We start from the raw sequence: 63,876 nt of genomic DNA, 5'->3' as shown, positions 1-63,876 counted from the left end.
TTGACAGTCCAAATGAAGGATCTTGATCCAAAATGTTGACTGTCCCTATTCCTCCACAGATGCTGTCTGACCTTTCGAGTTGCTCCAGATTCTAGTATCTTTGTCCATTTGACATTCCTGTTCACACGCAAACCTCTAGTGCCACCTACCACTCCTGTTTTTCTCTTAACCATAATCTGCATTTATACTGCACCAATGAACCTCCCAGGAAGACAATGGGTCTAGTCTTGTTAAGGTGCTCCTTGTTCAGTTTAAGGCTTTCACTGTCAAATAATCTGTCCATTCTTTCAATTTCTGCTCTCACCGCAGGAGGCACCAGGATTAATCCAGGTATTAGATCTTTTAAAACTCCTTTCTACCCCTCACTTCGGTTACAACTTGTGAAATTCACTGTAGGACCTCAAGCTCTTCTTCACCCTACATTGTTGGTTGTGATATATTCCACAAGTCCAGTCGCTTCCTGTTCACTTCATAATTTCTGTTTTGCCCAGGGACCAGGTATATAATATACCAAGGGGGTGCTAGTTAATATTTGCAAATATCTAATGACTCCTTGTGAATATTAAACTGTAGTGGCCACTGCATTTCTAGCCTAACTTCACTCTCAGCCAATCTTTACCCTGTAGTATATTGTGTTTCAAGGTACCATAACCCCAGTAGTCAACAGTATAAAGTACCTGTTTAAGAAAATGTTCCTAACAACTGCTACACTTGCTGTTTCTTCTGATGGCTGCCCGCATACTGTGGAGTTACTTCCTGGAGTAAATGACCCAAGATTCCCTCAGTCTCCTATATATGCTCTGCAGTGATTCTCGTTGGTCTTCAGACGTGGGTGGTGGGGAAGAGGAACAGAGTTTGAGCTGGAGTATCTGGAGACACTTACTGCTGTTGCTCCTCAGATCCTACCGAGCAGCCTGCAGCCCCACAGGTTAAAGGTACCTGCCAATATTTTAAACTTTTCCTTGTTGCTTTAGACAATATTTTTGACTTTATTGTCATGAATAAACTAGCTATATTTTCCTGGTTTTCATCATTCAACTAGCTTCCTGCTGATACATACTATCATTTCAGTTTTTCTTCTGACTGTGCATGAACTTAGATTTGATCTCTGGGCAGGTTGACAGGGCTACTCCCACTCATTGTTCGTTTCATCAGCAGTACACAAATGTGCGGCCAGAGACTTCAGATAATTGCATGCAACCTATGGCAAACAATAGAATTGCATCTGGGGGACTTGAACAGATACTCAGATACTTAGTATTTATTTCAGAGTGGTTCTCTTTTGTTTTTCCGTGAAGCCATTAAATTCAAAGATTCAAAGGTTCAAATTTAATGTCAGCGAAATGTATACAATATACATCCTGAAGTGCTTTTTCTTCACAAACATCCACGAAAACAGAGAGGTGCCCCAAAGAATGAACGACAGTTAAACGTGAGAACCCCAAAGTCCCCCCGCGTGTAAGCAGTAACAAGCAACAATCCCCCTCCCCCACCAGCAAAAATAAATGCGCATTGATACTATCACCGAGCCCAAGCGTGTGCTAAGCAATAGCCAAGGCACAGACCAGTTACCCAAAATGCTTCACATTTCATCCAAAATTCGACAACCCACAGATTCTCTCCCTCCCTGGCAATTTGGTCTTATTTTTAAAACACCATCGATCTGTTCAGTATTTTCCTCTGCATATTATCTGCTGAATGGTTAATGTTCTGGTATTATACACAAAGTCAGTTTAGTCTGATTCTAGTTCTACTTCTTGGAGACCAGCCCACTCGATCTATATCTATGTTTATGCCTTTCTGATCTGTGGTTATTTCTCTGGGAATTTAAGATTAGATTAGATTCTACTTTATTGTCATCGTGCCAAGTACAGATACAAAGCCAATGAAATGCAGTTAGCATCTGACCAGAAATGCAAAGAATAGTGTTATTTACAAAATAACTGCAAATAAAAAGTAAGGGCTACAGCACACAAATATACAAGTACTGAGACAGTACAATATGGGTGCAATACTGCTTAGCGCTGTGATGTTTGGTTCAGCAGGGTCACAGCCTCAGGGAAGAAGCTCTTCCTGTGCCTGCTAGTGCGGGAGCAGAGGCTCCTGTAGCCCCTACTGGATGGGAGGAGAGTAAAAAGTCCATGGTTAGGGTGAGATGCATCCTTGATAATGCTTTTCGCCCTGCCCAGGCAGCGTTTATGGTAGATGTTCTCAATGGTTGGCAATTGGGTGCCGATAATCCACTGGGCAGTTTTCACCACCCGCTGGAGCGCTTTGCGGTCCAATATGGGACAATTGCCATACCACACTGAGATGCAGTTGGTGAGTATGCTCTCAATGGTACAGCGGTAAAAGTCTGTCAGTATCCTGGGACAGAGGTGAGCTTTCTTGATGCTGTACAGGAAATAAAGGCGCTGTTGTGCCTTTTTGATCAGGATGGAGGAGTTCAGGGACAAGGTGAGATCCTCAGAAATGTGGACACCAAGCAATTTGAAGCTTGATACCCGCTCCACTACAGCTCCGTTGATGTAGATGGATTTATCCTAGTTCTTGAGGAGGAGAAGGAGAAGCAAGCAAGCAAGCAACAAAAAAAAAAAAACACCTTTTGCTTTTCAGAACTTCTTTCAATATTTTTTTCAGAGGAATGCAAGAAAACTCTTGGATGAGAGGGTGGACTGTCCAAGTGAACACTTCCATGCTACGCTTATAGCTTCTGGTAATCTAGGTACCCACACACTAGAAATCAACTTTGTTATCTCCTAGCAGATAACATACTTTGGCTCAGGATTTACTTTCAGGATCAGTGGTCAGCAGGCTGGTATGCCAATTTGAGAGGTTGTAAATGGATAATATAAATCTGATAGTAAGCATCCTCCACCTGTTTGTAGGGCATGACATAGACGCAATTTCACAGGAGCTAGCAGAAAGTAGTGTCCATTTCAGTGTTATGACCCCTCCCCTCCATCTGCTGAGAATGAGTATCCATAATTAGACACTTTACTGCCCTCTTCACCAGCACAGGATTTATGTCAACATGTGCTGGGATAGGTAGTAGAATAGTCTGTGCTGTGCAGTCCTTTGATATTAAGGGTGGGAAGGATTGAGGTGAATGTTGGCATTAGAAGTTAATTGTTACAACATTGTGAGAATAATGTGTTCCATGATAAAACAAGTCTTTGATCCACCTTGTTCTCCTTCTCATTGATAATAGTATCTGTCAAGACAAATGGAATTTCTGCTCCCAGGATGTCCTTATGTTGGAATTTAAATATTTGCTGTTAGTATAAGCCTTTGAGAAGCACTGAAGACAAATCTGATCTGATTTTGGATTACAAACTCTGCCTAACACCAGCACTCTGTGCTACAAACCTGTAAAATACATCATGCCACAAAACTATTAGGGCACTACAAATACTACTCAGTCCAGGATATTAGTGTGAGTTGCAAACAAATAAGAATATGGCATATTGATTACCCAACTTCTCTACCATCCTGGGTCCACTTGAATTTATACTCTCCAATTTACCTTATTCCAGGACTAAACGGAGTTAGAAATTTCTCGTGCATGTCATCCCACTCAGCTGAGAATAAAAACAATTGAAATAGGGAGAAAAGGGGAAAATATGGAAGGCAAAGCAAAGGAGAGAGGCATTAACATTACATAATAAATGGTGAACTCTGCTTTAGCAATTATGGGATGGTCACCTTTTGAAACATTTTCCTCATCAGACCCAAGGAAAATGTTTGGATCAATTGTAAGTAGTTAAGTTAACTTGAAGGTAATTAGATTTGGGAATTGTTTTCTTCAGATTTCAGATTAAAAAATAAAGGGCAGTTGTATTTAAAGTTCAATAACTCCATTAATCCTTAACAGTTGATTGATTAACTAGCTCTTTGGCTGCCTTCCCTATTGATCTGGACAAATTTTAATTAGTAAGACAACTAAATGTGGACAGAGATGTGCAAATGCTGTGGAAGTAAAGGCTCACCATGATTTCAATGAATTGTATACCAAGTTCCTAAGAGTATAGCCAGGAATAACTTGGACTGAAAATGTATTAACTGGAGTAAGAATTGTATACTAGCCACTAGTTCTCTAAAATGGAAGAAAAAGCAAAGGCAGTTAGGAGCCCTCACTGCCTTTTACACATTTTTTGATCCAGAAATGCACACCTTAGAATTATTCAGTTCATTTTGTTAACTCCTAAATTAGCAATGTGATTAGAGAAGATTAACCCTTGAATGAATAGTCTGTAATAGTAAATGCAAACCAGTAACTGCTACATCAACTGACGACTCATTTTATGTTTCAGCTAGTGCTGGGGCAAAAGGTCCCAGATGGCAGCCTATCAGCTTCACCAATTAATTGTAATGTTCTGTCCAAGACAGGCATTTTCAGCCACGAGAGGGCTATGCATTTTGAATATATTGTTTTCTTTCAGGCTGTGATATTAAAATATATCTGGGTGAAAGTGTCATGAGCTGAACATGGCTTTAAATGAGTAAGTGAATGGGTGGGGAGGATCTGTGTAAGGAAATCTAGAATGCTGAAGTGAGGAACAAGAAAGTGGAAAAGTAATTGGAATAACTGATCAAACTGTAAGGAAAGTCAGAGCATGTGAAGGTGTGAAGTAACAAATGGGGTTTGTGCAAAAACAAAAGCAAGATAATATAATATAAATATTAATGTGAAAATTTGTTTTGTCTAAATATGCAAAGCATCCATAATAAGACAGGACAAATAAATATCAGAGGAATGGACGTGAAGTGACGCCTCTGTGGAGATATGATTATGGGGTGACGTTAACTGAGAAGGGGAGCTAGATTACCTAAAGTATTTGATATTTAGGAAGGGCAAACGGTGAGGAAAAGATGGTGAAGTGAATTTGTTAGTAATAGGTGGAAGTCAGTGTAATAAGAAAGCATTGGTTCAGAAAAGGCTGTGGAATCAGTCTACTTAGAACCAAGTACTACCAAGCAAGGGAGGACATTGGTGGGTATTGTCTATATTCTTCTATGTTGTATTGGTGTTGCTAAGAGCAACTTCAAATAGAAGTTTAAACATGCACAGAACAAGGGTAAATCCATCTACATTATCCATAGATGACTTTATGATTCAGATTTATTTCCGAACAGTGAAATGCATTGCTTGTGTAAACACCCAATGATTTGCCGGTGGCAGTCCGCAAGTATTGCCACACAGCCAACAGAATCTACACGCAGACTAGTCAAACTAGTCATCAGCAGAATTACTGGATTGTTTTTGGACCAGTGTGTTCAACAATCAGCTAAGGAACAACTATCCTAGACCAGTTATTCTGCAATGAGAAAGGGCAAGTTCACCATTCGGTTTCGTTTTGTGAGCTCCCTTAGGAAGAGTGAACATAACACTCTAGAAATCTTCATTAAAATGTGAAGTTGTTCAATCCAAAACTAAATAAAACTATGGAGATTGTCTATTATAGGTTACAGAGCTTCATTAAAGCTATGATGGCAAATGGGTAACGACTATTATTTACAGAGTTAATGCTGGAACTGCAAATGTTATACCGTACTGCTTGGCATAAAAATATAGAAGGAAAAGTAATCTAACCTTGGTTACTAACAGTATATTAAATCCATAGAGGGGTAATATAACATTTTCACAAGACCATATATATGAGTACTGCAAGCAGCTTAGATTGAGAAATAAGAACAAATAAATTGCAACAAAGTAATGTTTGAGGGCAAACTTACAAGAAACATGCAAACAAATGCAAAGGCTTCTACAGATATGCAAGGAGAGAAATACTAACGATGTCAAGTGTGGGCCCTCTGCAGTCAGAAATGGATGAATTCACAATGGGGATAAAAATGGTAGAGCAATTCAGACAAAGACTTTGGTTCAATCATCATGGAAGAGAACACAAGGAATCAAAAGTTGAATAAAAATGAGGAATAAGAATAATATTTGTACTAAAAATGCAGTAGAGATCAATGACACTGAAAGCCGTAAATCTCCAGAGCTTCATTAGCTGTATCTCAAGTACGAATGAAAGTAACTCTGGAAACAGCATTTGTATACGTTTCCATTTTGAGAACTCCATTGATTGAGTTTTGAATACATTCATGCACATTGGAAGATGCTAAATAGAACTGCCCTCCAACCCACACCATTCCATATTTAGAAAATGGACAAAAATACTGGAACCCAGACTGGTTAGTCTGACATCAATCTGTACGAGGAGGAATTAAGTCCAGCTGGATTGTTTTTGAATTTTGCAGAATGATTTGGGAACCTTACAGACTGCATGCAGCAAGAATGTGTCCTGTGGCTGCGGCTCTGGAAGAGGGATCACCCTCAGGTTTAAGAGCAAAAGATCTAGGAATGATATGAAACTAAATGAATTTCACAGGTTCAATACCTTTAATTACAAAAGATCGTAAAGATCAAGTTGCTGAAAGTAACTGTAGTAAAATTTGGAATCAATAAGGCATTGTGGGACAAGGGTAGGGTGTGAGAAGATGGTATCAAGACAGATCATCAACTAGAATTGTATCAAATAATGGAGCAGGCTTGAAGGGCCTGCTTCTACTAATTTATGAATCAACTAACATTTTAGTAAAGACCCAATCTTTTAAATGCACAAGTCAAAAACAAATGGAAATGCTCAGCAAGTGAGTCAGCTCCTATGGAGATAAGGAAAGAACTGGTGTTTCAGGCTTAGAATGTTTTATGAGAACATAATTAAATGTTAAAAATGAACTCTTGTTTCTCGCTCTACGTGTTGGCAGAATGCAAGTGTTTTCAATGTTTATAACGTCAGATTCCCAGCATATGGAATTCTTTGGGTTTTTTTTTAATATCAAAGTACTTAAGTTGCAGAGGTGACACTTTCATGAAACAAGGCAAGATTTTTGCAATGGTTAAAGATACATTTTATTTAATAACTTTTCTATATAAAGCGAAGAAATGAAGTCATACATTTTTAATTCTTCCATTTACTGTATCTATTTTTGAAATGTAATAAAAAAGTATAAAACAGGCACTTGCAACAGAAGAAGCATTAGCTTACTAAAATAATTTTTATAATTCTATGAAAGACCTTCAATTTAATAGTAAATGGGATATATATATCTGCATATATAAATAAGATGTGCAGTATTTACAAAACTATACAAGAGCTCTAAGATGTAATAAGCAGTGCACAGAAATAATCAATATTAAAGAACTAGGCAAGAGACCATTTTTCAGTCAACCTTCAGCTAACACTCTCTGTTTCACCTCCAAGAAACCAGAAGCCATGAAAAATGGTAATAATCTTCTTTTGCATAGGAGACTCATTAACATATGATCACAAAACTTTTAAAGTTTTAAAACTTGCAATTCACACAGGTTTCGGCTTCTCATTTAAAAAAAAATACAATAAACAAAACCTTTGGAATTTCATTCTCTCTTTATTTCCAGTTTCTTGCTCCGGGGAACGAGGAAAACACTGCCATCGCTGGTCTGCTGAAGTGAGTACTCAGACGGAGAATACGGATTTCCATCTTCATCTCGTAGCATACTAAAAACCTCATGGTACAGACTGTTCAGCTGTTGTTTGATGTGAAGAAGGTTTTTGGCATGCTCCTCCTTTTCTTGGAGAAGTTCCTCTTTTTCATCTTTAAGCTGATCCAGATCATGTTCGAGACCAACTATATTTTCCAGTTTGCGCTTGCGGCAGTTCTGAGCTGCGACCTTGTTTTTGCCACGGCGACGGATGTCACGAATGAGAGCGAGCTGAGCCTCACTTAGCTGATACTTGGAAACCATTTCATTGAAATCGTCGACGGGAAGGTTAATAATCTTTCTGACAGAGAAAGGGACATTGAGTGCTTTAGCCCGTTGCTCATCTCTAGTGAGCCGAGCTTCCACTCGTTTAGAATGCTTGTCTTTGATGAATGGGGTTTTACTGTGGCCAGGGCTCACTGGCAAATCATCCTTTGCTTCTTTCGTGTAAAGTTTGGGGCTCTTACTTGGCTTTGTAAGGTCAAGAGAGGGTGCCTGAAAATGTCCGTCATTTTGGAAATGCATTGGGTACAATTCTGCAAATTCAGGCTGAACACAGCCAGGGCTGCTCTCCATCTCATCTACTTCAGAGTCACTATAACCGTGAGATGGATCTCCACAAATGGACGATTGCACTGAATTACCAGGGGAGGGGCCACCAGAACTCGAGCACATGGACAGGCCAGAGTCAGAATCCAGAACCTCAGGCAAATTTGGTGGCTTCTTACAAGCAAATTCTTTATCCACTTTCAAGTGTGAGATGTTGATTTGTTCAAGAAGGGCATCATCCAGAATGCTCGTAAGTGAGTCATTCATATTAGTGTGCTGGGGAATGTTGCTGTTCCTCTGGGAACTCAGAGGTGTGGAGAAAAACATATCACTGTAAGGACTGTTGCTGAATGAGGGGTTCATGCCGTCAGAGGTATTTGTTTTGAGCTGGTGGAGTGTGGGACTTTCAGGTGGCATTACTTCTTCAAAGAGGGAGAGGAAACTGGGATTGCTGAGAGCCACATGGTCATCTGGCAGGTTTGCATTGAAGCTATAGGTGTCACTTGGCATCTCGGAAGGTTTGCTCTTGGAAGCATATCCTGTCAATCCAGTACTAGTGATGTTATCATTTTGCATGTACAGACACTGTATCAGAAAAAGTGACACAAAGAGATCAGGAAATGTCAAAAAACACCTTTACTTTTTGAATTAAGATATTTCTTTAAGTTAAACTTTTAAATTTATGATGGGGTGGGCATATTAGACTGCCAGTTGAGATATATTTATTTGATGAAAATATAAACAACATTCTGGAGATTTTCTTTGCATTGAGAGCGTCTATAACTACATCGGATAGAGTTGCTGAAATAAAAAGCAGTGAAGCATTTAGAAAAATTGAGATAAATATGAAACAAAGCCAGTCTTTACTGCTTAATATTTAGGTTATCAGGACTACTTCACAAGGCAAACATCTATATTACACACAGGAGTTTAACATGTTTAGCTGCATTTGGTGGAAAATTTTGTCATGGAACAAATGTAGCAAGCAAGTGTGTTCGCAAATAAATGCCCCCTCTTTGTTTAGTAGGAGATGCCAGATTAATGTTTTGAGTAAAAAATTATTCAACTGTTAAAGGGTTCTAAAGATGCTAACGTGGGCAGGTGGTGTTTCAAAAGGTTGAAGCTTTCCATGTGCCTTTTCTTAAAAAAGAAAACCTCTATGTCATTTTATTATGTGTGTGTGTGTGTCTATATATATATATATATATATATATACACACACACACACACACACACACACACACACACACACACACACACACACACACACACACACACATACATACACACACACATATTCAAGAGCAAAAGAAAGTCAGCCAAAGGGCAGTGTGGTTCTGCTGTCCTGGAAGGTGACTCAGATAGTTCAATGTAATGAATTTCTGCACTGAGATCCAGTTTCAAACTAAAGTTAAATCTGTAAAATTTCTTACGCTTACTTCAATTATACTTCCTTTGGCATCATTAACCTGTGATGGCCCAGTGTGGAATTCTCTATATTGAATATAATTTATGTAAACTTGATGAAATGAGGTTTATTCATTATCTCTGCAACCTGTCCTAAAATAATATAATTTGCTCAAGTGCAGTAACTATATTCAAATAGTATTGCACATTGTATGATTAAATCCTCCAATCAGAAATGCAGGTAAATCATGAAAGATGAAAGCTTTCATTGTTTAAAATGTCTGCGTATTTCATTTAAACACGCACACTAAGACACAAATTAAGGTCACATAATATGCAACTGAAGTAAAAAGTAAATGGAGCTGGATCCTGACTGTCAGATTAATATAATCAGGGACAATGGTGGGGTTTGTTCAGTGCACAAACAGTATATTACAGGTTTGAATTCTTTGAGTGTTTGTTACATCCATGCTCCCACTGTATTAAGTGTTGAATTCAGCTATTGTATTTACCTGAAGCTCCGGGATTGAGAGTAGCTCTTGCCAGGTTTGTTCCAAATCCTCTAGAGAGTTTGGTTCAGGTGTTGTGGTTGAAAGGTTTGAAGGAGCAGCTTGCTGAGCCTGATATGGAGCCATTGACGGTGAACTGGTTTGAGCCGGAACTGGAATAGAAGGCTCAAGTGGAACTGTATGAGACTAGAAATAATATTTTTTTCCTAATTAAAAAGTGTTTTTGCTGCTGCCCAGCCCTTTCCCAGTCTGCATTACAAATATCTTAGAGAAACTAATTAAGCTCCCTGTATCTTAACAGTTACATTTCCTCATTAAAGCTATCAAATGTGTCTATTGTGACGATAAAAACAGACAGTTAAATAACTTCTACTGTTAAGGTTTTGAAAAAAAATAGAATCAATCAGTCATTTCAAATTTACACAGTTTTCAATTTTGATAAATAGTAAATACGATCTGTTTTGAAACAAGTAAAATTCTATGCCTTCAACTGCAGGTATCAATTGTTTTTAAACATTTCACCGATGGTTAATAAAACACTATGGACTAAATGTGCACCTTTCTGAGGTGTGCATTTGGATGGTAAAAAAAAGGACTCACCTCTATGTCATCTACAAATGGAAATGACTCGGCGAGAAGTTGCATGCATTCATCAAACGACAAAGCTCCATCATCTCTCTCTACTGTCTTTGTAATCTGAATTAATATTGGTCATCAACATTTATTTTAAATGAGTGGGAGAAAACAGAAAAAAATTATGAAATAGTTTAATATACATGTAAGTTCTTGCATATGTTAAACTAGATATTTTACAGGGCTGTTCAAAGTGGATTTACCTGTGCAGATTCAGAGGTTTCTCCTGGGATTTTGTTTTCGCTCTGCTTTGCTGGCCGAATAGCAACGAATTCACCTGTCTCTTCATCTAACTGCAGCTGTGCCAGCAGAGCCTTTTCTTGTTCCTTCTGCAACTGGTCCTGCTTTTCCTTCTCGAGTTTCTTCTGTTTCTCTAGTTCGTACTCCTTTTGTCTGTAGTTATAATCAAAATCTTCACGGACGACACCAAGGTCTATGTCCTGCCTCCACAGGATGTCAATTAAATCTAGGCTCTGTTTCAAAAAAAAAGAAAAATGCCTGTCAAATTAGGATCATTCCAGTGAACCGTGCCAGCGAGAGTTTAACACACATCATACAGAGGCAGAGAGGGTTAAGTACTGCTACCTAATTTAAAAGTTAGGTGGAAATAAGTGAACTGGTTCCAAGCATCATATCACTAATATGCACTGTTACATCAAGAACAAGTTCAGAGTTCACACAAATAATCATTTTGCAGCTGGGATAAAATAACTGGCTTCTAGTAAGAAAGTGAAAGTGCTGAAATAGTGCAGCAGAATTTGAAGTATGCACCCTGAGTGAAACACAGGTAAGTGCATCCCAGATATGTGTAACAAGGCCAAAGGATTTCAGTTATTACAGGTTCATGTATATCCAAAAACAAGCTGATAAATTCCAGTGGAAAATAACTAATGATATTATGTCCCGAAATCACCTCTCAGTGTATGAAGTGAATTTGGTTTCATGGTTTACAGTTTTAGCTCTTCCAAACAACCCACATACTTAGCTACATTTCACTAAAAAAAATTCCATCTTTATTTTAAAAAAATTTGTGCAGCCTGAATTTTAACTTCAGGACTGTGGAGCCGAGAGGAAATGCAGAGTTTTGGAAGGAGTGAACCAAATGGCCGTTAGTTTTACAATTACATTAAAGAGTGACCTAAAGTGTGAAGGACAATAGTCCACACAATTGTGAAATGTGACCAGATAACACTAGGTTCTCTAGTCCAAGTTTGGTTAAAACACTTTCTAATCATCGATAATGCTGACAGAGTGAAATAAATATGAAGCACCACCAGTTCATGTCAGTCCCAATGTAGAAATGCATTTAGTCTTTTAAGACATTTATTGAAGTTTCAAATTGCTAACCATATGTATTTTAGTTTTGTGAGGTAAAGCTGCTGACATCTAGTGGAATTTTAAAACTGCCGTATGAACTAACCTCAATTTGACAAGCAAGGGCTGCAATTACTTTCTTAATACTGGATATGAATAGGGTATTCTACTTTGAAGGAGAACAGGGAGGGGCTACATCATATGGCATATAAAAGCAGCCTTTGTATCTAAGCAGAGAAGTGCCTTTGCATTTTCGTATTTAGTCAGCATTGCAGATAGTGATCTCCCATTAACTCCACAGCGACAGCTTATTATAAAAGTTACTGCACTTCAAATGGATTTAGAAATAATGTTTCTTACCAACATTTAATATTTCAACATAATTACAGCCAACATTTTAATGTACAACTTGCAGATACCTGTACTCCATTCCACAAAGTAATCCAATACTCGACACAAACTATGCCATTTACAGCTAAAAGGAAAGAGGAGACAATTCATGCATTATGAAAACCTGAACAGAAGTCATCTTCATTTCCTTCATTGCTCAACATATTGCATCATCTTACTGGAAGTGAAGGTCTCATCTGACTTCATGGCTGTACACAAGGGAAATGCCCACTCAATCCTATAACCACAAGAATGCGCTGATTTGCATACTGACCAACATAGAGGAAGGAACTGAAGAACAACAAATAACAGATACCTGCTCTGTGCAGCCATTTTCTATTTGAACTGCAGCACAAAAATATTACACAAGGGCTATTTGTAACTGTACAGTTCTCCTGCGATTCAGAGGTCTAGGGACCTTGCTGCATGCCCGTGTCACTTATTTGGGAGCCAAGTGCAGAACACATGCTAGCAATTTGAGAAGAATTGGCCTTATCTCATGCACTTTCCCCAGATATCATCCTAGGAATAACAATGGTGTTTTTGACTCTGATGCAGAGAACCTAAAGAGTCAGTGGGTTAAGTTCCCACTACTGTTACATTTTTGTACAACTTTAATGCCTAATTTGGAAAATGACTTAGCTTTTTAATCACTCATTTCCATTTTTCATTCTGAAGCACGAGTGACCATTGGCATTGACATACAAGTCACACAAAAAAAAACAGGGTGTTTGTGCAACCAAGGAAAAGATTGTGAAAGTGTGTGAAAGAGACACAAGGCAGATGATGAACTCTGAGGAACCTGGCAAGTCAGGCAGCAACTGTGGAGCTAAAAGCAAAGTCAGTGTTTTAAATGGAGACCCCACATTAGGACCTCAACCTGAAACATCATCTGACCATTTGCATCAGAGACGCAGTGTAACTGGCAGTGTTCCTCCAGTGGTTTGGGTTTTGCAATTTTAAGGTATACGATTTATATATAAATCAAAGATGATGATTTGCAAACATACTAACAGAACACAATGATATGGAAGGACGCAATAAATGTGCAGGGCTAGTTAATCATTACAAACATGCAAAGAACAATGAAAGAATCAGCAAAGTTGTCAACTTGCACTGTATTTATTGGATGGTGCAACTTTGTCAAGCTGTCCTCCCTAATAAAAAAAATAACAATTTCTGTTGGCAAGGTAGTTACTTCAGGGTGGGGGGGGGGGAGATGGAAATTCTTCAATTTTCTATAATACAATTAAAATATTCTCCAGAATACCCTGACACACAAATCACAGACGTCTCTAGGAACCATATCAGCCCTTCACTTCATCCCCAACATCATGCTGGACTGGACCCAAAGTCACTGGTTTTTTATGAACATTTATAAGGCTCTGGGAACTGGGGGGATATTCTGGGTTATCATACTGTATCTGAACTCCAAGCTGTTAATAATATAATAATAATAATTATTATTATTAATAATAAGTTGGTGAGTGATGGTAGGGGTGGGGAAAGCACAGGGTAAAATGCCTGAAAGATCCTAGGGTCAATTCTTGGAAAGCTCCAGAGCTACTCTCTTCTGTTCATTCAAACCATCATTAAAATGTCTGGGATCAGCTGGTGAAACCCTGCTCACTCTCAAAACCCTTATCAATTAGATGCTGCTGTCAGACTGCTTAATCATGGTAGGGCCATGACTAAATATTAGGAAATTACAAGTTCAATCCTCATCATAAACCGTATACTCAAATTTACACAGAACCCAGAGTAAATAGCATACATGCTTCCTTTATCACTGATAGGTAGAGTAGAAGTGATCACGATGAATACTTTGCCCAGGTTTCTTTTTCTTTTCAGTGCCCTACCCAGAATAGTTCCTATATCTAATTTTAAAATGTTGGATAGACTTAACAGTAGGTTTATATGGCAGAAGAAGAGGCCTAGGGTGAGATTAAAAGTGTTATACTCAAATAAAAAAACAGGGAGGTTTAGCTTTACTTCATTTAAAGACCTATTATTGGGCTGCCCAATTAAGAGCAATTGTATCATGGATCGGAAGACGTGGATTCAAGATGGGTTCACATAGAGCAAAATTCAATTGGTGAGTTATCTTTAGCAGCTCTTCCCTTTTTAAATCCAAATGTGTGTAAGAATATTGAGACTCAGAATGAATGGGTTAACTATACATTGAAAGTATGGGATAGAATTAGGAAAAAATTAGATCTTCCAAGGACTATATCAAGGGCAACCAGAATTGCATTCATTTCAGATTTTATTCCAGCAAGACTGGATTCTGGTTTTAACAGGTGGGCGCAAAGAGGCCTGGTTCTTGTGGACCAAATGTTTGATGGTGAGGCGCTCAAATCTTTCCCCCACCTCCAAACTGAATTCGACCTTGTATCAAATGACTTTTATAGATTCCTTCAAATTAGACCTTACATCACACAAAGAATGGAACAATCTTAAAATACAGCCAAATAACACGGAAAAATTTTGGATAAAGATTATCATGGATAGGACGCAATTCCAGAAAATTGTATCTTGTCTATATAAAAAATACACCTGGATACAACGGATAACACGTTAGATTGTTAAACAAAAGTGGGAATTGGAGGTAAATACCATAACAGAAGAGGAAGAGTGGGAGAGGTCTTGAGAGTCATGGCATAAATGCTTGAATAGTTCCAATTGGAGGGAATTTGCTTGGAAAATAAGGATGAGGTACTTTAAAACCTCGTTAGTAATATCATTATACGCAGGAAAAAAAAACAGCAGACTTTGCTGGAGAGGCTGTGGCCTAGTGGGAGATTTTGCACATATATTCTGGGACCGTCCCAAATTAAAGGAATTTTGGTACAAGGTCACTGAGGAAATAGAAGGATTTTAGATATTGGTATACCCTTTGAACCTAGTCATTTAATTTTAGGCAACCTCCTGCAATCTGCATTAGAGAAGAATAAACTATACATGTTAAGAGTCTTGATTCTGATTGCTCATAAAATGATGACCGTCAGCTGGCTTGAATCTCACCCACCCACTTTGGAACAATGGATACAGAGATTGAAAGAAGTGAACTGTTTGCAAGTTTACAACTGAAAATGGACTCTTACTTGGAAAGATGGAACTCTTGTTATAGTGTACCTGGCACAGTGAAAGGCCCATACAGGGGCCTGGTGAAATGTAGGACTTGAGTTGATTTACTGAGGACTGTAATTTTATTTAAAATAGATGTAAATCTACATTGAGGGGTGATGTAAAGTATGCAGATCATGTGTATGTTTGTGTTTGTATGTAATTGTATTTTGTGCTCTTTGTTTCTTCTTTCTCTCGCTCCTACTCCCTGCTACCCCTGATTGTTAATACAGGTATTTACCATTGTGCAGTGAACTGTGGACTGATAGCTGATGCCTGTTTGTAGATATGTGTTTGTTCAATAAAAGTTCAAAAGAAATTTTAAAAATTAAATAGCATAGAGCAACCATGAACAATAAACTATATTTCTCACTTCGCATCCTCTCCATCACAAACAACTCCTCTTTCCACTTGTAGAAATTCTTCGATCACCAAGCTTTCCTTCACTTCACCCTCTCCATCACAAGTAATTCCCTTTTCCTTCACTCATACTTGATCAGCCTCGACTCTAGCTTCAACAACGAGACCTCCATTGGTCAATGTCCACGGTGGATGTCTGGATGCGCTAGCCTCGGCAGTATGATATAGAGAGCAAGCGGTTGCCCATGTAGCAAGCTCCCTCTCTCCGCGCATCCAGTGAACCCAAAGGAACAGCAGAGACTGAAACAGTCTAGTACCAGCAGTGTGGCAGGAGTTGCCAGTCAGCATTGAACTCAGTGCCTTAGGGACTCCAGTTCTGGATTCTTCTCTTGGGGGCTCACTCCTGAAGCCTTCCCCATGAGGGGGTGTAACTACAAGGCAGCAGAGGTTCAAGATCAGTTGTTTTTCTCCTAGGTAAGCTGCCAACGATCTGAAGCAACTGGTTTTAAGGTGCCAGTAACCCACCTTTGCCCCTTCTCCTGTCAGTAGAAATGATTCCGCCGGGCTTAGTAGCCAAACCACACCTGAAGGCCAGGAGCTGGACTTGGTTGTTAGAGGCTAGTTCAGGTGCACGACATTGGGAGCATTTAATAGGTAGTGTCCCCATTACCAGCCCCGGCTACAATAACCTTAACGTCAATGGTACCCTAGTATTTTTCCACTGTTCTATCAGCTTGAAAGTCCACCTGGCCAAAACCATACTACTCAACTAATCCAAGTTAACCTGGTCTTTAACAGCCACAAAGTTTAAACTTTCATCCCTCCATATATGGAACACAGCAAATCCACCATTCGCCACCACATCCCACCCCACTGGTCTAAACATAACAGGTTAAACTACAGTACCTATGACACGCTCATGCTTCTTATATTCACCAGTAAATTGCTCTTGAAAAAGATGATGGTAGCGCTTGTTAGCAAATTTCCCAGTAAGTGGTTAGTAATGTATGGATCTTGCTACTGAGAGGCACAAATTAAATCAGCGTTTACAGCATTTCAACTCTCTATTTCTTCAAAGAAACTGAGTAATCATTAGTCTACGTTTAATGTACTGCCTTGCTGTGGATAGAGACATTTGGAATGTATGCCAAGATGGAGATCAAAGTTAGACATGGTACTGCAGTTCCATTTATAGAACTCAAATAGCAATCTGCATTCTTTTATATATTTTATTTATTGTAATTTTTTTTTGTCTTGCACTATATTGCTGCCACAAAACAACAAATTTCACAACATACTGTATGTCAGTGATAATAAAACTGACTTTGATGCCTTTATAAATATCTTAGGCCACCTTATTTGTTTCTTGCTTCAGCTACAGAGATTTGAAATCCTCAGAATTTTATGGTTCCAAAATTTCAGGGTTTTACAGCTTTGACGTTGTATTGTGGATGTGATTCAAGATTTATTAGTTAAAGAGTTATAGAAAATATTGCAGAGCTTCATCCTGTGACTCTCCCATTCAGGTGCATCTGATGGTTACTCAAGAACAAATTATACTGTAGAAGATGTAAAAGACATTTAGTGAAGGATGCAAGACATCAATAAAATTTAGAAATTATGGCTGTGCAAAATTGAAGTCAGAGTTAGTATAAGTAAGGATATTTAAAATTTTATGTATGGATATACCAACCTTGCTTGGAGAAGGTATACCAGATGGGATGCAACTGGACTTTCTACATAGAGAGCAATAGTCAGAGAACTTTAAGCAAAGACGATGGAAGACAAGTAGCAATAACATACTTTACAAATCCCTCTCAGGGCAAAGCATTGCATTTACACAAGGAAAATAGAAACCGTGAATTGTTGCAAAACTCTGACAATTAGTATAGCAACTAAAAATATTGATTTCTTTGGAATAGTGCCCATGGATCAATACCTCAGATATATTGCCCCTCTCCTCTCATCAAATACAGTCATACAGCATAAGATTTTATATTAATATACAAACGTATATGCTTAAAGTTCCTGAAAATAAAGACTACAGAAACAAAAACAGAAAATGTTGGAAATGGGTCTTGAGAGATTCCAAGAGTTTATGTTTTCATTTGAAGTCCTGGTCAAGCTCAGTTCCCCAACCCCCCATCAGTTTCAGTGGTTTAATAAACCTGAATAGACAATTAACAAAGACATATACATGACTGTTTAGTGGAGCACATCTATTTAGTCCACAGGATTAATCTGAGTTTCCACTGCTGTTCACCTTAATCTTTCATCCCACTTTCATTCTGACCTATACAAACACCTCATCTCCATCTGAGCACATTGCAGCCTTCAGAATTCAATCTTGAAAACAATAATATCAGATAATTTGCCTTTTCTATTTATATCAGAAGTAGTGAGTTCAGCTGTAAGATTACCCATCTATAATATCTGTACTTCCACATTGACAATAAAAAAATGACCTGGTGGTTAATGATGTTTGAATTGTGTTGGGAAGTTATAGTTCCCCCCCTACATTAATGGCAGTGAAGTTCTTCCAGATATAGAAAGGTCAAGCATGTTGCTAGTTCACCCATTAAACAGTTTGTAGATAGACATTCCATGTCTCCAATTTTTGGGTAGTGATTTTTGGATTCGGTAAGAGTAAACTTCTTTTACCCAAGCAGAGATTGTCTATCCTGCCTGACTCTGATCCTGATGACTACTTACAAGATTATTTGCCTTTATTCCACTTTTTTTTCATCTTTCAAAAACCCTTGGAGATTTACAAGATTCTCTGAGTGGGTTCAGATTTAAACATTAACATTACATGAGAAAACATTCAAAGTTCCTAAGGTATTAAAGCTTCAACAGATCAGGGAGGGCTGATTAATCTACTTTAAACAGGCAGGTTAGGCAATAGAATTTTAAGGAAGCCATTAGCCTTCCTCTTAATAGCAAGAAAGGGAATTTGTGAAATGTCCACGAGCTGCCTTTTAAGAGCAGCTTGTGATAGACCCCACTGGGGAACAAGCAAATCTGGATTTTTGTCACTTAGTGGGGCACGTAGCTAAAGGTGAAGAATCCCTTAGGAGATAGTGACCATAACATGATAGAATTCACCCTTTAGTTTGAGAGAGGGAAACTTAAATCTAACGTAACAGTATTGCAATTGAGTAAAGACAACTACAGAGGCATGAGGGTAGAGCTGGCCAGAGTCAACTGGAAGGGGACTCTAGCTGGGAAAATGGTGGAGTAGCAATGGCAGATATTTCTAGGAGTAATTCCAAAGGCCCAACAGGATTTCATCCCAAAAGAAGAAAGGGAAAACATGACAACCAAGGCTGACAAGGGAAGTGAGGGACAGAATATAAATAAAAAGGAAGGCATAAATATGTAATTATTTATTGAGATATAGCGTGGAATAGGCCCCTTCCAGCCCTTCAAGCCGTGCCCCCTAGCAAACCCTGATTTAATCATAGTCTAATCATGGGACAATTTATAATGACCAATTAACCAACCAACCGGTACGTCTTTGGACCGTGGAAGGAAACCGGAGCACTCGGAGAAAACCCACACGGTCACAGGGAGAATGTACAACGGTGGGAATTGAACCCGGGTCACCTGTACTGTAAAGTGTTGTGCTCACCACTACACTACTGCGCTGCCCAATACTGCAGAGATTAGTGGGAAGCCAGGGGATTGGAAAAAACTTTAAAAGCCAACAGTAGACAACTGGAAAAGCCACAAGGGAAAAGAAGATGAAATACAAGGATAAACAGCCAATAATGAGATTCCAAAAGTCTTTTTAGATACATAAATGGTAAGAGTGGACTCTAAACCACTTGAAAATCATGCTGGAGAAGTAGCAATGGTGAACAGGTCAATGGTGGAGGGAGCTAACTAAGTACTTCATATCAGTCTTCATTGTGAAAGACACCAATAACATACTAGCAATTCAAAAGAGTCAAGGGGCAGGGGTGAGTGTAGTGGCCTGAAGGTGGATAAATCACCTGGACCGGAAAGACTGCATTCCAGAATTCTAAGATAGCCGAAGAGATTACGGAGGCATTAGTAGTGACCTTTTGGTAATCACTGGAGTCAGGGAGGATGTCAGAGAACTGGAAAGTCACAAGTAAGCTGTTTAAGAAGGACAGGATAAACGAAAGGGTGGTTAGTCTAACCTCAGTAGTTAGTAAGATTTTAGAGACCATCATTAAGGATGAAATTTATGAGATTTTGGAAATACATAATAAAAAGAGCGAAAGCAGCAGTTTTATTAAGGAGAGATCTTGCCTAACAAATCTGTTAAGAGTTCACTGAGGTTAGACAAAGCAGGTTAGACAAAGGTGAGTCAGTGGATGTTACTTACTTGGATTTGACAAGGTGCTTCAAATGAAGCTGCTAATCAAAGAAAGACCTTATGGCGTTAGTGGTAATGTACTAGAATGGACAGAAGATCGGTTGACTGGAGATAAAGGGATCCTTTTCCTGACGGCTGTTGATAACTAGTGGAGTTCTTCAGTGGTCAGTTTTGGGACTTCAACTTTTCACTTTGTACATCAACGATCTGTTGAAGATGTATTTAAACTTAAGATCAACTGTGTACCAATTAAGAGAAATGTTTTTTTTTCATTTTAACACACACCCCACTCCACCCACAATTCCAACCAATTTTATAATTTTGCTACAATCCTAGAGGAGTCTGCTCCCAATTTTCAACGTTAGGCTTCCTTACGACTGTGATTCAGAGCCAATAAACTGTTCAGTTATTTAGTTTATTTGAACCTAATTATGTCAAAACCACACAAAAGAAAATTTTGTAAATCTGCCTAAATACTTTCTCAAAATAATTCAGCAGCTTATAACAAATTTGTTATAAAGAAGTGATCAACAGATTCTGTATCAGTGCCCACCACTCAGCAGAGGATGTATAATAGAGCAAACTGGTTTGCAGTATGTTGGAAGATGTTTATTTCGTATTTCATTGTGATTTATCAGGGTCTCTAAACACACAGTATCTGTTTTCCTCTAACATTAAAATAATTGCAAAAAATATGCTATGAAAACATATACACTAACAGAAGCGACTAAGGAAGCTGGATTGTTTTTTCTCTCCAGCAAAAAGCTGATCTAACATAATTAATACTAGCTAGATGCTTGGCATGCTGGAAGTAGAGTAAAAGTTTTGACTTGTACTGGCCTAAAACTAAAAGCCACACACATGGAATCATCAGTCCAGTAGAGAAATAAAAATTGCTTCTGTGCGAAATTACTGCTATGTGGAGTAGCATTAAAATATTTAAGTAAAAGCTAGGTAACTCAGCTCTCACCTGTTTGCATGCAGCAGTGGTCACACCTTGGCAGAGCCCTTTGACAGGCAGGCTAAACCAGTTAGGGGTAGCTGGCGGTCTCCTACCCGATGAGATAGGGACAAGCCTGTCCTAGCTCGCAAAGTCAGCTCTGGCGGACTGAGCGGATGAGATCTACAGTGAGATTCAACGGTCAGGAAGGCGGTGCTGCAACACTCCATAGAGACCGAAGGGCATGACAAAGCACAGAAGTAGTCATGGTCCTCCACTGCAACCAAGCCAGATCCCAGCTTGTGACACTTGTTCATACACTGGACCCGGACTTCTGAGGTTGAGTGTGGAAGTGCCCTGGTGCAGCAGCTTTTCCATTTTAAAAACTCTTCTGCACAAGCTTCCTGTCATTGCCAGACACAACAGACAACCACCTAGCTAACTTCTGAAAGTATCAAAAGTGAAGCGCATGGCCTGCTTTCATGTTGAAGAATGCGTAATAGAACAGTAAAAATCAGGGAAAAGCTGCTGAAAAGGTCATTCAAAAATTTGGCAATGGCCAAGTTAACAATTTTTGGTTGACAATCTTCCTGCTACATTCTCTCCCCATAGGTGAGCATTTTCACTACTCTGCATTTTTATTTCAGATTTTTCCATCATTTAAAGTGATAGCACATTTTAGCTTCTAAATAAGCAAGTATTTGACCTTCCTTCAATGTGCCATAATCTACTGAACACAAATCCAATCGCATTCTTTCAAATATGATCCTTCATCTGAAAGGGACATTAATGTTAAACATTATCAAATAGATTTCATATCAATTACCAAGCAATTTGCCCAAGTTTTAAAATCTAAAACATTTACATCACACACGTGAAATGCAGTGAAGGAAGCCGAATACAAACGAAATTAAATGGAAATTAAAGGTAGACTGCACAGAAATGGCACTTCAGTCTGTATCTGGAAACATGCCATATCAGTTTGCAATTGAACAAAAAACCCTTCAGGTACAAATGTAGTGTTCAAAAGTAGAACAGTGGAAGGAGGATAGAAACACACACACACACACACGCATGCACAGAATAGTTAAAAAGAAATAGTAAGTTGATTCAACTTTAAAAAAATACTTGCTTACAAACCTGAATGAACAGAAGACATAACTAACAGAGACATAGTTAGAAATTCAAGACCTTTATATAACACGCAGAAGACATGATGTTGTGGGGAATAGGGAGCACAGAAAAAAAAAATGTACAGGCAGATGAAGAAGGACACTTACTGGAGTTTCAAGCACCCTCCATTTTGGTTAGTCTTATGCGGTTTTCAAAACAGTTTTTGCTCATCTTGCTTCCAATTCCCTATTAATATAACTTCAGTCACTGTTTTCTACTTTAAAATTTTTTACTTCTCTTCAAACACGCAAGGATAATTGTTTTCCCTCTCTGTTCACGTTGTTTAGCCCTTTATGAATGCTGTTCAACTTGCAATAGATTTCAGATCAGCACTCTCCTAGGCAGAAAGCACATGACATTATCACACACCAGGATAAGGCTCTGCACAAACAGATACTGAGTAGTGTAAGTTAACTCCCACCACAAAAGGCCATTCAAAACACTTAAAGGCCAAGATATACAATTTCTCCCATGATGTTTCATGCCATATTTAAAAAGGTCTCCTACCAAAACAAATAAGAAACAATATTTGAAAATTTGAAGATTCAGTAAGTCTGTTTTTCTGCAATTGGTAACTGGCGTTTCAAAATAATCATATCTGGCTGAATACTTGAAAGGTTTCTCAGAGTCCATAATGGCGACTCATTGCAGAATTCATATTTTCAGCTTTTGAGCAGCCTTGATGCAGATTCTAGAGAAATGCAACTGGCCACAGATATTATACATCTCTCATTTGTGAGAGAATGAATTCCAAAACATTCTGACAACACTGCACACATGTTCAACCGCTGTATTAAAATGAACTTTAAAGAATGAAAGCCTGAGCTTCATTACTGAGATATTCATAACTTGACAGTTAACCTACTTGGACTTCCTCCAGTAGATAAACCAGATTCAAAGTGCAGGTTCTATCTGCAGTGTGACCCAAATGGTAAATATTCTATCACTGAACTCAAACATTAGAGTAAATGGAAAATGAAAAACAAACATTGGGGACATTTCTCACTTTCTAATTATTATCCAGTTGTCATTGTCAAAAAGTGTATTTACACTGTTTAGACTATAAACAAAAGCATCTCCGGTGCTGGGTCCCTGGTAGCGAAGTGGATAGCATAATGCTACTGCGGTGCCAGCGATCCAGGTTCAATTCGGCCACTGTGTCTGAAGAGTTTGGGCAGCCTCACCGTGACCACGGGGGTTCCTTCCAGGTGCTCCTGTTTCCCCCCACGTTCCAAAGACGTAAGGGTTAGCCAGTGAATGGCTCTCGGGGGTGTATCAAGCTTCACGGGCTCATCGGTCTGAAAGGGGCCTGTTACTGTGCTGTATCTCTCACTGAAGGATGGAGAGCAAGGAACAATCAGCCCTGTCACTTGCTTAGAGATACACTGCAGAACAGGTCCTTCCCGCCCAACTAGCTGTGCTGCCCAGCAACCCACCTACCTAACCCTGGCCTAATCACTGAACAATGACCAATTAGCATACTAACTGGTACATCTTTGTACTGCAGGAGGAAACCGGAGCACCCAGAGGAAGCCAGCGTAGTCATGGGGGAAAATCTCCTTACAGACGGCACAGGAACTCAACTCCAATGGCCCGAGCTGTAACAGTGTCACGCTAACTGCTACACCCTTCTGTCCTACAGTCACTTGTTTAACCTGTTAGGTTCTGCTTTTGTTCCATTATTTGTCATTATCTTTTCATCAGGAACACAGTCTTTAAATGATTAGTAATTGAAATCTTATGGTCTTGCCCCTCTTATTCATGTGATCTCTCAGCCTGCAATCCCCCAGGATCTCCATGCTCATTCCATTCCAACCTCTGCAACCCAACTATTCATCCCAGCATGAATAGCTGCACCTTCAGCTGTTTGGACCTCAGGCGGTGACATTTCCTTCTGCCCTATACCTTGCCTACTTTGCCACGTACTTCTTTGACCATAGTGATTTGTTAAAATACATCTTATCATATATTATTTTGAGAAATATATATATACAGATATGCTCAAGGTTCTTAACACTCACTCTTGTGAAGCATCTTGGAACAAGGTCATGGAAAGGTAACGTTAAAAAATGCTTTTTCTGTACATTACCCTGTCTTGTTACACTTAAGCTTTGTTTACAGGTTTGACTGGATCTAAGCCTGTGCAACTGCAATCCTTACAGTGCAATCCCATGACAACCAAATACACACCCAATAGTTAGGTTTCATATTTACAAAACTGCAAGATAAAACCATCCCCTAACAATCTGCTGCACCTATTGTACGATAAGGCATTTAATGCTTGAACAATTAATCTTGCATTTCTCCACCAAACAAAGTTCAGAAGGCACCATTCGAGTCAGGAACAGTAAAAGACTAAGTGTTATAGGTGACTGGTAACTTTCCCTCCTACAAAAGATTGTGTAGGATGGAAGGTTAAATTTCAGTGGAGGTGATGGTGGATTGACTATTTATCAAGTACCCCACCAAGTTTCCTTACTGCTGAATTCTCTGCATCTTGAATATAGCATTGAAGCAGTTAAGCTGCTAACTGGTGATCACAGTTCAACAATCCAGACACTGGAATTAAAACCCTCATGTGGCACCTGTGGAATTTGTGCTGTTAATGATTTTTTTAAAAAATTCTGTCATTAGTAATGATGACCACACATCAGGTTCATCACTTTCTCAGAAAAGGGCATCTGCTATTCTCACCAGGTTTCATCTCCATGTAACTCCAAACCCATTACACCTCACTATCAACACTTTAAATCACTTCCGGTGAACAAAATCCACCCCCCTTCCTCTATTCCCCACCTTAACCTTTTACTTCTCTGCTGCCTATTACTCCCCACTCCCCCAGCCCACCCCCCGCAGGTCCTTTCTCCTCCTTCCCAGTCTCCCATGGTCCACTCTCCTCTCCTATCAGATTCTTTCTTCAACAGCCCTAAGTCTTTCCCACTCATCTATCACCTTCCAGCTAGTCTATTACCTCTCCCCCCCCCACCTTTTTATTCTGGCATCTTCCCCCTTCGACAGCTGAAATGTCAACTGTTTTACTCTTTTTTTAAAAATCAGTACTGTCTGACCTGCTGAGTTCCTTCAGCATTTTGTCCGCGTTGCTTGGATTTCCAGCATCTGCAGACTTCCTCAAGTTTAGGAAGTTTTTTTTCCATTGCTTTTCAGATTTAAGTAATGTGTTTTATCTTTTCAAAACATCAGCATCTGCAGATTTTCTTGTTTGTGACTTTTTATTATGCTTTTGACCTTATAAATACATACTGGTATTTATTTATGCACATTGTATTCGATATCTGTACTTCTAACATTAATTTTATATACTTTTTTAATCTTTATAATTGTTGAATGTTTTTTTTGTTACTTGTCATGCCAACATAACACAGCACATTCCTAATATATGTAAACATATGTGGTAAGTAAATTTGAGCCTTGGATGGGGTTGAATCTTAAATGCCCTCTAACATGGCTTAGCAGCCATTCAACGCACAATTGACAAATAAACATAGATTTTTCTGCGATATCAAAACCTTAATTAATAAATACAAGCATGATACGTAATGTATGGCTTAATTGTTAAAACACAATTTACACTCCTACTAACATTGAACTTTGCCTTCTACTCAAAGTGAACTGTACATATTAAAGATATAACTACACATATAGTGGATTTCAGCCTATTAAATAATTAATGTTCCTTAAAGTTTGTAAAGTACAAACACCGGCAACAGTGTGCTGCAAACCACCATCTTCTTCCCTCTTTTCAATGAATTAAATACATAGTTTAGAAAATCTTAAAGATTGAACTACGCTTCAGTAGAGGGGTCAAATGCAAATAAGTGTGATTGCATCACTCGTAAAGAACTTTGCTAATAATTAATTCACCTCAAAAGCAAATAGTGCAAACGTTAGACTCCTATCTTCATTGTCACTTTACTTTTGAAATCCAGATAAAAACTACATTACCTTCCTCCTGGGACTGGCACAATTCCATATAGTATTCACATTTCACAATATTAACCCTCAAATCACTGCAAGTCTGATGATATTTTTAATTTACTGACATAACACACCAGATTTATAGCACACATACCCTTGATATCACAAGGGATATTTGATTTACATAGAATCAGAATCCGGGTTAATATCACCAGCATATGTCATGAAATTTGTTAACTTTGGGCAACAGTACAATGCAATACATGATAAAAGAAAAAGAGTTACAGTAAATTTGTACATTTAGAAACTAGTATTTTCAAAATAATGTCACAACTTCAGTAGCATCCTTCAACACTCCTGTTAACATACATAACATATCAGTAAAAATGAACAGGATGCAACTTATAGTCTGTAGTTCTGACAACATACCAGTGGGAAAGCTGAACATGTATGCTCTTCTACACAAGCAGTTCCAGCACCATTATACAAGGGAATCTTCTCCGTGGATTGTCACCTTGTCGTGTTGGAGAAGCTTGTGTGGTCCTGAGATCCCGAGAGCAATGCCGTCTGGAGCTATGCTCCTGGTAGGGTCACCCATGGCAGTAAGGTCGAGGGTGAGGTCCCTGACAAACAACAATCCAACCAAGACCTCAACAGTGGAACAGGCGGACGAAGTTACTTCAAACTCTACGGCTGTGAAGGCGGATGAAGGCTGCAATAAATCCATCAGGTCCAATCGTCGTGGTTTCCACGCCACTGGAATCAGTTGGTTGATTTGTGAAGTATCATGCGCTTCTCGGAGTGCAACATCAAGTACACGTTAAACAAATACACGCACAGGCGTCTTCGCTCTGTGGGCCACTTCTTCAGAACGAAGACCATCATCCTTGACCTCAAGGAATAGCCACGATGACGACAAGGGAATTTACCTTGTGAGTAGAAAACTACAAAACAAACTGCAGATATTGAAAATCTGAACTAAATATTGGAAATACTAGGCAGGACAAGCAGCATTTATGAGGAGGGAAACTGAATTAATTCTTCAGGTCCATAACATTTCATTGGAACTGAGAAAAGTTAGGAATCAAATGCAGAGAAGCATGGACAGGAGTGGGGAGAGGTGTGGAGAGAGCAAAAGAGCAAAGGAGGTTACTGTGATTAAAATGGAGACAGAGGATGTGAATGAAGAGAAACGGTGCTAGAAAGGGGGTAGTGAAAGCTTACTGATTGAAGCTGATCTGTGAGGAAGCGACAAAAAGTTTGGTGTAGAGGGAGTAGAGCAGTGGGCTAAGCACACATCCTTGAGTTGCGCCAGTGTTGATTTGTCAGTGTGGAGGAGATATTACTTTCAATCCATACAGACTGTGGTTTCCCTGTGAGGAAGTCAAGAATCCAGCTGCAGAGGGAGGTACAGAGGCCCAGGTTTTGGAGCTTGCTTATTAGAACTGAGGGTACGATTGTGTTAAATGCTGAGCTGCAGTCAATAAACAGCAGGTTAACAACAGCTTATCAGAACTGGCTAATGCTGGTACCATCAAGAAAAACCTGCTGTCTGAAGATATTTTGCCCTCCGGGCAGACATGTGCCACGTAGAAAGGTAAGGCACAATCCCTTGGACACACCTTAAGTTTCTTTGGAACAATTGAAGAGGCCAAACACAGATCAGAGTGAGAGTGAGATAGAGAATTAAGATGACAGGTCAGGGGTTTAACTTTTCACTCAAGCATCAGTTCACATTACATCTACTGGCACATCATACAAATTCTGCCAGTAGACACGGACATGGATTACAGATCCATAGATTTACTACACTAAATTTTGAACTCCACTCAAAATCCAAAATAACTATTTGCCCATTTCAGATTCTATGAACAGCATAGGTCAAACATCATGCAAAGTAAATGCTGTACTATTTCATGTTAACAAACAGTGCAGGAACACATTTGAAGGATGATTCTATTTAAGGAAGATTTATCTATATCCTTCATGTACGAGTACTTTTTGGGACAAGGAGAGTAAAATCTGTAGTGGCCAGCAAAATAAAGGTTTAACATAAACTGCTGGGAACCATCAACACAGTCAACTTTAATGAAGGGAACAGATGCAAAAGTATTTTAGCCTTGGGCCTATTTCCGTGTTTTGTCATTCACTTCACGTTTGTATCCCATCCTGAATCCCTAAAGCAATCCAGAAACTCCCAATTCTGAATGCCTTTAATTTCCCATCCACACTCCACCCCTCCTTAACCTCCTTCATACCTAGAATCCTATTGTATTTCTGCAATATTCCTGTCTTTGGTCTCCAACAGTTCTGATTGTTATTAAGAAAAACCTCTGCAAACCTTTAGGTCCCAAGATTCAAAAATATTCAAATCCCTTCATCACACAGTCCCTCCCACATTTTTTAAAAAAATACTCTCTTTTCGCTCATCTTAAGCAAAGTGTTGTTACATTTGGTTTAATAGTTTGCCTGTGAAGCAAGCACCATTACACACTTTGTTGTGTTGAAGGTCTTACATAAATACACAATGGAACTAAATGACCTGGTACAAGTCTTAGTTTTGTTGTTTTCCAAACTTCAAATAACTTTCAATGGTTCTCTTTTCAACATTTTATATTATATTATTTTCTAATGCTTACCTTCCTTGCTTAGAAATGCTCATTTACCTGCAGTATTTCCACAACCACGTATGAATCTCAAGGAAATATTCAGAGACTGTGCTTCCGTTCCAATTTTTAAGCCCCAAATTGTTTTAGCACATTGCTTCTGATTCTTTGGGTAGTACCTTAACTCATGTTTTCCAGTCATGGACCTTTATCACTGGAAGCTTACTGATCTATGAAGACTTCAACATTTTGAACATTATTTGTTTTGCTCCAAAAGAAGAGCGACCATAGCATCTTAGATAGGCACATGGATGATAGAAAGGCGGAGGGTTATGTAGGAGGGAAGCATTAATTTGATCATAGAGTAAGTTAAAGGGTTAGCACAACATTGTGGTCCGAAGGGCCTGTACGGTGCTGTAATGTTCTATGTTCATGAGCATCTCTAATCATACACAGAACACATGTCTCATTCCTGATTAACGTTCCTCGCCTTTTCTAGGACACTAGGACCTGGCACTCAATGTAAGACGAAAGAGCTGATTGTGGACTTCAGAAAGGATAAGACAGAGGATCACATGCCAATCCTCACAGAGGATTAGAAGTGGAGAGAGTGAGCAGCTTCAAGTTCCTGGGTGTCAACATCTCTGAGGATCTAACCTGGTCCCAACAGATCGATACAGTTATAAAGGCGGCAAGACAGCGGCTATACTTCATTAGGAGTTTGAAGAGGTTTGGCGCATCAACAAATACACTCAGAAACTTCTATAGTTGTACTGTGGAGAGCATTCTGACAGGCTGCATCACTGTCTGGTATGGAGGGGCTACTGCACAGGACCGAAAGAAGCTGCAGAACGTTGTAAATCTAGTCAGCTCCATCTTGGGTACTAGACTACAAAGTACCCAGGACATCTTTAGGGAGCGGTGTCTCAGAAAGGCAGGGTCCATTATTAAAGACCTCCAGCACCCAGAGCATGCCCTTTTCTCACTGTTACCATCAGGTAGGAGATACAGAAGCCTGAAGGCACACACTCAGCGATTCAGAAACAGCTTCTTCCACTCTGCCATCTGATTCCTAAATGGACATTGAAGCTTTGGACACTACCTCACTTTTTTTTTTAAATATGCAGTAATTCTGTTTGTTTTTGCACATTTTAAAAAAATCTATTCAATATATGCAATTGATTTGCTTATTTATTATGTTTTTATTTTTTCTTCTCTCTGCTAATATATTGCATTGAACTGCTAAGTTAACAAATCTCACGTCACAATGCTGGTGATAATAAACCTGATTCTGATTTACTTCCAAAGCAGTGTCCTCAGAATTCACCACAATAATGTTTATAACAGTTTAGTGCAACAGAAGTATCCACGGGTTCTTCACCACGGCAAGTAGAGCTTGTTGCCAAATATCCTTTTTTCAGAACTAACAATGCCCAACTACAGTTATGAGCAATTGATGATGTAATCATGTATCAGGTTTTATGGCACGGTATTGCATAATACTTCAAAAGATATGTATACACTCAAAGTATCAAGTAACAAATCCTTAAGAATAACTACTTACATATTAAATGATTCTATTAGCTATTTACATACAATAAAATTATACAACTAATATACAACTATTGACAAAATATATACATGGTACAGAAATATAAACTTAGCTGAAGATAAGTCTACAGATTTTTGAATTGTCCAAATTATAATGTGACAATAAACACTCATAACAATTTGACCATGTGTGTCCTTAGTTCTAATCTCAGGTTTGAAGAGCATATGAGAGATCAGGGGTCACTGTTGCTCAGTAGACCGGGTCTGAGCTTTTGATCTTCCAACTGAGGCAAAAGTGCACAACATTTGCTGGTAGATAGTCAAACAGTCAACATGGCAAATCCACATGATTTTTAAAAATGCTCTTTCCACTCTTAACATTTATAAAGCTCTCTTCTATCATAATCTTCAACTCATCACCATTCTGTGTTGGAAAGGATCACCTTTCTATATAATATAATGTAATGCAATCCCACTGCAATCTCAAACCATCCTCTTGGATGCAATCTTTGCATACAGTATGTTGACTGAACTTTTGTGTTTCTCTCCTCTCTAGAAACCTTTCCACTAATTCATTTCTCTAACCAGAATGCCCAAGCCTCTCACAACAACTTTTCAAATGGTCTCTTCTCTATCTACATCAATCCCAGTTATCACACTTCCTTCCATACAGAGTTTCCTCTTTCCACTATGCTCTCCTCCTAATATATTCTTCTGCATGCTTTCCCAAATTATGGAAACTGTGGATATCGATGTCTTACTTTCTATCATGATCTTGTTGGATATGTAGCTGTAAGGCCCCTAACTTCTGGGGTTTCAGGATCTTGTCATCATCCCACAATATATCACCTCAAATGTTTCCATTCTATCAATGCCCAAGACTGTCAGTCAGTACATGGCTCTAGCCCAGGGGTTTCCAACCAAGATTTTTATGTCATGGACCAATACCATTAAGCAAGGGGTCCACAGACCCCAGGTTGGGAGCCCCTGCTCTGGCCCAATAACTACCATTGGTGACTGACTGAACTCCTCCGTCTGCACTACCAACCCCTGACATGGAGAAACTCCTCCATAGGAACTTAATACAACTTTACATTCCCTTAACAAGAAGTTCTTCAGATATTGTTATCTCACACCTTGCCCTATAAACAATTTGCAGATATGTCTGATTAGTAACTAATGTATTGCTGGCAACTCCCTCTTCAGGTGCCCAATATACTTCTTTTCACATTCCCAAATCTACCTCTTTACTCAGATTTCAATACATGGATAGTACCCCAATCTGGACTATTCTAGTGTGTCCCTTGTATCTTTGGCATACAAGGTCTTGCTCATATCAAGAGTCAACCTGAGAGAGCTGCACAGCTGTGCAATTGCCTCGTTGGTGGCAACTGGGCCATTTTGAATGGGTATTCCAAGGACAAACAGCTTCAACCCAGCCACATCAAGCTTCCAACATTTTCCACTCATATATATTGAAAGTTTTTCTGCTACTGCCACTAACAGAAATAAGTGCCAAAAACACTTAGCGGCTACAAGATTTGGCTTTGAAAAAGACCACAACGTTGGTACCATCATTGCAGGCTGAATCCCTGCCTGCACATTCCTATACATGTCACTATTGTGCATGTTCTGTCAAACATCACATCTGGCACATCAAACAGCTCCGCTTGAATTCTCCAAGTCAGCACACCACACACCAAATGATCCTGCACGTCCAATCCAAAAAAGGCCTGAAGGTTACTTTAGCCCAGTGACCTCACATTCAATTGCCACCTCTTCTTGTCTCTAGCTGTGCATACCAAATATATGACCCCTCAGAAAGGATCGGAATGAAAAATCCTGGACTCGGCTCCTCTAGATATGTACCACAATTTTTTAAATATATTTTGATGATCACGTGAAAAGAATTAGTTGTAATATCTCCAACAAAGCCAATCTGATCAGCACACATCTTTTTGAAAGGAAAGCAAAAGAGATGTGAATTTTATTCATAAACTACGAGTCCAAAGGTATTAATTTGAATGTTAACTGAAGGCAACAGCTTGAAACAACTCAAGTACTGCATGAATACTAATAAAGACCAAAAGCTCTGTTGTACAGAAATTACAACAGCCCTAAATTGTGAATTTATCTATTGATTGACAGTATTTTATTTGGCTTAAAAGAATTAATTTCCACTGACGATACAGTATCCTCAGACATGGGACAATTGCTGGAGTTGACAAACGAAGCTGGGATTATGATCAATGGTTTACAGCACCCCACTGTAAAAACGGCTCCAAGCAGCACGGTATCTCGTGATCTTCACTATTCAGCCAACATTTCACAACACCGATATGTAAAATTATCTACATTAATTATTAACTTCCTATAAAATATTTCTCCACAGTACTGTAACTCATACCAAGGGTTAGGAGCCCAAATTAACTCCTGACAAATTCAGTTGAGGGAATTAAAAAAAAAGTGCATCCGTTAAAGGACGGCAAGAGGAAAAGGTTAAGGGTTAAAGGAGAAACCAGAAGAAAATCCTTTATCTCTGCATTTGTTTAAAGACAAATAAGAAAGAATCAACTCTTTTCAGACTTGTCTATCACCTGTCATCCTGGACTCCTGCCACTCACTTACAGTAAAAGCCTGTGGGCGGAGATCGGGGATCAGCTGGAACCCTCCCCCCGGGGCGAGAAGGCAGCCAACATGTAAAGCCTTTAAGAGAAATCACAAGACTGGAAACGCTCCACCGACCAAGACAATAATATAACTATAATGGTGCGAAACAGCATTTTGAAAACAGTTTCTTTTATCACTGCCCTGGAATGACTTTGCACAATTGTAATAAATTTGGCGCAGGATCGGAAATAACGCTCTTGGTGAACGCCCACGTTTCAGTGTTTCGCTTCTCATCCACACACAAGCTCGAGTGGGAGTGGATGGACAAGGAAATAAAGTCATTGACCAAAACCGCAAGACACCGCGGACTGGGAAGATAATGACATGGGACTCAAACTGTTTGCCTAATTCTTTGAACCAGACAAATGACAACCGTACATTTTAACGTGGATATTCGGTTTAGCGACAGCGAACTGGGAGCAAACTCTGAAAGTTTACTACTTTGCGCCCCCCACCCTCCACTTGTACGTGCCCTGCCACTAGAATGACCCAGAAGGCAGCGAACAGGCGACCGTACTACCTGCTGCTCCTGCGCCAGCGGGCGTTCGATCTCCATCATCCTTCCGCCAATCCGCCGCTTTTCCCGGGATAACGAATCACGTGCAGCCGGGCTGACTATTCCGGTTCTTCTGACGCAGCTCCCAGCGCAGCGCGAGGCTCAGGCTAGGCCCCGCCCACAGGCTGACGCCACTCGCCCCGCCGCATGAAACAACAGGTCAACACTTCGTGTCAATCATCGTTTAGGTCACGCCCATCACGTCATTCCGTTCCATCCTCCCCAATCGTCAGTGCCTTTGTCTGTCAATCATTGTGAGTGGCCTCTTCCGACACGTATATTATAATCAGCCGGGCGTAGTATGATTGGAATTTGTAAAAAGAAGAGAGACTTGGAGATACTTAACACATAAAAATAAAACTCAGTTTCTCATTGCGCAGATCCGCGTTTCTGAATAAGCCATTTCTCTTGCAAATTGGAAATACATGTTCACCGGTGAAGAAGCACTGTATGAATAAGTTTACGTGATAAAGATATGTGAATTTACCAACATATGCTTTCCAATTTGGGCGTAGTATGATTGGCATTTGTAAAAGAATAACTGGATAAACTCCCGACTATTTAACGAACGAAACGTATTGTCATTTAAGACTCAAAAGGAATTTGTCTTTCGGCATGTTGTCCAACTCACTGGCTTAGAAAATTACTTGTGCAGCATATGCAGGCGATCAGTGTACTTGAATACTGCCCTTATTGACTTTGCAAACAATTAGGTAACATAATGTAATAACACACCAAGTGTTCTGTAGATATTTCTAGTTCTAAGTATGGAATAGGAAACTATATCGATAGCCGATCATGGTTTGCCCTAATGCTTTTAATATGAATATCTATCGTAATTTGGAGTTAAAATTAGTATTTTCTTAACTCTGTTCCCCCTCTCTGAAGCACTTCCACAAAATCCATTCCATCACATGATGTCTGGCTCGCCTACACAAACAGGTCTCAAAACCCTCCTCAACAACTGGAAATTATTCTCGAACAAAAAATCCCCACTGAAATGACGTTCTTGTAATTGCACAATGCTGATTAAAATAGTTCTGTATTAAAATAGCACCTAATGTAACACTGGAGGTTTTATTAAAATATGACGGTCGACTTGCTTATAAATTTATATCCACAGCGTTATTTTCTTTTTATAGTTGCATTTTATAGTTTCTTAAAGCACACATGCTTACTATTCCAAGTGAGTAATTTCAGAATCTTTAAATTAACTAGGTTAAAATTAAAACTAGGAGTTGTATAATAGGGTCTGTCAAAACTGTTGCATAAAACGGATCAGGTTTTCTGCTTGCCCTATTGTAATGAATTGCCGCCGGGGCTTTAGTTTTTTTAAATGTAAATTATATAAATGACCTGGAACAAGCACCAAAGACATGATTGCTAGATTTACTGATGCCACAAAGAAAGAACGTTGTGGCGAGGACATAATGAGGTTACTATGGGATACAGATACATTAAGTGAGTTGGAAAAGATCTGCAAAAAGTGTAGAACTGTGGGGAAATGTGAACTTGTTCACTTTGGCAGAGGTAATAAAATGTAAGATTATCTGTGAGTGCGGAAGTCTGAGATGCAAAAAACTTGGGTGTCCTAGTGCATGATTCACAAAGGATAATTTCTACATATAACAAATTAGGAAAGCAAACAGGTGTTGTAAATTATTGCTAGAGGAATTGAATACACAAATAGGGAAGGTTTACTCCTTTCTTGGATTGGATCTCCTGCAGTTTAGAAAAGTGAGAGGGGATTGAAATTTATGAGATGCTAAGAGTGCTTCAAAGTGCAGAGGTGGAGAAAATGTTTTGGGAGAATTTGCAACTAGAAGTCACCCACACAAAAAAAAAATGAGTGCTGAGAACACACACAAAACGCTGGAGGAACTCTGCAGGCCAGGCAGCCAATGTTTTGAGCCGAAACCCTTCGGCAAGACTGGAGAAATAAAGGTGAGGCAACACACATCAAAGTTGCTGGTGAACGCAGCAGGCCAGGCAGCATCTGTAGGAAGAGGTGCAGTCGACATTTCAGGCCGAGACCCTTCGTCAGGACTTTCTAGATAGATAAAGGTGAGGAGTAGATTTAAAAGGTGGGGGAGGGGAGAGAGAAACACAAGGTGATAAGTGAAACCGGAAGGGGGAAGGATAAGGTAATGTCCTGGGAAGTTCATTGGTGGCTGGAGAAGGGGGAGTCTGATAAGAGAGAACAGAAGGCCATGGAAGAAGGAAGAGGCGGTGGGGGGAGGACCAGCAGAGGGAGATGATGGCAGGCAAGGAGATAAGGTGAGAGAGGGAAAAAGGGATGGGGAATGGATAAGGAGAGAAGTGAGGTATTGTAGGCCTTTAGACTCTCTTTAAACAGTTGTGGATATAGATTCCTTAAATATATTAACATAGAGGAAGTTAGATATTTCATAAGCAAGAGGGTGGAAGTTTCCCATAGGTAGCTGAGAATGTGAAGATCAGATTGGTCAAGATCTCGTTACCTGACAGGACAGTCTTGAGGAGCTATGGAGCTTGTACTGCTCCTCATTCAAATATTTGCACAGTACTGTATTTGTCAATGTGGAGCGGAGAGTGACTTTCTATATCTGTTGGGAACAAAGGACGTTGAGAATGGCAGGGGTGGAGTGCCGGGAGTGGAGGATGGTGTGGGTGCAGGTACAGCCAACCCTGATAAATCAGGCAAGGTTATTTGATTCCAAACAATTGGTTTATTAATCATTACAGAACGTGTATCTGGTGCTTCCCACACCCTCCCCTCTCTCTTTCCCTTTTCCCAACCATGATTCTCCTCTACCTACTCCATTCCCACTCTCAGTCCACAAAAGAGACCCATATTAGAATCAGGTTTATCATCACTCATGTGTCATGAAATTTGTTTTTATTTTGTTAGCAGCAGCAGTATAATGCAATACTTAAAATTACTACAGTACAGTGCAAAAGTCTTAGGCACCCTAGCTATATAAATATGTGCCTACGACTTTTGCACTGTACTATATGTCTAAAATGAATCTGAATTGAACTGTACAAAATACAAGGGAGAGTTTTATTTAGGTTATGAATTTTGTAGTCTTCTACCACTATGGGTGGTCCATAGATTGCATATTTGAGGGCAAAAGTCTTTTTTTTTGGAGCTTTAGGGGACAAAAAATTATGAGAAAGCGAACTTAAGATAGTCATTCCCAGTCAGTGGAGGAGAGGCACATGGCTTTAAGATAGAAGATCAACTACAATTTTACTAAATGATGCTGGAGGCTTAAATGATCAAACCTGTCCTTATGTTCATACCTGTATTCTCACTTGTTCGAGGGAAATAGGCCTATTCAGCAGATAGTTAGTTTAGACCACATGCAAGCCCCATATAACGTATGAGAAAATCGATGCCACTGTGTTCCATCTTGTTTTTTTCACAAATATACCACTTCCATGTGGGTGTGAAGCATACTCTGTAGTTCTGTGTTATCTCAAGGGATGCAAGAACTCTGTTCTGAGCTGATTGGCAATTGCCTACCCTTTGCTACTACTAGATTAGCAGATGGAGAGAAAAGTATCATTAGAAGATCACACTCTTGGTTACTCTGGCAGTAACATTAATATCTTTCAGGTGACAATATCAATAGCATGTATAGCTGTGCTGTTTCACATTTGTTTTGTATGAACTGACCTAGTATATTAAAAGTGAAAAAAATAACTAAAGTGACTTGAAAGTTGAAATAAAAAATGCAGGGACAACTCAGCAGGTCAAGTGCATCCGATGAAAGGAAAACATTTTGTGTTTTGAATCAGTAACTTAAAATGTTAACTTTCTCTCTTTCTCTCGTGCTTCACAGAAGACGCACGACTACTAATGCTAAGTATTTCCAATATGTTTTGTTTTATTTGAGCCAGTAAATTATACAATTACACAGTTGAATTCAAGAGACCTTGACCTGGGCTGTCTGACCCAATGGTCTGGCATCTGGCTCACTCATTAGTACGTCAATACCTTGTTATCTGTTGACCTCTCATGCCTGCGTTGGCTGTGCATTACTAAGAGTGCCAGCTGAAGGTGCAATGGAGCTGGAGTTGGGAAGACTGGGTGTCACCTGCTGATAGTTACAAGCTTAAGTTCACTACGTTCTGTTTACCAGGTTTTTTAAGCTCACCAGAACTCAGATTCCTGCTTCCTTTAAATTTACTGAGTTCACGGAAAAATTTATTACAACACTGTCCACCATATAACCAAACAAGAAACAAGCATGTTGGAATAATAGGAGTAACATCCAGTGGTCCTGAAAATTTGCTAGTCCAACACCATCAGAGTCCGGAGGGCCCCAGGTGCCCGAAATGTCAACTGTACTCTTTTCCATAAATGCTGCCTGGCCTGCTAAGTTCATCCAGCATTTGGAGTGTATTTTCCAGATTATAGGACTTCTACTGTACTGTGTTTCACTGAGAACTACTGTTTAGGAAGTAGCTTCAGCAACATAAACATTGGGATAGTTTTGAAAATTTCATGCCTGGTATTCATAAAACTGAAATATCGTACATTAAATGAAGTGGCTAAGAAATCTCTCCTTGGGGAACACAAGTGAACCGTACGTATTTGTGGGAAAATCATTGCCACGCATGAGTTAGTTACACAGGGGCAGCTAAGGAACATAATGTTTGTAGTTATTGAAACTTAAATGGAACCAAAAGGATTCAACAGTTTTGTGAGGAAATGAATTGGAATTGGTTTATTATTGTCACAAGTACAGTGTGGAAAGCTTGCCTTACGTTCTTTTGCAACACCCACAAAATGCTGCAGGAACTCACCAGGTCAGGCAGAATCTATGGAAAAAAAGTACAGTCGATGTTTAGAACATAGAACATAGAAAACCTACAGCACAATACAGGCCCTTCGGCCCACAAAGCTGTACCGAACATGTCCTTACCTGAGAAATTACCATTCTTAGTCTGGCCTCTGGCCTTTGACCTGTCTGGCATGGATGATCCTACCAAACGCCAAAGCATGAAGACCCAACTCCAGCCAACAAACTGTAGCTCTCAGAGTCATTGAGGCTGTGGTCCTTTTGGAGGACAGTCTAACAGGCTCAAGGATAAAGTGGGGAACATTTGCTTGGATGTGAAGAATGGGAGTGAAAGACTTAATGAGTACTTTGCTTCAGTATTTACCAAGGAAAAGGATATGGAGGACCAGGAGATCAGTGCTGAGTGTATCAGCACCTTAGGGTGTTTAGAGGTCAAGGAGGAGGAAGTGTTGGCCCTCCTAATGAGTATAAAGGTGGAAATGTCCCCAGGGTCTGTTGGGTTTGTTGCCAGGTTATTGAAGAAGGCAAGGGATCAGATTGCTGGAGCATTAAACAGCACCTCCATGTCCCCTGCAGCCCCAGGGGAGGCCCCGGAGCACTGGTGAGTGGCTTCAGTTGTACCTCTATTTAAGAAGGGAATAAGAGATAATCATGGGAACTATAAACGGGTGAGTCTCAGGTCAGTTGTTGGGAAATTGCTGGAGAACATTCTCATTGATAGGATATATGAGTATCCGGAAAGCCATGCCTAATTAGGGAGAGCCAACGTGGCCCTGAACAAGGCATGTTGCTTCTTACCAACTTAATTGAGATTTTTGACAAAGTGATGAGAGCGATACCTGAGTGGATGTTGTGCACATGGATTTTAGTAAGGCATTTTACAAAGTCCCTCTTGGAATGCTCATCCAGAAGATTAAGATGCATGGGGTCTGAGGCAAATTGGCTCTTTGGATTCACAACTGGCTTACACATGGAAGATGGAGGCTAAGTGGTTGAAGGCTTGGGACTCATTCAAACTGCAGGCCTGTAGTTAGTGGAGTTCTGCAGGGATCTGTGTGGGGTCCTCTGCTGTTTTTGATGTATGTAAGTGGCCTGAATGAAATTGTAGTTGGTGGGTTATTAAGTTTGCGGATGATACCAAGATTGGAGGAGTTGTGGGTAGTGTAGAAGACTAACAAAGAATAGAGCATGATATAGACCAGTTGCAAATATGGACAGAGAATCTGGAGAAAAGAAGTGTTCTTTTCAAACGGATCAATTCATTACATAGTGCATTGAGGTAGTACAAGGTAAAACAACAGCAATGCAGAATAAAGTGTAACAGCTACAGAGATCAGAACAAGGGTAGAACATAACCTGCAAGAGTAGATTATGACGTCATCTCACAATCTGCGAGGTTTCCAGTACAACAAGTGTCCGTCGTATTGTACTAGAAAGGCAATCAACAGTCCTATAACGGCAGAATAGAAGCTGTCCGTGAGCCTGGTGACACATAGTTTCAATCTTTTGTATCTTCTGGCCGATGGGAGAGGGGTGAAGGGAGTACAGGCACAAAGCTAGAGCAGGAGTTCAGAGACATTAGGGTATAGAACAAAAAGGTGATAGGCAGAATTGAAAATAGAAAGGTTACCACTCCAATGTATATTGTTAAATAATTGATTGCTTCATAAAAGATCTTGCAGAGCCTTTAAGACTCTTATTAGCCCTAACTTTATTCTTTTTTCCCATGTATACACAGAAACTCCACACAATGAAAATACTACCAAAGGAAACGAAACTGTGCATTGTGTTTGTCATTTGGTCTCAGATTACTGAAAAGAAAATAGATATCTTTACAAATAATAAATTGTAATCAACTCGTTATATTGAGTAGTTTCTACATCAGGAAACAAAGGGATCTGTCGCTCCAGACAGTATTTTCTTGAGAAATGTTTGTACCTTGAGTAAAACCTGTGGAGATGCCGGGGATTGAACCCGGGACCTCATACATGCGAAGCATGCGCTCTACCACTGAGCTACATCCCCTCCTATTTTTCTACGGTTCTTCGTACACTTTATAAATATCCTCGAATATGTTAAAACACGTTATTTCTCCTTGCTTGTTTAAATCTTTTTCAATCCGTTAATTAATTTAAAAAACAAAATGTATCCTTGCTTCGCAAAAATAGAAACAGTGCCGCTAGGAGCTTTAGAAAGTTACAAAGTAACTGTTTTAGAACTGTTCCCGGAAATTCTGTCGATGCTGGAAATCCAGAGCAACACGCAACACGCAACACACACACACACACACACACACACACACACACACACACACACACACACACACACACACACACACACACACACACACACACACACACACACACACACACACACACACACACACACACACACACACACACACACACACACACACACACACACACACACTTCCCAACCTGGGATCCACGATATGAAGTAGCAGCTATGAAAACGAGTAAGCAGTCGACGAGACCCTCCAACAGGACAGGAAAGGGAGTGGGAAGACGCCAATTGAGAAGGTGGGGGCAGGGAGGGGGACAAGCTAGGTGATGGTTGAAGCCGGGTGGGCGGGAAAGGTAAAGGGCTGGAGCAGAAGTAATCTGAGAGGAGGGGAGAGTGCACCACGGGAGAAAGGGAAGGGGGAGAGGCATCAGGGTGAAGAGATAGGTAGGTGAGGAGAAAAGGTAAGAGGCCAGAGTGGGGAATATAAGAGGGAAGGGAAGGGAAAAAGAAAAAAAAAGGAAAATTACCAGAAGGAGAAATTAATGTTCATGCCATCAGGTTGGAGGCTACTTACATGGAATATGAGGTGTTGCTCTTTTACCGTGAGAGTGGCCTCATTGTGGCATAAGAGAAACCTATGGACCGACATGCCAGAATGGGAATAGGGATAGGAATTAAAATGCTTGGCCACATGGAAATTCTGCTTTTGGCAGATGGAGCAGAGGTGTCCGACTAATAAATCCCCCAATTTACATCAGGTCTCACCGATGTATAAGAGGCTGCATCAGGTGCACTGGATATAGTAGACCACACCAACAGATTCACATGGTCTGGTCCGTGAAGTCCGTGTTCCGGTCAGGGGCAGCGTTAAGGTGGTGCTAGCTGGTGCTATAGCCCCAGCAGAAATTGCAATAGCACCAGCATAGCACCACCAAGAAATTAACTGAAATTTCACATACAAATTGCAGCTGCTTTGCTTTCTCTGTATAGTTTTGAATACAGATTGTTTCTCCAGTTGATCTAGTGAAACAGCGCCCCCAATTGCCATAGCACCCATGCAGCAATAAAGTTATAAACTGTCAGATCCACTCTACACTTCTGCTTATTCATTCATTGTCAATGTCTTGCGGTTGCTATCCTCAGATCAGTTAAGCTGATCTAAGATCACTAAAGGTGGTGATATCACTCACTCACTCACGCGAGAGTTTGATAGTATACATCCAGGTGCAGATCGATGGTCTCGCGAAACTAACGGATGCCATACACAAACACACACACACACACACACAGTGTTTTTACAAGCTAGCGTCGGCCTGGCATGTGCATTATTTTGGCGGCATGAAAAATGGATCAATTTTTAGTGAAAAAATGACCTCATCCAGAGGAATCAGTGGTGTCTCAGCCTAAGCCTGTCTTAATTGAAAGTGACATGCAGAAAGAAGTAAGTGGGGATGAGGACGGCAGCAGTTCTTCGAAGGAGTGTGAGGGCGAAGTAGAGGAACAAGAAATGGAGCCGGGATTCAGAAGAGAACGTGGATGAAGCTGCTCTTAGTGCTAGTGAGAATACTGTTAGCAATGTTAGCCAGCAGCCTGAGGAAGGACCCCATTGGCCAGCATTGAAAAAGTACCTTTCGCTGCTTGCAATGTTTGGCAATCAGCAAAGGAGTTTTATTCATGGCTGGTTTGACTGACTGGAATATTCAATCACGAAAGACACTACGTTCTGCTTTGCATGCAGACATTTCCTGTGTGGAGGACATGGGCTCCATTCTGAGTCTACCTTCACTGTCACCAGTTACTGCAACTGGCGGAGAGCTACAACAGCTTTCAAAACCCACCATGTAAGTGCAGCTCATAAGTTTGCTATGGAGACATGGGCCGAATTCAGATTGAGAAAACAAGATGGTTCAAGATTGGGAAATATGCTTGACAAAGGACATGCAAAGATTGTCCAAGAAAATCGTGAGTATATGAGAGCTGTGGTTGAGTCTCTAGCAAGGACAGACAGTGAATGACACAGTGGAATTTCTAGCTCCAATGAGACCCTACCGCGATGCATTTATAGATTTATACAAACTAATCTGCATATCACTGACTCTACCTGTGACATCTGCCTCATGCAAACGGAGTTTCTCTTGTCTCAGACACCTCAAAAACTACCTAAGGAATAGCAACGGCGATGCTTGGAACAGCAACTTGACCCTGTTGGCCATAAACAGCCAGAGGACCAAAGCACTTGACATTCAGAAAATCATTGATGCTTTCGCCACCAATCACAACAACGGACAGATTGTGCTTCTCTGAAAACATCAATGGTGAGTGCAGTTGATTTTTAAAAAATTTGGGCCAAGACTAATGCTGATTATTATTATTATTTTGTGGTGGATACCCCATAGTCCTTATGTTTCCTGCAAATCCTAAACTATTATATTTACTGCTATTAAGCCGACTGGTTTTGCTTAGACTTCCAAGCGGTGATTCTGTTGATTTTTGTTTTAAATTCAGTAGCCGAATTAAATGACTGTATTGCATGGTCAGAGTACGATTTGTCCAACTCCTGGTAAAGCCTTGCATCTGTTGTTTGCCTTATTTGACTTTAATAACAGTGTATCTTTTGCCATTGTCTGTCTATGTAATGCGAATAGCAGTGGACATTGTGGGTTAGTGTTGTGTTTTTCAGTTGAAAAGCACACACTTGACGCTGATTGTGGGATTGGTGCGTGATTCACATTGTGTGCCGTGGGTTGGATGCTCTGTTGGTTTGTTTGTTTATGCTCTGTGTAGCCCGGGTTGTCTCCGATGCTGTTCACACTGTCACAGTTCACTTCTATATTATATTTATCAATTGCTGTTGCTTGTGAATCAACAGAGGCGTTTATAGTAGGCACATAATGCTTGAAACTGACTTTTGAACACCACGTGTCTGGCCTTGCGAATACATATTACCATAGGGTATAGCCCTCAGCACCATCACTGAATAATTCAGCCCCACTGTAGCACCAGCAACAGAAAATCTCTGGCGCCACCACTGGTTCCGGTTCAGGGTCCAGTCCATGGTCCCTTGTTTCAGTTGGGCTTAATCATAGGCACCTGATGCTCGTCTTGGGGCTGGGAATATAAGTGGCCCTGGGTTCAAGTGTGGGTGCTGGTTTGTCTCGTCAGTATCCCGTCCTTGCCTCCGTGGGGTAAGTCAGGCCAGCTTTGCCGTTACCCTGCAGTTGGATCTGTCCCTTTCTGTCCTTGCCTCCATTGAGTAAGCCGGGCCGTCTTTGCTGTTACCCTGAGGCTGGACTGTTCCCTTCCCTTCCCTTCACCTTCCTCCTGAAGCCTTTGCCTGAAGCCTTGCCTGCAACCTTTGGCTGCATCCTCGCCTGTATTGCTGTCAGGTTCTACCGCTAGAGCAAAACCGGAGCCTTGCTGTGCCTTGATAAGGAACTGTCTTTTGTCATTTGGAACTGTCTCTGTGTCCACGCCTTCGCTAGGTAGGTCCGGCCATCTGCTGCTACCTTGTGTTGAGAACTGTCTCTGTGTCCACGCCTTCGCTAGGTAGGTCTGCCCGTTTGCCGCTACCTTGTGTTGGGAACTGTCTCATCGTGTTCAGCATTCTGTGTATGAGTCCTGGCCCTTCGTCCTGTTCCCAAGGAGGGGACCTGGCTCTGTGTTCCATATCCCTGTGTTCCTGTCTCTCAAGTCCAAGGCTCCGTGTGCTCATGCTCTGGACCAAGGCTCCGTGTTCCCGTGCTCTGGACCAAGGCTCCATGTTCCTGTCCTCCCCAAGACCAAGGCTCTGTGTTCTGCGCATTCCTGTTGTCCCAACTCCAAGGTTCCGAGGTTCCTGTCGTCCCAAGTCGAAGGCTCAGCTGTCCCTGAATACCAAGTCAAGGCTTCGTGTTCTCGTCCTGTCCATGTGCTTCATCCTGTGCTGGAGTTCCTTCGTCCTGTACTGGAGTTCCCTCATCTTGCCCAGGAGTCTCTCGTTCTGTCCTGTAGCCTCGCCTAGTCCTGTCTCCCAAGACCATGTCATGTCTTCGCCTAGTTCCGGAGTCCGAGCCTGAGTCAGGACCCAGGTTCTGGGTCCTTGTCCAGTCTCTGGCTCAGAGTCCAAACCCAAGCCTCGTCATGTCCTCGCCTCGAAGAACCCAAGCCATGTCCAGTCCTGTAGCCATGTCATGTCCTCGCCTAGTTCTGGGGTCTGAGCCTGAGTCAAGACCCAGGTTCTGGGTTCTTGTCCAGTCTCCAGCTTGGAGTTCAAGCCCAGGCTCCTAGTTCCCAGTTCTTTGTCCTGGTCCTGCTTGCCTAGCCAATGCCCTAGCCCAAGTAGTGTTCTTGTCCCCGCTCTCTAGTCAAGTCCTTTTCCTAATACTTCATTGTCTGTGTCTTGCATTTGGGTCCGGTCTCAGCGCCCCCTTTTATGACAGTTGTCTCATCTGGAAGGATTGTTTGGGGCCCTGAATGGAGGTGAGGGAGGAGGTGAATAGAATGGGTAGGTGTAGCATTTCTCTTGCTAGCAGGGATATGTGCCAAAATGGTGATTAGTGGAGAAGAATGAATGGACAAGGGAATCATGGAGGGGCAATCCCTGTGGAAAGCAGAGAGTGCAGGGGATGTAAAGATGTGTTTGATGGTGGGATCCCATTGGAGATGGCGGAGTTGTGGAGAATGATGTGTTGGATGTAGAGGCTCGTGAGGTGATAAGGTGAGAAGAGGAACTCTACCCCTGTTAAGGCAGTGGGAAGAAGGGATGAGCATGGATGTCTGGGACATGGAGGAGATGTGGATGGAGGAAGGGAAACCCCATTCTTTGAAGAAGAATATCTCTGATCTCCTGGAAAGGAAAGCCTCATCCTGGGAACAGATGCAGTGGAGATGAAGGAACTGTGAAACTGGAAAGGCATTTATGCAGGAGACAGGGTGGAAAGACTTATAGTCAAGATGGCAGTGGGAATCAGTAGGTTTATAAAAAATGTTGGCAGAAAGTTTATCTCCAGAGATGAAGATAGGTTAAGAAAGGGGAGAAAGATGTCAGAAATGGACCAAGCTAAGCACAGCTCCAATGCCATATTCAAGTTTGCTGATGACACCACTGTCGTAGGCTGAATCAAAGGTAGTGATGTATTAGCATATAGGAGGGAGATTGAAAATCTGGCTGAGTGGTGCCATAACAGCAACCTCTTACTCAATGTCAGCAAGACCAAGGAGCTGATTATTGACTTCAGGAGGAGGAAACCAGAGGGCCATTACGAGTAAAGCCCTCCCCACCACTGAGTGCATCTACAAGGAGTGTTGTCACAGGAAAGTAGCATCCATCATCAGGGACCCCCATTACCCAGATCATGATCTCTTCTCACTGCTGCCACCAGGAAGATTGTATAGGAGACTCAGGACTCACACCACCAGGTTCAGCAACAGTTATAGCCTCTCAACCATAGGGGATAGCCTCACTCAAATGTTCCCACAACCTATGGATTCACTTTCAAAGACTCTTCATCTCATGTTCTCAATATTTATTGCTTATTTATTATTATTATTATTTCTTTGTTTTTGCATTCGCACAGTTTGATTTTTTTGCACACTGGTTATCTGCCCTTTTAGTGCAGTCTCTCAAGGACTCTTTTATAGTTATTGGATATATTGAGTATGCCCACAAGAAAATTAATCTCAGGGATGCATATGGTGACATATACAGTACGTACTTTGATTATTGTAAGTTTAGTTGGAGGCAAAGTTGATGAAATTGATGAGCTCAGCATGGGAACAAAAAACAGCACCAATTCAGTCATCAGTGTAGCGCAGACAGAGTTGGGGAGCATTACGAGGGAAGGCTTGGAACATGGACTGTTCCATGTAGCCAATGAAAAGGCAGGCATACTGTAAATGGGGCCCATGTGAGTGCCTATGACTATCTTTTGAGTTTGCAGAAAGTAGGAGGAACCGAAGGAGAAATTGTTGAGGGCGAGGACCAGTTTTGCCAGATGGGGGAGGGTGGTGGTGGAGAGGAACTGGCTGGGTCTTTTGTTCAGAAAGAATCCAAGAGCATTAAGGCTTTCTTGATGGGGGGATAGAAGTGTACGGTGACCGGACAGCCATGGTGAAAATGAATGGGTCAGGACCAGGGAATTGAATGTTTGGTTCATAAGTTATCTTCAAAGAGAAGTGGGTTGAATCCAGAACTTACATAAACAAAAGAGTTTACCATTAAGTTATATGACCTGCATATTTGAATTCATGTTGGAGAAAGGTCTCTCCAACAAATGATCCCTGTCTGAATTTAATTTGTTTATTTTAATATACCATTTGCAAATTTTGCATTAGATCCCTCCACTTCCAGCTCTGATCCTGGCTCCAGCTGCCTGCAAGGCCCTGACCTCTCACACCGTTGCTGGGTCAGCTTCCACTACCACTCTTCGACAACCCACGCCTCCTCCTACCTCTCCCCCCCCCCCCATATTTGTCTGAGCCTCCCCTCTTTTGCCTAACCCACTTCCCCTGATCCTCTTCGACCCTCTACTCTTCCTTGACTCCAGCTCTAACCCTGCTGTGATTGCACCCTCCCCTCTGTGGGGTGGAACGTTCTGTCCTCAGCAGGGGCCTTATCTTCACCACACCCCCACCCCCCGTGCCCACCGTGACACAGAATTCTTTTTCCGTTGATTCTATTTCTGAGCCTAATTTGTCCCTACCAATGACCCGCTCTCCCAACTGGAACCCTCCTCCTCCCCTTGACACCCCTGCACTGGCCTGCCCACTCTGGATCTTTTCATTTCTAACTGCTGATGGGACACCCGAATTTAACCACTCCCTCCGTGTATTCCAACCTCTCTTCTTCTGTACCCACTGCTCCTCACTCTCTCTCCACTAATCTCAAACTCACCATCAAACGTCTGGAGAGGAGGATGTTTCTATTGTGGTCCCCCAGATGGTTTCTACCATGCCAAAGTTTGACAGCCATTCTTGACACCTCCTCTTACTTAGCTCAGGCCAGGACCCCACTGAAAAGCATCAGATCACTGGCTCCTGCATCATCACTAACTTCATCACCTCCAGAGATCTCCGCTCTATAGCGTCCACCCTCATTGTTCCCCAACCCCACACTATTGTTTTTACCTCCTACTCAAGATCTACAAACCTAACTGCTCCATAGACCCATTGTTTCAGCCTGCTCCTGCTCATCTGGATCCATATCTTTTCATCTCAATTCCATTTTGTTCCCCTTAGTTCAGTCCCTTACCTCCTACACACTTACACTTGGCATACTTAGAATCAGAATCAGTTTTAATATTACTGACATTGTTGCTCTGTGGCAGCAGTACAATGAAATATATAATATAATAACAAAAAACTACAATAAGGAGTTTAAAAGTAGTGCAAAATTGAGGAAAAAATAATGAGGTAGTGTTCATGGATTCACTGTCCATTCAGAAATCAGGTGGTGGAGGGGAAAAAGCTGTTCCTGAAACATTGAGTGTGTGTCTTCAGGCTCCTGTACCTCCTCCTTGCTGGTAGAAATGAGAAGAGGTTGTGTCCTGGGTAATGGGAATCCTTAATGTGGGATATCGGCTTTTGAAGGTTTCCTCGATGCTGGGGGGGCTAGTGCCCATGATGGAGCTGGCTAAGTTCACGATTTTCTGTTTTTTCCCAATCCGGTGCATTTGGCCCTTCATTCCAGACAGTGATGCAACCAGTTAGAATGCTCTCCATGGTACATTGTGGAACTTTGCAGGTGTCTTTGGCGACGTATCAAGTCTCTTCAAACTCCTGATGTGGTTGCCGTCATGCCTACTTTGTAATTACAACAAAATGTTGGGTCCAGGATAGATCTTCAGAGATGTTGAATCCCGGGAGTTTGATGCTGCTCATCCTTTCCACTGCTGATCCCTCGATGAGGACTGGAGTGTGTTCCTTCACCTTCCCCTTCCTGAACTCCACAATCGATTCTTTGGTTTTACTGATGCTGAGTGCAAGGTGACACCACTCAACCAGCTGGTTTATCTCATTCCCGTACACCACCTCATCACCATCTGAAATTCTGCCAACAATGGGTGTGAGGTCAGCAAATTTCTAGATAGTGTTTGAGCTGTGCCTAGCCACACAATCGTGGGTGAAGATATAGAGTACAGCAGTAGGCTAAGCACGCATCCTGGAGGTATACTAGTGCTGATTGTCAACAAGGCGGAGATGCTATTTTTGATCCACTCAGGCTGTGGTCTCATGATGAGAAAGTCAAGGATCCAGTTGCAGAGAGAGGTACAGAAGCCCAGGTTTTGGAGGTTGTTGATTCGAAATGAGGTAAGATTGTGTTCAATGTTGAGCTGTGATCAATAAACAACAGCCTGATGCAGGTATTATGATTGTCCAGGTTATCCAAGGCTGAGTGGAGAGCCAGTGAGATCACATCTGCTGCAGACCTATTGTAGCAAAAGGCAAATTGCATCAGGTCCAGGTCCTTGCTTAGGCAGAAGTTGTTTCCAGTCATGACCAACCTCTCAAAGCGCTTCATTACAGTAGATGTGATTGTCACTGCGCAGAAGTCATTGAGGCAGCTCACCCTGCTTTGCTTGAACACTGGTATGATTGCATCCTTTTGAAGCAGGTGGGAACCCCAACTGTAGCAGTGAGATATTTAAGATGTCCTTGAATACCCCCACCAGTTGGTTGGTACAAGTTTTCAGAGCCCTACTAGGCACACCATCCGCACCTGACTGTTTGCACGTGTTCAGCCTCCTGAAAGGTGTTCTGATGTCGACCTCCAAGAAAGAGATCACGGGGTTACCAAATGTTGCAGGGATTCACACAGGTGTAGTTTCATTCTCCCTTTCAAAGCGTGCATAAAAGGCATTGAGCTCATCTGGGATTGAAGCATCACAGCCATTCATGAAGTTAGGTTTGCTTTGTAAAAAATACGGCCTGCAAATCCTGCCGGAGCAAACGCGTATCGGATTCCATCTCTAACCTCAAGTGGGATTGTTTCTTGGCTCCTAAAATAGACTTCTGTAGGTCATATCTGGACTTCTTATACTCTCCACCACATCAACAATTTTCAGCTCCCTGACTGTCTCATTGTTACCATGGACATCCAATCCTCGTACAGATCTATCACCCCATCAGGAATTTTTCAAGGCTCACTTCTTCTTTCTTGATAACAGACCCAACCAGTTCTCCTCCACTACCACCCTCCCCAGTCTAGCAGAACTGGTACTCCCCCTCAATAACTTCCCTTTTGACTCCTTCAACTTTCTCCAGGTCAAACATGTAGCCATGGGCATGTGCATGGGTCCCAGCCATGCTTGCCTTTTCAATGGCTACGTGGAACAATCCATGTTCCAACCCTACACCAATAATGTTCCCCAGCTTTTTCTCTGCTCTGTTGACAACTGCAATTGTGCTGTTGCCTAGCAACCATGTGGAGCTTGTCAATTTTATCAACTTCACCAACAACTTCCTCCCCACCCTCAAATTCACTTGGTCGATCTGTGATACCTCTCTCCTCTTTCTTGATCAGTCTTCACCTCTAAAGATATATTATCTATCAACATCCTTTACATACAGACTGACTCACGAAGTTACCTTGACTGCACCTGGTCACTTGCAAGGACACTACACTCTTCTTTTAGTTCCACCGTCTCCAATGTCAACTGTTCTCATGAGGAAACTTTCTATTTCAGGAGAGCCAAGATGTCCTCTTAAAATACTTTTCCCTCTCCACTGCTAACAATGCAGTCCTCAACAGCATTTCCTCCATTTCCCGCACATCTGACCTCACCCTATATCCTCCTGACAAAACAGTAATAAGTTTCCCCTTCTCATCTAGCCCTCCAAGAGGACCATGACCTTGTCGTAGTTTGGAGGCTTGTGTGCCTCAGTGATCTGGAGAGCTATTCTGGCTGGAGTCAGGGCTTTATGCTTTGGCTCTTGGTAGGGTCACCCATGCCAAACAGGTCAAAGGGTAGACCAAAGAGTGGTCCACCATTCCTTCAGGTTTGAGGGTTCAGCTCAGGGCTAACAACCCTGACTGGTAAAACAAAATTGTTATGGAAACAGCAATAAAGAATCCTTCTACATCTGAGTGTGACGGTATTCCCGAGTTTTTTCCCGGGATTTGCATGACTGACAGATGTGAAAACCAAGAAGTTAATGACATGATGAAGGAAACACTGAACACCACCAGAGATGGAGGTCCTTTGTGTAACAGGCAGTAAGTAAGTCTCCTCACCTACCACTCCACAAACCACCTTTAATCCTTCAATCCAACATTATTCTCTGCAACTTCTACCATCTTCAACAGGATCTCACCATCAGGAACATTTACCACACCCTCACCTCTCTCCACTATTCCCTCATCCACTTGTTCCTCCCCATTAACTCCACCCCCACCCCAGTTTCTTATCTCTGCAACCATTTCAAATGTTACACCTCCTCCAACACCTCCGTCCTCAGCACCATTCAGGGTCCTAAATAGTCCTCACAGGTGAGGCAGCACTTCTCATATGACTCCATCAGTGTCATTTATTGCATCTGGTGCTTCCGGTGTGGCTTCCTCCATATTGGTGAGACCCAACACAGGTTGAAGAAGGATCACTTCGTTGAGCACTTAGCTCCATCTGCTGTAACAGCCAGGATCTTTTGGTGGCCATCTGAAAGATTCCACTTCCCAGTCCTACTCCAACGCGCTTGCCCACAGCCTCCTCTACAGCCCAGCTGAGGTGTCATCATCTACTTCTCTAACTTCTGGTAACCCTTTCCCTCTGTCCCCCTACTCCCCTTTGATATTCCTCATCCCTCTGGTCCCTTTACCACTCCTTTTTCTCCTTCCCTGCCCTCACAGCCTTCCTCCCTCTGGTCCCCCAATCCCCTACCTCTATTTCATGGTCCACCCTCCTCTCTTATTGAATTACATTTTCTTCAGCCCTTTGTCTCTTCTGCCAATCATCTCCAAGTTTCCTACCATCATTCCCTATTGCTCCTTCCCACCTATTTATCTTCCCTCTCTCATCTGATTCACCTATCACCCACCAGTTTGTGCTTCTCCTCTCCCCCACCTTTTATTCTGGCTCCTACCCTCTTTCTTTCATTCCTGATGAAGGTTCTTGGCCTGAAACGTCCACTGCTCATTTCCCTCCATAGATGCTGTTTGACCCCCAACACCTTTTGTTGTGTATTGTCCAAACTAGGTTACCTGCTAAGGCAGAAAATCTCAAACCTCAAACAAATGCATGGGCAACCCCCAAAATAGTTGTCCATATTACTGTCAGATTCAACTTTGTGCCGAGGATCCTTACAAGCTGTAACAGATGCTGTAGCCCCACCCCACTCCTTGCACTTCGCTCTGATATTAATAGTGTCATCAAAGCTCCCTCCACCACTGCAGAATGCCTATTCTTCCCTTCCTGCATAAGAACCAGAGCACCAGTCGGAGATTGAAAGCTGCAGAAGAGTAGGAGAGTGGTAGTGGACTGTGATGAGAGAGGGTGTGATGTCTACTGCAACCAAATCTTATAGGTTCTGAGAGTCTTGATGAATGGTCTTAGCCTGTAACATCAACTGTTCATCTCTTCATAGATATTGCCTGATCTGCTGAGTTCTTTCAGCAACTGTTTTACTGTGTGTAGCTCCAGATTTCCAGCAGTCTTTCTTGTGTCTTAAAACTCAGAAATAACATTTGAGCATTGTTCAGTCCTGTTACATATGATCTCATTATTACATTATTCTCAATTGATGTGATAAAGTAAGATTTGAACTGGAATGTTCTGGTAGTTACAAAATATTATGAGTTACAGAAATTAAGGTGGGCAAACAAATGTTGAAGAAGAAGGAAGGTGTCTCTTCACAATCAAGTGGCTACCTGACGAGAGCAGAAACTACCGATATGGGGATAGATTGTATTGCTGATGGGAAACCAGTCTAAAATCTCCTTCCAGCAACTAAACCTGCAATAAGCCACTAGCTTCATCAGCATGGCTGCAGTGGCAAGCACCTTGGTAGGAGGACAGGAATCTGAAACGCTGTCAGGGTGGCAGTGAAGGACCTCAGTGAGGTGAACCCCTTTAGGAAGGCCATGATGGAGAGCTGCAAGTTCAGGGCCTCTGGGACTTTGCAGATAATGAGTACTTTGATGTTAGCTTCAAGTACCTGGTGGGATGGCAGAAGATGCTACAGGACTTTCAGGAGGAGGGAATGAGGCTCTGCTCTCATTGTTGAAGGTACAGCTACTCTTCACCCTCTTCTCCCAAAGGACTATGTGATAACAATGCGCAAGTTTAACCCACACGTGTCCATTGTAAATGTCCTCACTTTCCTGGCCCACTATGTTGAGGGAGTAGGACCTAGATCGTGGATATCAAGGACCTGTTTGAGATCTGAACCAGCAAGTGCCAAGTGAGGGCAAGCTCAGAGCGGATGCTAAAGGAGCCCTCATCCACGCACCCTAGTGTTTGCCATTGAAGGGAACTGTGGTTACATAGTACATGCAGGACAACCCAGAGTGTGTTGTAACTACAGCAAGCCTGGGTGTGGAGGCCTCATGCAGTGTGGTCACCTGCAAGAGCTGCGTGCAGGAAAGACACCAGACCAAGGTCTGCAGAGAAAGCAAAACATGCAAGCTGTGCGAAGTGGCAGCCTACCTCTATCATGCCCAGAAATAAGAGGGGAGCTGACAACAACCCCTCAAGTAACGGTGACTCTCAACATATAAGTGCAGAGGTCCAAGACTGAAACTGAGGCCAGGACTGAGGAAAAACCATCCACCTCAAGCTCCCAAACCCCAGCCAGAAGCTCCCAGGCCCCTCCCCAAGAGGAGGTGTCAATGTACGAGGGAATGGCAGAGGGACAAGAGAAGAATGGCAGGTGGTGTTAAAGTAGTGCTAGAGCACACCACCCAAAGAGACAAAGGGCTTCTGAGGTTAAAAGCAATAGGGAGAAAAGGGCAACACAACAAACACCACCAATCTGTACTTGGAAGAAGATGAAGAAAACATAGGAAACCAATGACACGGTCAGAGGAAGCATCAAAATGGAGAGGACAAAGAGGAGGGGAGCCTACAAACAAACACGGGTAAGCGAGAAACATAACCTGCCACCTCGTAGCTCTCAGAGCCCAGGAACAGCATAGTATCCAATGCCTGCCAACTCCAAGTGATGGAAGGTATGGAACAATCAGGGCCAGTGTTGAACCAAGAACACAGATTGATCTTCCCACCCCTCCTCCCCAGCATTGCTATACCTTGCAGAAGACCATTCCTAGTACCTGTGAGCCCAAGAACTGTGAGGCAGTTCATCAAGGCTGATTGTCAAGAGACTGTATTTGTGATCACTGAACTCAAATTACTGTGCAGATGAAACTGGTGCCTCTAAACATACACAGTGTGCTGTGTTAACATCTTGCAATACTTCACCAAGGTCAAGGCAGTTGTGACTTTCTTTACAAGGATGTAGGCTGTCACATCTCTACAACTATCAGAGGTGGTCACAATGGTGGTCCCAGGGATATTTTTTATGATCAGAAGGGAGTGAGAGTTGTGCATCTGGAGCGAATAATCTGCTGTGGAGAGGCAACTTCTCTGTCACTGAAGTCAAAGGGGTGGTGGGTGGGCAGCTCCTTGTGGCTGACGTGAAGTACTATAACATTCTGCTCCGGCTAATCAATATGTACACCTCACCTGTGTGGAGTGAGCGGCTAGCTGTCCTCCACCACTGCTGGTGATGTCCCTACCAGTCATTCTGGCTGCTGACTTCAACAGCATCATTGCCTGGACAATCCAGCAGTGTCAACAGGAGGCTGCACAGCACCTCCAGACTCCTGACGAAATAGGTAAAGATGCAAAGCTACACAATGCCTTCAGGTAGGGCACAGCCACAACACACTTGGACAGGAGCAGACAGCCCAATAGACTTCCTATTAGTGTTGAAGACCACCACAATCAGATCCACCGACAATATTCCTCCTTCAAGCCTCCAGCCACCGACAGGATGATCAGATGGCAGGCAGGGGGGCGTGGATGTCGAACATCAAGCTGCTGATCTCAGAGGATATTGAGGAACACAGGTTGGTGAGCTGTGAAACCATTCTTTGACTGATTCACTGGTGGAAGTAACCAGGGAGAACATTAAGAGATTCCTCATCCATCAGAATCAGGTTTAATGTCGTCGGCACATGTCGTGAAATTTGTTAACACTGCAGCGGCAGTGCAATACAATACATATAATAGAGAGAAGAAAGGTATTCAGAGTCTGAAGGAACTGTGCCAACTCCAGAGAGACCTGCAGCAACTTCTGCTTCTGCAGACGAGGGGATGGACGTGAGGGAGGAAATGTGTGAGGTGAAGAGTCAGTAAACTGCGCTGTTTGTGTTGGATTCCTCCAATATCACATTCAGGTCCTGCTTTGTGGAGCAGGATGAGATATTCTCACACTTCCGCTTCCAAAAGATTCACAGGAGGACTCCGCAACCCACCGTTTTGCAAAGTCCTGTCTACTAACATGGAAGTGTTAAATGTTAGCAAGTAGTTGAGTCTGGATATGCCACTGACCCCAGAGGAGCTGAATGGCTTCATCCAGTCCTTCAGCATGAATAAAACTCCCAGTAATGATGGCTTACTGGCAGAGTTGTACTCAGTTCTGTGGGGTTGGACAAGCCCAGACCTGCTGGAAGTGCATAGGGATAGGTAGCTAGATACGTACTTTATTGATCCCAAAAGAAATTACAGTGTCGCAGTAGCATTACAAGTACAATGATATAGAAATATACAAATATTGGAAGAGAAGTAAGGAAGAATAGAAAATAAGTTACCTCAAATAGTCTAACAGGAGGGTGTATTCACTTCCCCAACTATAATGGCCGAGGGCAAGAATGACCTCATAATGCACCCTTCGCAGCAGCGCAAAAGTTTGATGCTTCGCTTTGGGCTGACAGCACATCAGACTCCATGAGGAAGGGCATAACTTCCTCATTGAGAAATCACAGTTAATGCAGATCGAAAATAACATCTCACTGTCAATTAACACTGGCACACCTCAAGGATGTGTGCTTAGCCATTGCTCTACTCTCTCTACACCCATGGTGTGGCTTGGCACAGTTCAATGGGATCTACAAATTTGCTGATGACACAGCTATTGTTGGTAGGATTTCAGATGGTGATGAGGAGGTGTACAGGAGTGAGATAGATCATCTGGTTGAGTGGTGTCACAACAAGCAACTTTGCGTTCTACATCAGTAAGACCAAGGAATTGACTGTGGTCTTCAGGAAGGGAAAGTCAAGGGAACACATACCAGTCCTCATCGAGGAACCTGCAGTGGAAGGGGCGAGCAGTTTCAAGTTCCTGGATGTCAACATATCTGAATACCTATCCTGGGCCCGACATATTACAATTACAAGGAAGGCATGGCAGTGGGTATATTTCACTAAGAGTTTAAGGAGACTTGGTATATCATCAAAGACTCTCACAAGTTTCTACAGATATACCACGGAGAGCATTCTAACTGGTTGCATCACCATCTGGTACAGATGGGCCGCTGCAGAAGATTGAAAAGAAGCTGCAGAAAGTTCAAAACTCAGTCTGCTCCATCATGGGCACTAGCCTCCCCAGCATGGAGGATATCTTCTAAAGATGATGCCTCAAAAAGGCAACATCCGTCATTAAGGTTCCCCATCACCCAGGACATTCCCGCTTTTCATTGCTACCAAAAAGTTGGAGTTATAGGAGCTTGAAGACAGTTTTAGGAACAGCTTCTTCCCTACTGCCCTTTGGTTTCTGAATGGACAATGAACCCATGTACACTACCTAACTATATAATTTTTTTCTTTTTCTGCTCTCTTTTTGCACTATTTATTTAATTTAATTATATATACTGTATACATTTCTTATTGTACTTTTTAGATTTTTTAGTGATATGTATTGTAATATACTGCTGCTGCAAAGCAACAAATTTCACAACATATGCCAATGTTTTAAAACCTGTTTCAACAAGCAGAAGTGCGAGCCGGAGGACATTAGGAATCGGAGACCAACTTCACCGTTGAATGTGGATTATAGAATCCCATCTAAGGCCATTGCCAACTGGACTAACTCTGCTCTGGGATAGATGATCCATCCAGACCAAAAACCTGTGCTGTACCTGGCAGGAAAATCTCTGACAGCCTTGCGCTATTCAGGTGTACCATTGCCTGTGTGCAGGTCAGAGGGCTGGATACCTGCCTGGTCAGCTTGGACCAGAAGAAAGTCTCCAACATGTCATCACTCATGGTCATGATGAATGTGCTTTCTAAGATGAGCTTTGGGGAGTGAATGAGAAGTTGGATACAACTGCTTTACATAGATAGCTGCATACAGTCCAAATCAATGGGCAGGAGACACATAGTTCCCCCATCAAATCTGGATTCAGGCAGGATTGTTCTCTCTCCTCTGGAAACTTCAGTAAATATACTTAAGACAAGGTTATATAGATTTTTGCGTAGTTGGGGAATTAGGGGTAATGGGGAAAAGGCAGGTAGGTGGAGATGAGTCCATGGTCAGATCAGCCATGGTCTTATTGAATAGCAGAGCAGCCTCGACAGGTTAGATGGCCTACTCCGGCTCCTATTTTTTAAGTTCTTATGTTCTCTGTTATGTTTGTGTGCTGCTTAGAACTCTTTGCTGAACCCATCGGGAAGGACAAAAGCAAAAGAGATGTGACATTGCCAGGTGGTGACGCACACAAGTCAGAACCTCCCTGCACATGGATGAGGTCATTGACTTCTGCGCACACACGGTCAGTTTGCAGATTAATCAACATCTGCAACTAGTTTGTCCATCAAGGGCCAGAGTCAGCTGCAGGAAGAGCAAAGCCATGCTCCTTGGCAACCGGCCTGACCCATCCAACATCCCTTCACTGTCAGATCGGACTACCTGAAGGAGCTGGGGATTTGCTTTGGAGGGGCTGAGGACTGTAACAAGAACTGACTGGAGCCAATTGGGAAGGTCAAACAAGCCCAGTTGGTGGAAAGCAATGCTCTCTGTCAATAAGCAAGAACTTGGTTATCAGGTGTGATATGCTCTCAGGCCTACTGTACTTGGTACAGGTGTGACTTGTTGCCCACTCCTCTGTCTCAGTTATCACCTGGGGCATCAGTTTATCTTGGAGCCCAAGGTGGAGTGAGGCGTATTGCACAAGTCTCCGGAGAATGGAGCAAACGTTTACCCAATGTTGCCCTCATCTTGATGGCCACTTTTGTGAATGGATGTATGAGGAGTTGAGTGGACCAGAGGTACATGGGTACCAAATGTCTCTACATACAGAGGTTCTACTTGTCCCTGGTGTTACAGAACGTAGGCCTGGTCCTGTAAATGTGCAATACCTCAGTCAACTGGATGCTGCTGCACTACCTAACCCTTTGTGGAAGTGTGGAACAGTCCTTCCAAGGAAACACCTTTGACTCCAGGTCTATCAGGTAGTGCTGGTGGTGTAGTGGCATCAGCACTGGACTTCGAATCCATCTGGCGCCTTACATGATTTTGAGCACAAAGCTAGCAACTTGGCTTTGTTTAAAAAACACAGTCAAATGCAATGGAAACGGCAAAAATGTCGCCCCCATGCATCACGAACCATGAAAAGAAGAAACGACAACTGTCAGGCAGTGGTCAGCATGGAATGTATGGATTCTGTGGGTTTGATCCAGAGCTAATGGCTCAAAACTCACTGCCTGATTTGACTAACAAGCACCAAGACCTAATTTGGCTGGCTTGAGATAGGGGAAGAGACTGTCACCTACCTCTTTGCAGACTGCAGATTCGTTAAGACTGTGAGAAGGAAGCATCTGTCCTTATCCCATACTTCTGCCACCACACCAGGGATAGGGTTCCTCTTATCCTCATCTACCACCCCACCAGCCTCTGTGTCCAGTACATAATTCTCTGTAACTTCTGCCATCTCCAATGGGATTACACCAGCAAGCACATCTTTTCCTCCCCTCCCCCCACTTTCAGCTTTCCACAGGGATCGCTCCCAACGCGACTCCCTTGTTCATTTGTCCCTCCCCACTGATCCAACTCCTGGCATTTACCCCTGCAACCTGCCCCTACACCTCCTCCCTCACTACCATTCAGGGCCCCAAACAGTCCTTCCAGGTGAGGCGATACTTCACCTGTGAGTCTGTTGGTGTCATCTACTGTATCCAGTGTGGCCTCCTGTATATCAGTGAGACCCTTTGCAAATTGGGAGACCACTTCATCAAGCACCTTCACTCCATCTGCTGCAAAAAGTGGGATCTCCCAATGGCCACCCATTTCAATTCTACTTCCCATTCACATTACAACATGTCAGTCTATGGCCTTCTTTACTGCCACAATGAGGCCACTCTCAGACTGGAGGAGCAACACATTATATTTTGTCTGGATAGCCTCCAACCTGATGGCGTGAACATCGATTTCTCCAACTTCTGGTAACCTGTCCCCATGTCTCCTTCACCATTCCCCAATCCTGTTTCCCTCTGACACCTTCTCTTCATATCTACCCATGACCTCCCTTTGGTGCTCCTCCCTGTTCCCTTTCTTCCATGGTCTACTGCAGGGGTCCCCAACCTTTTTGGTAGTGCGGACCGGTTTCATGTTGACAATATTCTTGCGGACCGGCAGACCGGCCAACCAGGGGCGGGGGGGGGGGCGCGGGATTGTTGCCAATGGACAAGAGTAGCAGTCAAATACATGCAACACACATAAAAGTTGCTGGTGAACGCAGCAGGCCAGGCAGCATCTCTAGGAAGAGGTGCAGTCGACGTTTCAGGCCGAGACCCTGCGTCAGGACTAACTGAAGAAAGAGTGAGTAAGGGATTTGAAAGTTGGAGGGGGAGGGGGAGATCCAAAATGATAGGAGGAGGGGGAGGGATGGAGCCAAGAGCTGGACAGGTGATAGGCAAAAGGGATACGAGAGGATCATGGGACAGGAGGTCCGGGAAGAAAGACAAGGGGGGGGAGGGACCCAGAGGATGGGCAAGGGGTATATTCAGAGGGACAGAGGGAGAAAAAGGAGAGTGAGAGAAAGAATGTGTGTATAAAAATAAGTAACAGATGGGGTACGAGGGGGAGGTGGGGCATTAGCGGAAGTTAGAGAAGTCGATGTTCATGCCATCAGGTTGGAGGCTACCCAGACGGAATATAAGGTGTTGTTCCTCCAACCTGAGTGTGGCTTCATCTTTACAGTAGAAGAGGCCGTGGATAGACATGTCAGAATGGGAATGGGATGTGGAATTAAAATGTGTGGCCACTGGGAGATCCTGCTTTCTCTGGTGGACAGAGCGTAGGTGTTCGGCAAAGCGGTCTCCCAGTTTGCGTCGGGTCTCGCCAATATATAAAAGGCCACATCGGGAGCACCAGACGCAGTATATCACCCCAGCCGACTCACAGGTGAAGTGTTGCCTCACCTGGAAGGACTGTTTGGGGCCCTGAATGGTGGTAAGGGAGGAAGTGTAAGGGCATGTGTAGCACTTGTTCCGCTTACAAGGATAAGTGCCAGGAGGGAGATCAGTGGGGAGGGATGGGGGGGACGAATGGACAAGGGAGTTGTGTAGGGAGCAATCCCTGCGGAAAGTAGGGGGGGGGAGAGAAAGATGTGCTTAGTGGTGGGATCCCGTTGGAGGTGGCGGAAGCTACGGAGAATAATATGTTGGACCTGGAGGCTGGTGGGGTGGTAGGTGAGGACCAGGGGAACCCTATTCCTAGTGGGGTGGCGGGAGGATGGAGTGAGAGCAGATGTACATGAAATGGGGAAGATGCGTTTAAGAGCAGAGTTGATAGTGGAGGAAGGGAAGCCCCTTTCTTTAAAAAAGGAAGACATCTCCCTCGTCCTAGAATGAAAAGCCTCATCCTGAGAGCAGATGCGGCGGAGACGGAGGAATTGCGAGAAGGGGATGGCATTTTTGCAAGAGACAGGGTGAGAAGAGGAATAGTCCAGATAGCTGTGAGAGTCAGTAGGCTTATAGTAGACATCAGTGGATAAGCTGTCTCCAGAGACAAAGACAGAAAGATCTAGAAAGGGGAGGGAGGTGTCGGAAATGGACCAGGTAAACTTGAGGGCAGGGTGAAAGTTGGAGGCAAAGTTAATAAAGTCAACAAGCTCTGCATGCGTGCAGGAAGCAGCGCCAATGCAGTCGTCGATGTAGCGAAGGAAAAGTGGGGGACAGATACCAGAATAGGCACGGAACATAGGTTGTCAAATACATTGCGTTTCCCCAGAGAAAGACTACAATGACCATGAAGCCTTGCGTGGACACCAGTGCGCATGCGCGAACCTGCCGATTATTTTACCACAAGTCGTTTTTGGCGATTCTGTTCGGAGGGGGGTGTTAATCACGACCAGAATATCGGTGATAAGTGGCTAATACACTCAATTTCGTTCCTAAAAGGCTTTATCTAACGAATTTAATATTAAACACACAGCGCATTTTACTCGCATGAATATAGCGATAAGTCAATTATCAGGGGAGGGCAGGAGAGCTTTAAGTAAGTATTGAACGAACTTCCAGTAGAAGTGGCAGAAGCAGGTTCGATCTTATCATTTAAAGAAAAATTGAATGGGTATATGGACAGGAAAGTAATGGAGGGTTATGGGCTGAGTGCAGGTCGGTGGGACGAGGTGAGAGTAACGTTCGGCACGGACTAGAAGGGCAGAGATGGCCTGTTTCCGTGCTGTAATTGTTACATGGTTATATAAGTCAATAGCATCATAACATTTTAAGTAACATTTGGATATTAAACACAGCGCATATTTTCCCCGTATGAACTTATAAAATCATTGCAACGCACCAATATCGCTGAATCAGTGGGAGCCCTGGGCTTGCTTTCCTGCAACAAAGCGGTCCTATCGAGTGGTGATGGGGGACAGCAATACTCGAACGGGGTTCCTTATGTCCAGTCTAATCCGCAATTTAGTTTTTGTTACATTCATCGCAGAGATATGTTGGAAATGGAAGCAACATTTTCAGTGCTTCCGTGGCTATCTCAGGATATTGAGCCTTGACTTTGATCGAGAATGCCGGCAGAGATGTTATGTCAAACAGACTTTTCAGCCCGCTGTCATTTGCAAGCTCGAGGAGTTGATCTCCTTCCCGCGCTGACATGGACGATGCGCGCGTAATGGCTCAACAGTGCGTGACAGGGAATGAGGAAAGGTGCAGCTGACTCATATCGCCAAATCATATCACTTCCTCGCGGCCCAGAAGCGCATGCTTTGCGGCCCGGTGGTTGGGGACCTCTGGTCTACTGTCCTCTCCTATCAGATTACCCCTTTCTCCAGCCCTTTCATCTCTTCCAGGTGTTGGCGTGTGGCCAAGTGGTTAAGGCATTGGTCTAGGGATCTGAAGGTCGCTAGTTCGAGCCTCAGCTGAGGCAGCGTGTTGTGTCCTTGAACAAGGCACTTAACCACACATTGCTCTGCGACCACACTGGTGCCAAGCTGTATCGGCCCTAGTGCCCTTCCCTTGGACAACATTGGTGGCGTGGAGACGGGAGACTTTGCAGCATGGGCAACTGCCGGTCTTCCATACAACCTTGCCCAGGCCTGCACCCTGGAAACCTTCCAAAGCGCAAATCCATGGTCTCACGAGACTAAGGGATGCCTATATATTATCTCTTACACCAATCAACTTCCCAGCTCTTTACTTCTCCTTTTCTCCTGATTACACCTATTACCTGCCACCTTCTACTTCTTCCTCCCCCGCCCCCCCCACATTCTTATTCTGACTTCCCCTTCCTTTCCAGTCCTGATGAAGTGTCTCAGTCCAATATGTCAACTGGTCCGCTCAAAACTAGTTGGTCTTCCAGCACAGTGAGCTGTGTGAAAGGGCAATCTGCGGACTGGCTCAGTCCAAGCTGCAGAAGTACAGGCTGAGGGATACACTGAAGCTCAGTGCAGCCAATACCTAGACTGTGGGGGGGGGGGGGAGGCAGGGAGGACTACAGTCTAGGGTCCTTCTGCTCTGCACATGGAGGAGTGCTGTTCTGTAGGGAAGGTCCTCAAACAATGAAAGAGACCCACGTGATTGGCTATGGTGTTATTTTTGTTTCTTTAAAAGTTCATATTGCTGAATATAATGACTATAAATGTAAAAGCTTTTTGCACTGCTCCTTCCTTTATTCATATATATTATTATGTATAAAGTCTATCAAGACTTTCCCAAATGCCTCAATCAGCAAAGTAATATGTGTTGAAACCAGTCTTCTTAGGCAGTTGGTATAAGTAGAGAGAAAAAATGGAGTTAACAATGGGTCTTCAAAACATTAATGCTGTTGTTCTTTTCACAGTTGCAGCCTGACTCACTGAGTATTTAATCAAATCCATTGAGAGTACTGCTGCTACTCGAGTCGCACCTAGGTGCCCCGGATATTAAGGTACGTATATGTATTCAATATACGTATACTGTAATCGATTAATTAATATTATTATTTTAATTTTATTTTTTTCTCTACTATATTATGTATTGCATTGAACTGCTGCTGCTAAGTTAGCCAACCACATCACATACCCGTGATAATAAACCTAATTCTGATTCTGAGTATTATCACCATTTTTGCTTTTTATTAGATTATGAAGACACGTAGTCCTATTTTATTGTCATTTAGTAATGCATGCATTAAGAAACGATACACTATTTCCTCCGGTGTGATATCACAAAACACAGGACAGACCAAGACTAAAAAAACTTTTTATATTAGTTTTCCAAAATCTACAGGGGTTATTTTTGCTTTTCAATTTTAGGTGGTCCCTTAGATTGAGGACAATTTGGATCCACATCACTTCTGTGAGTGTTAAGGTTTCTGTTAGGCAATGAGGCTGATGTTGAATCCACATTTCCTTATAATTGCAAAGGTGGCTGGCCATTCAGCCCATTGATTCTGTGCTAATTTTCAGTAATCCCTAAGCCTATTTTGAGTGTAAATAGTTCTCCCTTGAAAAAGCATAGAAATAAACTTATTCTATGGAATTCATCATTTTTAAATGTTATAACTAATGAATCCATCTTTGAGTTACAATAAATGCATGGTCATACATTTGTTTCTCATTAAAAAAGGTAAAGAATAACTTAGTTTGTCACAAGTACATTGAAACATGGAGTGGAATGCACCATTTTGCATCAGTGACCAGCCCAGTATAAATATGTGGTGGGGGCAGGCTGCAAGTGTTGCTATGCTTCTGGCTCTAACAAAGCATGTCCACAACTTATTGACCCTTACTAATCCATATGTCGTTTGAATGTGGGAGGGAACAGGCGCACCCAGCGTAA

At 42.1% G+C, this 63,876-nt stretch overlaps 1 protein-coding gene, 1 long non-coding RNA gene and 1 other non-coding gene across 3 annotated transcripts; all 3 read right to left on the bottom strand.

Moving 5' to 3' along the window:
* Positions 1 to 6,894: 6,894 nt before the first annotated feature.
* Positions 6,895 to 33,693, bottom strand: nfe2l2a (nfe2 like bZIP transcription factor 2a). The gene is made up of 5 exons (XM_072261795.1): positions 33,561 to 33,693; positions 10,833 to 11,102; positions 10,597 to 10,692; positions 10,000 to 10,182; positions 6,895 to 8,665 (listed from the first exon to the last, which is right to left on the bottom strand). The coding sequence occupies exons 1-5, from the start codon at positions 33,597 to 33,599 to the stop codon at positions 7,427 to 7,429; spliced, it is 1,827 nt and encodes a 608-aa protein (XP_072117896.1). The 5' UTR covers positions 33,600 to 33,693; the 3' UTR covers positions 6,895 to 7,426.
* A 4,628-nt stretch (positions 33,694 to 38,321) lies between these two features.
* LOC140198632 (uncharacterized) lies at positions 38,322 to 40,912 on the bottom strand. The gene is made up of 3 exons (XR_011886226.1): positions 40,825 to 40,912; positions 39,743 to 39,836; positions 38,322 to 38,405 (listed from the first exon to the last, which is right to left on the bottom strand). It is a non-coding gene; the product is annotated as an uncharacterized lncRNA (long non-coding RNA).
* On the bottom strand, positions 40,340 to 40,411 carry trnaa-cgc (transfer RNA alanine (anticodon CGC)). Its single transcript has one exon. It is a non-coding gene; the product is annotated as a tRNA-Ala (tRNA).
* Positions 40,913 to 63,876: the final 22,964 nt, after the last annotated feature.

Source organism: Mobula birostris, chromosome 6 (genome assembly GCF_030028105.1).
Source record: "Mobula birostris isolate sMobBir1 chromosome 6, sMobBir1.hap1, whole genome shotgun sequence".
NCBI lineage: Eukaryota > Metazoa > Chordata > Chondrichthyes > Myliobatiformes > Myliobatidae > Mobula > Mobula birostris.
Note: the sequence above shows the minus strand (reverse complement) of the source record. Positions and strands in the feature narration are given on the sequence as shown.

What these genes read in the sequence shown, in the direction of transcription:
- nfe2l2a (XM_072261795.1), bottom strand. Translation starts at nt 33,599, where the DNA reads ATGATGGAGATCGAACGCCCGCTGGCGCAGGAGCAGCAG. An exon ending in CGCTGGCGCAGGAGCAGCAG is followed by an intron (nt 11,103 to 33,560) that starts GTAGTACGGTCG and finishes TTTTTGAAACAG; the next exon opens with AGCCTAGATTTAATTGACAT. An exon ending in AAACCTCTGAATCTGCACAG is followed by an intron (nt 10,693 to 10,832) that starts GTAAATCCACTT and finishes ATATTAATTCAG; the next exon opens with ATTACAAAGACAGTAGAGAG.